This window comes from Gossypium raimondii, chromosome 7 (assembly GCF_025698545.1).
Source record: "Gossypium raimondii isolate GPD5lz chromosome 7, ASM2569854v1, whole genome shotgun sequence".
NCBI lineage: Eukaryota > Viridiplantae > Streptophyta > Magnoliopsida > Malvales > Malvaceae > Gossypium > Gossypium raimondii.
Window position 1 is genome coordinate 16,764,361 of NC_068571.1, and position 72,089 is coordinate 16,836,449.

The 72,089-nt window shown below is 33.3% G+C and overlaps 4 protein-coding genes across 9 annotated transcripts; 2 read left to right on the forward strand and 2 right to left on the reverse strand.

The window, feature by feature from the left end:
* Window positions 1-3,029: 3,029 nt before the first annotated feature.
* On the forward strand, window positions 3,030-3,927 carry LOC105800484 (40S ribosomal protein S27-2). Its single transcript, XM_012631660.2, has 4 exons — window positions 3,030-3,176; window positions 3,335-3,436; window positions 3,534-3,562; window positions 3,653-3,927. Exons 1-4 carry the CDS (start codon window positions 3,174-3,176, stop codon window positions 3,777-3,779), a joined length of 261 nt encoding a protein of 86 aa, XP_012487114.1. The 5' UTR covers window positions 3,030-3,173; the 3' UTR covers window positions 3,780-3,927.
* Window positions 3,928-13,973: 10,046 nt separating this feature from the next.
* On the forward strand, window positions 13,974-15,572 carry LOC105800471 (60S ribosomal protein L13-1). The gene is made up of 5 exons (XM_012631644.2): window positions 13,974-14,121; window positions 14,220-14,335; window positions 14,436-14,569; window positions 14,934-15,092; window positions 15,175-15,572. The coding sequence occupies exons 2-5, from the start codon at window positions 14,227-14,229 to the stop codon at window positions 15,394-15,396; spliced, it is 624 nt and encodes a 207-aa protein (XP_012487098.1). The 5' UTR covers window positions 13,974-14,121; window positions 14,220-14,226; the 3' UTR covers window positions 15,397-15,572.
* Window positions 15,573-31,142: 15,570 nt separating this feature from the next.
* On the reverse strand, window positions 31,143-35,520 carry LOC105800428 (uncharacterized). Of its 6 annotated transcripts, none has more exons than XM_012631584.2 (7): window positions 35,354-35,520; window positions 35,016-35,258; window positions 33,348-33,504; window positions 33,059-33,187; window positions 32,028-32,078; window positions 31,830-31,922; window positions 31,143-31,431 (listed from the first exon to the last, which is right to left on the reverse strand). In XM_012631584.2, exons 2-7 carry the CDS (start codon window positions 35,177-35,179, stop codon window positions 31,372-31,374), a joined length of 654 nt encoding a protein of 217 aa, XP_012487038.1. In that variant the 5' UTR covers window positions 35,180-35,258; window positions 35,354-35,520; the 3' UTR covers window positions 31,143-31,371. The 6 variants fall into 6 exon arrangements, with proteins under 6 accessions (XP_012487038.1, XP_012487061.1, XP_012487086.1 ...); XM_012631607.2 differs by having other exon boundaries at window positions 33,348-33,512; XM_012631632.2 differs by lacking the exon at window positions 33,059-33,187 and having other exon boundaries at window positions 33,348-33,512.
* Window positions 35,521-53,442: 17,922 nt separating this feature from the next.
* LOC105800420 (uncharacterized) lies at window positions 53,443-57,156 on the reverse strand. The gene is made up of 5 exons (XM_012631554.2): window positions 56,836-57,156; window positions 55,555-55,697; window positions 55,301-55,430; window positions 54,445-54,636; window positions 53,443-53,771 (listed from the first exon to the last, which is right to left on the reverse strand). Exons 1-5 carry the CDS (start codon window positions 57,019-57,021, stop codon window positions 53,565-53,567), a joined length of 858 nt encoding a protein of 285 aa, XP_012487008.1. The 5' UTR covers window positions 57,022-57,156; the 3' UTR covers window positions 53,443-53,564.
* Between the last annotated feature and the right edge of the window lie 14,933 nt (window positions 57,157-72,089).

The window sequence follows — 72,089 nt, forward strand, 5'->3', positions numbered from 1 at the left end:
AAAAGTAAGTCATTTTCTAGAAATTATTTTTGGGAAGCCATTTTCAGAAAAACAAACAGAGCCTAAGTTTATTAGATCTAGTAGAGCAGTAAGATAAAGATATGAGGCTTTTCTTGGGGACTTCCAATGTTAAAAATGTTAGTAAAAGGGTATATGAATAGATTTTGATAGGCTTCAATGTTCTGTAGTTGTGGTTGTTGTTGATTTCGTAATGGGAATTCGAATATAGAGTTTTGTACTTCGGTAAGTGAGAATTAGGTGAGTCTCCATACTGACTCATGCATGCATACTATTCATACGAGATATTTCTGTGGTAATTGACCAGACTATGAAATAGAAATCAGAAAAGTATAGTTTGAATGTTTGCTAAGGTTTGCATGTACAGTTTGTATAGATATGACAAGTTATAGTATGACACATATGTGACTATAGAAGAGATTATTTAAGGATATTTGTGGTTGTGTGTTTTTTTGTTGAGGATGATAGATACATCTAGTATAGATCTAATGAGTTCAAGTAGTGTTATGGGAAGTATGATCGTGTATGTGTGTCTCAGATGCATGCTATGTAGTATGTTCTGTTAAGAGTCTATGTCTATCTCCACAATATTGTTTAAATGGCACCATCTGAAAGGAACTAAAGGATGGTGATTACCCAATACCTCACGTAACGTGAATTTAGGCAAATCCATATTGTAAACACATCAGGAAAGGAATCCTTTATTGCTAACACTGAAAATAAAGCTTTTGTGGCTAACTTTGAAAAGGAAGCCTTTGTGGCTAACACTGAAAAGGAAGCCTTTATGGCTAACTCTGAGAAGGAAGACTTTGCGGCGAACTTTGAAAAAGAAGCCTTTGTGGTGAACATTGAAAAGAAAACCTTTGTGGTGAACACTGGAAATGAAGTCTTTGTGGCTAACTATGAAAAGGAAGCCTTTGTAGTGAACATTGAAAAAGAAGCCTTTATGGCTAACTCTGAAAATGAAGCATTTGTGGCTAACTTTAAAAAGTAAGCCTTTGTGGTGAACACTAAAAAAGAAGTCTTTATGGCGAACACTGAAAAGAAAGCATTTGTGGCTAACTCTGAAAAGGAAGCCTTTGTGGCTAACTCTAAAAAGGAAGCCTTTGTGGCGAACACTGAAAAGGGATCCTTTGTGGCAAACTTCGAAGGAATAGCCTCTATGGTAAATTCTGATGTGATAGCCTTTGTGGCCTAATATGAAAGAAACGCCTTTATGGCATAATGTGAAAGTATCGCCTGTGTGGTTGATTATGAAAAGAATATCCTTTGTGACAGATTATGAAAGAGTATCATTCATGGCGAACTGCGAATGAGCTACCCTTGTGGCGTGTCTTAATAAGGCTCTTAGTGGGAAAACTTAAAAGATGTCCCTTTTGGTGATTTTTGAATTAATCAGTTTAACGTAATCAATTTGACTTTTAAATGTAATCAGAACACAATCAGCAAAGCATGAGTTATCTATTAATTATATGATGAAGTATCACATAGGACTATGAATTGATTGGAAGTACTGAATTGTAGAGATATAGAGAAATAAGGAATTATTATGGAAAATTCAGAATAAGGATTTGAATTTGCATGTTTAAAGAAGGTATCGATCATCTGCGTACATTATCATTCTTGAATTATGGTGAAGCGATGGCTTCAGTAATAGTGTTTCAATATGTTGATATTAGAAAGGAAATGGAAAAATACTTATAAATGTTCGGATGAAGGGCATGCGTGATGTATCGAAGACCCCAATAGAAAACGAAATGATTTCTGAGTAAAGTATGATATCTATAGTGTATAAATAATGGAATTCGAGGGAAGCAATCACCTGAAACAAGCTATTGGGAAATAACAACAAGACCATCTCATTGAATCATCAATTGTATTGTGTAAATACCACATAGGTAACTGTTATATTCCTCACTAAGTTCTTATGAACTTATCCATGTGTGTTATATTACAGGTTTGAATGCGAGGCTACGCTAAGAGGGGCGATACCAGGACTACACCAAAAGAGTTGCGTATCGGGCTATTATGCATACAGAGCCTGATAGATGATATGTTCCTTAGAACCCGTATTTTGAGTATAATCGTGATAAATTAAATTTTAAAAAAAATAGAAATCTTTGTACCTTAGTTACCATGTGTTGCAAATGTACTTACTTGCTGAACATACTTATGTATTTAGTTTGAAATTTGCAATTAAATAAGTTGTAATAATTTATTGGAATTTGTATAATTAGATTAAATTTTTGTTTGTATTATTGTGGTAGTACCCAAGATTTGGGTTCGGTTAATCGGATCAAGTTGAAGGTATTACAGATTTTCTCTTGCTTGTTAAACCATTTTTAAAGGCTAGCTCTAATACTAATTGCTTGCTCAATAACTCAATCGAAATAGCCAAGAGGTGGTGAATTGACCCTTTAAAAAATTTAGTGGAAGCAAAGAAAGAATAAGAAATAATGAACGCAACGATTTAGAGTGGTTTGGCCTCAATTATCTACTCTACTACCTTTGCTTTCCATAACTAAAGATTTTCCAAACTCACTAATTTGATCCACCTTTGAGGACAATGTTTAACTTTACAACTCTCTTAAGATTTCTACACAAATCTTAAGACACAAATTCTCTCAAGCAGAAACAAATAAACAAATAAATAAATAATCATTATAAGATCAGTGTGTTTGTCAATTAAGCACAAAGACAAAGAAAAACACTTGAGCTAATATATTATTCTAAATCTTCTTAATTTTTAAATTTTAAAATCTCAAACGATATATATCGTTAGCATTTTTATCAAATCTTTTCAATTTAACTTATTGATTATATTATACTCAAATGATATGTTATATAATAAACGAAAAATAAATATATTAAATTAAAAAATTTTGATAAAAATATATTAATGATATTAATAATTAAACTATGAGCTTCAAATTGAAAAGAAAAATGAAAGAATTTAATTTTTGAAGTATAGAACATAAATTTCAAATTCGTAAATGTATAGGCTATCAATATATTTTACAGATTTAAAGTCCACATAAAGGGCCCCACAAGTTAAGCCCTAAAATCCTTTCAGAGCGCTCTCCCTTTAAGCTTTTTCGCTAAATAGCTTCGAAGACACTAGCTATTAGCGCCGCACCCCCCTTCTAATTGCAAACATGGTAAATCTCCTCTCACTATTTCTTCTATGCTTCACCTTAGAGAATTTTCAGTTACTCAATTTCATGTTATATTGATTTTCAGGATTTTTTTTTCTATTTTCCTGTAATGTTTTAGCAATAACATCTTATTTGAGTTGTTTCTTTTGGTGTGATTTTAGGTTCTTCAAAACGACATCGACTTGCTGAATCCTCCGGCCGAGCTTGAGAAGAAGAAGCACAAGCTCAAGCGTCTAGTTCAGTCTCCCAATTCCTTCTTCATGGTAATATATTTAAGCTTTTATTTTCATTGTATTTTTTTGTCATTTCATGACTTGTTTGTGTACATGGTTGATTGACTTGGTTATTTCTCTCTCTCAGGATGTTAAATGTCAGGGCTGCTTCAACATGTAAGTTTAAAATGGATTTTAGATTTGATGGATTTAAATAAGGGTTATTTCTATTTTTGATTTCTGGTTTTACTTGTTTGTCTTTGGCAGAACGACCGTATTTAGCCACTCTCAAACTGTGGTAGTTTGCGGTAATTGCCAGACAGTTCTATGCCAGCCTACTGGTGGTAGAGCCAGACTCACCGAAGGCTGCTCGTTCAGGAAAAAGGGTGACTAATTCTGATGGCTCTGACTAGAAGAGTTTCTTTTTTAGGTGTTAAAATCTCTTTAGTTTTAATAGCAACAACATTAAGGATTTAAAAAGACTGTTATTGTTCTTGATGCGGTGGATATTCTTTTAATGAATGTTTTGAGTTGCATTTAAATGGTTTCCTGATCTTGACTTAAGCATTTATGCTTTCTTTTGACTATGTTGGAATTTGATCGAAGTTGTTCAAGCTTCTAACTGTATGCTTTACCTTATAGAAGACTCTTTTGGATTGGAAGGTCAAATTTTGTTGTAGTATCAAGGTGGTGATTGACACATAGTGGGGACTTATGTTGGTTGAGATCATAAAGTTTCTAATTGATTGGATTACAATATTGTTATGGTCGATGTTATTCAGATTTGGTTGTGATTGTTACAAATGGGTATGTTTATTCGCATCTATTCAAGCGTGATACACTAGAATGCTAGTAGCTATTTGCTGCTTGATAAGAAGCATGCAGAGAAAACTCACTCATTTGATTTTTTTTTAAATTCTTTCAAATTTTAACTTTTTACACAATCTGAATGCCTTTATTGATGCCCCGATTTTTTCTACTAATACATGCGTGGGATACTAATACCATGTTTGGTTGATTAGGAGCGAAACATCACCTACAACAAAGCCTTTATTTTGGTTCGTTGTCTTGGGTTATTATAGGTGTTGTTTACGTCATTCTTTTAGTAGGTGTTTTCCATTATTTCTCTTTACTATGCATCGGCTTCATCATATACCTACAAACAATTAATCTCTTCTACAATGAAACTCTTTTTATGTCACGAGGTTAGATATTTCGTCTTGCAATCCATACGACCTTAGGTGATTTCTTCATTTCAAGTGTGCCTAAGTCAACCTACTCTCGGGAAAGGAGAATTCTTGTAGAAATTCTTAAAGGCACTGAAACAAAGTGGAAGCAAACTATGAAAGGAAAAAGTTATGAACAAAGAAACCTATAGGAAGAGAGTGCATACCAAGTGTTTGGGTAAATGTTCTCAAATATTTTTTTTTAACTTAAAAAGAATGAAGTGATTACAAATGAAGGGGAGACTTTTATTTATAGTTAAGTTTTTCCAGATCGAACGGTGTAGATCGAATTATATCAATGACTGAGATTAGTTTCAATCTACAATAAGAGAGTTCTAAGAGATTTAAATTCTAATGTTTTTCCTTTAAGATTTACAAGAACTATCTTAGTAAAATACAATTTACTAGTGTTTCAATTCAACTAGGATTCAAGTACATGAGCCTTGAGTCTTTTTTAAGTGATGGGCCAGTCTCGACTGACTAAATGACCCCAAGGGAACATGAAGGGTTTGAATTATGTGCATCAGCTACAGACACTTTTGCGTGACTTATGACATTCCCCCCAACCTATTCTTGCGACGCTCTCACTGTGTCCTCAGAATGGAACTACCATAAGGCTTTGACAAGTTCCCAACTAGTACTCATGCCTCACCTTGTAGTACTTCCGTTGGATCCCTTGATCTACCATGATGCATTCAACATCATGGTCATAGGAAACCTTAACCCCTATTGGTGCTCGTTTAGACTTGCCTCAATTTGGATCCTCTTAATTCTCGTGGAATAGCTTACGCATAATGACACGGAAAACCGAATGAACGTTACGTTTTGCTGGCAGCTCCAGTTTGTAGGCCACATTGCCTACTCTTTTCAAAACTTTAAAAGGTCCCTCATACCGTCACACAATCCCCTAGTGCAATCTAGTGTGGCGCAAAATCAAATGCAATTTAGTAAGGAATGGATTACCAACTTGGAACTATACATCTCTACGATTTTGATTAGCCCACTTCTTGTTGCACTTACTTGTCTTGTGTAGGCAAGCTCTGGCTAAGTCATTCTACTTATGTCAATCTTTCATAAATCGATAAGTTGTTGGATTTAGTTCTTCATAACGAGTCATAATGGCATTGGGTGTGAGTGGTTATCGGCTCATCACTATCTCAAGCAGACTCTGATTTGTGGCCCCACTTTGCTGCAAATTATAAGAGAATTGGATCACATCAAACAACTTCGGCCAATCCTTCTGTGTGGCACTCATATAGTGTCAAAGATAAACCTCTAATAAAGCATTTACTCTGTCGGCTTGCCCATCAGTCTGTGGATGTATGCTAGTGGGAATGTTCAAGTTTGACCCCGTCAACTTGAATAACTTTGTTTAGAACCAGCCCAAAAACCACCCGTCCCTGTAACACCCATGCTCAACCCGATCACCAAATCTGGGTATTTATGTCACAACTAAAAACCATTTGAGTTTGACAAAAACAGTTGAAATTTTTATAGATTTGAAGTCACGACATATACTCTTGAATTGGCGTTAACCAAGTATCAATGACAAAAAAAAATAAAATCAATATTATGCTAAGTAAAATAAAACATAGTTTAAAAAAATATATGGCGAAAGTCTTATAAAAGTTGACAATTTAATAACTGTGTTTGAATAAGATTTTAACAACTCGTTTTGCAAAATTTTTTCAGATCACTTCGATGATCAATGTGACCTCCGAAATTCGGTCTAAACTCTTAGGCCGGGTTTTGGGGCATTACATCATTAGTGGTTTGAGTAAGTATACGAACTTACAAGATCAATTTGTAGAATTGCCAAAATATAACGACTACTCTGTAATTTTCCCTTTTTCGCAATCGTCCACACATTCTCGATATAAAATTATAGTTCCATTTAATTAACTAAATCAACAATAAAAATTCAAACATCTATGCAATTTAGCCCTTCTTGATAATTTTACAAAATTGCCCTTAGCTTAAAACCAATGTTAGCCGAATGTTTTATATCTTCATATCATCCCCTATTTGCAATAATTTCACCTCAAGTACATGTAATTTATCATTTAGTCAATTTAGTCCTTAAACGTTAAAATCACAATCACTTAACAAAATAGTCCATCCAAATAATAAAGTTTCATATCCCATCATAGACTTCAAGAAATAACTCAAATCTTTTTAGTGAAGTTTTCTTTCTTCGTGGTTTTTTATCCTCTTCAGAGGAGCTTTTTCACGTAAATATTTGTGTCTGTTTTCTCTATTCATTATTGTTCATTGATTAATTCAGGTTTATCCCCAATAAATTGGTATCTGAGCTTGGTTCGAATTCAACATTTAACCCGTTCAGAAATGGCGACAATGAGATACGACATTGAGAAATTCAATGGGATCACAAATTTTAGTTTATGACAAGTCCGGATGAAGACAATTCTGATTCAAAACGATTGGAAGAATGTCATTATAGGACAAAATCCTACGGATGCGAAATAGACAGAATGGGAAGAGCTTGATGAAAAGGATTTGTCAATAATTCAATTGTACCTCACAAATAATGTATTGTAGGAGGTGCCTACAAAGAAACCTACAACAGCCTTATGGAGAAAATTAGAAGTTCTTTACATGAAAAAATCTTTTGCAAATTTTTTGGTATTGAAACAATTCCAAATGGCTGAAGGTAAGTCTATTAGGGCTCACATCAGTGAATTTGTTACTCATCTAAATGGCCTGAAGAATGTTGAGGCCAACATAGGCGATGAAGATCAGGTTATATTATTGTTGTTTTCTTTGTCCCCTTCATATAAAACTTTCAAGGAAACTCTGATTTATGGTAGAGAGACTCTCGTTTGAGGACATGAAGAGAAACTTATTGGGCAAGGATAAAATTGATAGTGAGTTAGGTTCTAAGAACAATTCAGATGGGTAAGCCTCGATTTTGGTTGTTAGAGGAAGGCAACAATTTAAGGATTTAGGTCAAAAAAGATCTAGGTCTAAATCGAGGTCAAAAACCGAGACAAGACCTGTGGCTACTACAAAAAGATAGGTCACATTAAGGCAAAATGTTATAAACTCCAAAATAAGAATAGAATGGCTATCGAAAATGACAAGAAAGGGAAGCAGAAGGCTAATATAGCCAATGCTAGTTTTATCGAGGATAAAAGAGATGATTTGTTGTTGGTCTAAGCTTACGTCCGAGTTGATTTTGGATTCGGAGTGTTCTTGCCATATGTGTCCGAACAGAGATTGGTTCTCCATGTATAGTTCAATTGAATGTGGGGTTATGCTTATGGGGAACAATTCACCTTGTAAGATAGTTAGTATTGACACATTTAGATCAGGATGCACAATGAAATTATAAGGACACTTTCATGTGTCAAGCATGTGCCTAATTTGAAGTAGATTCTCATCTCCTTAAGTATCTTAGACTCGAATGGTTGTAGGATCGTCATAGAGTCAAATGACATCAAAGTATCTTGTAGAGCTCTTGTTTTGATGAGGGGATAGAAAATCGACAACCTATACATTTTTCAAGGTTCAACGATGACCGGTGCAATAACAATTACAAAAGCAGAGATGAAATCGTTGCCATGTCATGATGAGAACTCCCATGACGTCATGGCGACGCGATGAAATTACCTCTTTACAGATTTTGAATCAACTCAATTATGGCACATGCGACTCGGTTATATGAGCAAAAAATGTATGATTATTTTGAGTAAAAAAGGTCTTCTCACAGGAATCAAAGTTGGAAAGTTAGATTTATGTGAGGATTGTGTTTATGGGAAGCAAAATCGAGTAAGCTTTGATTCGGTAATGCATAGGACAAAAGAGACCATTGATTACATTCATTTCGATTTATGGGGTCCAACTCCAGTCATCTCCAAAGGAGGTAGCAAATATCTTTTAACTTTTATTGACGACCACTTTAGGAAAGTTTGAGTTTATTTCCTAAAGCACAAGAATGAAGTGTTCGAGATCTTTAAGAAGTGGAAGGCCTTACTAGAAAAGTAGACTGGTAAGTCCATAAAGCGATTAAAAATGGATGATGGTCTTGAGTTCTATTTAGCTGAGTTTAACGATTACTACAAATGGGAAGGAAATGAAAGACATCGTACAGTTGTTGGTACCTCGCAACAAAATGGTGTTGTTGAAAGGATGAACAAAACGTTACTTGAGAAAGCCCGATGTATGCTTTCCAACGCAGGCTTAGAAAAGGAGTTTTGGAGAGAAGTCATTAACCTGGCAAGTTATTTGGTGAACCGATCTCCACATTAAGCATTGGATGAAAAGGTTCTTAAAAAGATATGGTTAGGTAATCCTCCTAATTACTCTAACCTTAGAGTATTTGATTGTCCTACATATGCACGAGTCAACTAGGGAAAGCTTGAACCAAGGGCTGTGAGATGTATTTTTCTGGGTTTTGTCGTTGATGTTAAATGCTCTAAGTTGTGGTGCCTAAAAATAAAATAAAAACAATTGTGAGTAGAGATGTTACGTTTGATGAAACTACAATGTTTCATTCAGGGAAGGAGTTGCCTACCCTTAACGAGAAAACAAAACAGAGTGTCCCAGGCAAGGTGGAGCCAAATTCAAAAATAGACGTTGACGTCCAACATCACAAACAACGATGTCACAATGACATGACAAGCAGAGTCGACACCGTGACGAATGTTTTTGTGACATCGCAATGTCATGTTGAAATCATAATAGAAGTGAGGCTAAAGTTGTTTTGGAACTGCAAAAGGGTACTAAAATCACTTCATGTCAGTTATAGGTAGAGGTGCTCATGGTAGGCCAGCCAGGGTTGGCCGGCCCATAAAAATTTCGCCCTACCAAATATGGGCCTAAGATTTTGCCTGTGCTCGGCCGGAAAAATCATAAGCAGGGGCTGCCCTAATTACCATTTTATTTTAAAATTTTAAAAATTAAAAAAGTATTTTAAAATTAAAAAAGTATTTTAAAAATATTTTAAAATTAAAAAAGTATTTTAAAAATATTTTAAAATTTAAAAAATTAAAAAGTATGTAAAAATATTTTAAAATTAAAAAATAAATATATTTATTAAATCGGTAGGCTAGGCCCAGCCAAAAAGTGGTGCTGAGGCCCCTGCTTTCTAAGCAGCCTCGTTTTTTGCCCAAGCCCATATTTCGGCCTATATTTTTACCCAAACCGTCCCATATTTCTAAGCAATGCGATCGCCAGTAGTCCCTACCATGAGCACCTCTATTTATAGGCCCCATCTGACTCTCAAACTCCTTCTACATCTTAACTAAAAAATTATAAGTTAGCATAGGATAGAAAAAGACGTGAAATTAAGCCACCATATAAATACTGTCACGAAAATTTAATGGTATACGCTCTAAGTATTGTGGAGAGCACCGATTTGACCGATCCCTCCAATTAATCTAAGGTAATTTAGGCTCATGATTTAAGCAAGTGACTTGTGGCGATGCAAGAGGAGATGAAATCTCTTAAAAAAGAACGAGAAGTGGAAACTCGTGAAACCACCCATCAGAAAGAAGATAATTGGTTGCAAGTGGGTGTTCAGAAAGAAGAAAGGATCGAGTTGAGGTGACATTTGATATAATGCGAGATTGGTTACAAAAGGCTACAGTTAAGTGGAGGGAGTTCATTTTCATGATGTTTTCTCTTCAGTTGTGAAACATATGTCTATTCTGACATTGGTAGCTCTTATTGCATTACAAAACCTTGAATTAGAGTAGTTAGATGTGAAAACTGTATTCTTTCATGGTGACATAAAGGAGGACATTTACATGTAACAACCCAAAGGCTTCAGGATCAAAGGCAAGGAACACCACGTATGCCTTCTACAGAAATATTTGTACGGCTTGAAGCAGTCTACTCGATAATGGTATAAGAAGTTTGATTCCTTTATGTCAAGCATTGGTTTTATACGAAGTAAGCATGATAGATGTGTGTACTTGCATTGTCTTGATGATGGATCGTTTACATACTTGCTGCTTTATGTTGATATGTTAATTGTGGCTAATGATCCATTTGAAATTAATTGCTTAAAAACCATGCTTAACTCGAATTTTAAGATGAAAGATCTTGTTACAGCTAAGACAATTTTGGGAATGGAAATTTCCAGAGATAGACACTCCAAGAGGATATTCTTGTCACATCAAAGGTACATCAAAAGGATCCTCGAGCGATTTGAAATGAAAAATTTGAAATCGGTTAGCAGTCCCTTAGCTGCACACTTTAAACTTTCAGTTTCAGAGTCACCATAGATCGAAGACAAAGACAAGTATATGTTATCGGTTCATTACTCTAGTACACTTGGAACTTAATGTATGCAATGGTTTGCACTCGTCCCGATATTTCACATATTGTTAATGTTGTAAGTAGATACATGGCAACTCGATAAATTACACTTGCAAGTAGTTAAGTGGATCCTCATATATTCGAGGGGGATATCAAATACTCGTTTAGATTTCAAAAGAAGTTTAGAGGGTTTAGTTGGCTATGTAGACTCAAATTATGCAAGAGACTTAGATAAAAAGGAGATCTCTCACAAGTTATCTATTTGCTTTTGGCAAATGCGTCATTAGCTGGAAAGCCACGCTTCAAGCCACTGTGGCTTTATCGACTACCGAGGTTGAATATATGACAATCACGAAAGTAGTGAAAGGATCTATTTGGTTGAGAGGTCTATTCTGGGAGCTGGTGAATAAACATGATGTTGCTATTGTATATTGCGATAGTCAAAGTGCTATACATATCACTTAGGATCAGATGCATCACAAAAGAACAAAGCACATAAACATTCGTTATCACTTTGTTTGGGAGGTGGTTGTTCAATGAGATGTTCAGATTCACAAAATCAACACAAAAAATAATCTAGCCGATATGATGACCAAAAGCCTTCTAGTTTCCAAGTTCAAACATTATTTGGACTTGGTCAGTATCCTGCAAAGATCTAGTTTGGCCCCAGACGGGACTCGGCAAAGAAGGCATTACGGAAATACAGAGTCAAAGTGGAGATTGGTGGAGTGTGCCTCACATTTCAGACGAAATAGGGTGGATGTTGTGACGAGGAAGAGCTGATGTCCCGAAGATGCGACAAACAATGTAATAACAAGAAGAAGCTAATGAAGATGCTACGTGTGACGTCCCAACAAGCCGATAAACGACGTTACGACATGACAACATGTTCCCTGCTAAATCGGGTTTCTTCTCTTAGTTAAACTCTACTATATTTCCTAGTTAAACTCTAATAATTCTAGGGATATTTTAATTAGACTAGCCCACGAATTTCAGCCTATAAATAGGATTTTTACCAACCATATAGAGGTTGATTCAACAAAAAATTGAGAGTTTTGTGGGAACTTCAGGAGAACTTTGTATTTTGGGTTCGGGTTTGTTTTTGTTTCTCCATTTTGTACTCCTTTTTCGATTATTTGTCGTTTTAGTGAAGTTTTCTTTACTTGCGGTTAGGGGTGAGCAAAATTCGATTCGACTCGAAAAAATCAAAAAAAAATTCGAATTTCGAGTTAAACGAATCGAGTTATTCGAGTTAATCGAGTTATTCGAATCAACTTGAATTTTTTTTTCGAATTTCGAGTTCGAATCGAGTTGAGTTTTCGAATTCGAATACTCGAATAATTCGAATAATTCAAATATCCAACTATAATATTTTACAGTTTTACCCTAAACTCCCAAACTTTTTTACTTTTTCCTCAAAACTTTTACTCCTTCTCACTTTTCCCCCAAAACTTTTACTCCCCTCCCCTCCCAACCCCCCAATCTACCCAAAATCCATTTTCCACCAAAATTTTACTCTTCCATTCATTTTTTTTTCAAAATTTTACTCTCAAAAACCCTCAAAACCTTTTATTTTCCCCCAAAATTTTTACTCCCTCCCACTTTTCCCCTAAAACTTTTATTCTCTTCCCATCCCACCTCCCATCTACCCCAAACCCTCCCCCCTCCAATTTTTTTTAATATTTTCCTCCAAAATTTTACTCCCCTATTTACTTTCCTCAAACTTTTATTCCCCAAAACTTTTATTTTCCCCTAAACTTTTACTTCTCACCCTTTACTCTCAAATAAAAATCAAAATTATCCAAAAAATCACTAAACATAAATAGTAATAATTTTATTTATATATACTATTTATATTATTAAATTAAATTTCACATTTTATATTATTTATATTATTGAATTGTTTAGTCATATTGAATATTTATATTAAAATTGAATTCTTAATTATGCCATAAAATATTCGTGTTAAAATTTTATATTGGTATCAATTTCAAATTTTATTTTAAAATAAATTTTATTAAAAATCATATTTTTATATTTAATATATTTTAATTCCAAAATACATAGTGACAAGAATCCAAGATAATTGAAACAACTAAGCAAACAAATAAGCTAACCAAGATATAAAAAATTAATAAATAAATTATGAGGTGATGAAAGTTAATAAAAATTTGATTAAGGTGGACAAATTTTATTACGATGGGTGACAATGGTTACAAGGACCCAAAATTATTTTTAAAATTTAACTCGAACAAATATATTCGATTCGATTCGATTCGAATTCCATCTCACTCGACTCGATTCGAGAAAACTTCAAATAAATTTAGGATGATAAAATGAGATTCGAAAACTCGATTAATTCGAAAATTTTTGATTCGATTCGATTCGATTCGATTCGATCGAATGCTCACCCCTACTTGCGGTTTTTTTATCCTCTTTAAAGTAGTTTTTCCACGTAAATATTTGTGTCCAATTTTTCCTATTCGTTCTTGTTTGCTACTTAATTCAGGTTTATCCCCAACAAAGTAGAAGAACATACCTTGGATCCAAGTTGATCTGACAATCAATGTCGGAGATCGGAGAAAAAACTGTTTGAATTTTGGTTCGCAGATTCATGACGTTTAAAGTTATTTCATGAAAAGAATGAACTATAGAAAGAAAAAGGAAATGGAGCTTTTGATTGGTGCAAGTGGTGCCAATAGACAACGTTATATAATAACTATTTTAACAGCTTAGAGACTTAAATGAAAACTTTTAAGTAAAATAACTATTTTATAACTTTTTAAAGTTGAATGAACCTACTAATAGTTTAGTGATATTGGGTGTAGTTCACCCAATTATTTAATATATAACTAATATATATTTTCTGTAAAAAATAGCAGAACATATATTTTAACTCAGAATTTTAAATAAAATGGTTAACTTTGTATTAAATAATAATGATTTAATTTAAGTTTTAAATCAGAATCAAACCTTTTGGGCTTCTAAATTTTGGCCCATTTCTGTATTTTGATGTAAAAACCCTCTTAAAACAACATTATTTTTCTATAAAGAAACCAACATTGTTTTGCCCGTCCGATTCCTAGGCTATGTAAAATGGCCGTCGGATCCAGAAAATGCTTTGTATATAAATAAGCCGTTGCAGAGAAAACCCTAAAAATAATTTGAAGGGGTTCATTTTGTCTTTGCGCCGATCTTCTATCTCCTCGACTCACTTCCCAGCCAAAGGTCCCATTTCTTCTTCTTGTTCATCATTTTGTTTGATGTTTTTCTTCTGTTTACCATTATTTTGTTTGACATTTTGGCTTTATGTACTGAAATTACAGGTAAGCCATGGTTAAGCATAACAATGTTATTCCAAATGGGCACTTTAAGAAGCACTGGCAGAACTACGTGAAAACTTGGTTCAACCAGCCAGCAAGGAAGGCTAGAAGAAGAATTGGTGGGTTTTCTATTAGATTCTTTTGTTTTTTTTTAATGAATTATCATGTTTTTTAGATCGAAGTTGATCTGTAATGAATGGGATTTTGGGATTTTTGCAGCAAGGCAAAAGAAAGCAGTAAGGATCTTTCCAAGACCTACTGCTGGGCCTATTCGCCCTGTTGTTCATGGCCAGACCTTGAAGTACAACATGAAGTTGAGAGCTGGCAACGGTTTCACTCTTGAAGAGCTTAAGGTATGCTCTTTTCTGCTCTCAGTTTGTTCTACACAAATTTTTGTCATGTTTAGAAGTTCTTGATCTTTCTAATGTACTACCATGATATTTTTGTTTTAAGTTTTTTTCTTATTTAGATTGTAGAAAAAACATTTTGGTAAATTCCATAATAAATGCTAACTGTAATTTCAAGTGATTGAAGAAATATTTTATTACTCTGCAATGTGATCAGTAATATTATTGACCAGCAACGTTTATGTAAAAATAAATCCTCTTGGTGTTTTTGTAAGTGTAGATAACATATATGCTAGATAATGTTTGATTCCCATCTTCATGTAGTTGCTATATTGTTACAAATGCCGTACTCACTGTATTCTCTTATTAGGCAGCTGGTATTTCAAAGAAGCTTGCACCCACCATAGCTATTGCTGTTGATCACCGCCGTAAAAATCGATCTCTTGAAGGTCTTCAAGCCAATGTTCAGAGACTTAAGACCTACAAGGCCAAACTTGTTGTCTTCCCAAGATGTGCTCGCAAATTTAAGGTAATTTTAATTTGGTTTTCAGTGATTAGCACGTTAAATCCCTTGTTGTTTATAACATTAATTTTGCTTTTTGTTCATGTAGGCTGGTGATTCTACTGCCAAAGAGCTTGCAACTGCAACCCAAGTACAAGGGTCATATATGCCTATTTCTCGTGAGAAGCCTTCAGTTGATCTTGTGAAGGTCACAGAGGAGATGAAGTCATTCAAGGCTTATAACAAGCTCCGTGTGGAACGAATGAATGAGCGCCATATTGGTGCCAGATTGAAGAAGGCTGCTGAGGCTGAAAAAGAAGATAAGAAGTAACGTTGTTTGAGGGCTATGTTCTGGGATTTAACTAGTTAAAGACGTTAGCTTTTTCCTTTTCTCTTTTTTTTATTAATTTTTTTGGTTTTTTCTTTTCTCTTTTTTTATTAATTTTTTTGGTTTTCTTGTCAGTTGGGTTAAAACAGTACCTTTAAAGCTTGGTATTACGTTTGTAATTCTGTTTTCGATTTTGTTAAGTTTTAGAGTTCTCCAATACCTAAGGAAAAGCTTAATTATTTTTGGAAATTAGTCAATGATTTGTTTAGCAGGAAAATTGTTTTTGGAAATAATAAATTCTTTTTAAAAGTGATATATATTTTTTGTGTTATGAATTTTCATAAAATGTGTTTTGGAATTCGATAATTTTTGAATTAATTTCAAAATTTATTTTCATCGATCTAATAGAATATTGAATGTTTTCATTTTTGAAAAAAGTATATTCTTACTAATTAGATTAGAAACTAAATTTTATTATTAATTATAAATTAATAAATAATATTAAATCAAAATATTTTTATTTAATTATGAAAACATATTTTAACAAATAATTTTGTTAATAGGTGTAATTGTAGAAACTCTATTTTGTTAATGGTGTAATTTTAGGATTTGTAATTAATTTCAAATTAGGGTTTTAGGATGGATTAGCTACCGGTTAACCAATTATTACCTTCTGACCTCTAACTGATAAATCGATTAGTTGATACTCGCTTATCTCTTGTCTCACTTTCTCAACTAGGATAAACTACGATTTACTCAGTTAAACTTATCTCTCGATCTCATCCAACCTATGATTACTTCTTAGGGTTGTCAACCCTAAGGTTTAGGAACGCATAATTTCTACCAACTAATCCTCTTGGGAAATCCTAAATCTTCGATTAATCACGTCTCCATCCACTCATTAATCTCTCTTAAGGGATTTAGCCACTCATGTTATTTATAATCTCAAACTCAATTGAATAAAATATGTAAATAACACAATTGAATCGAAAGAGAAAAGAGATCAAAATAATCCTAGAATAGATATTGATTGAAGAACGAAGTAGTAAATCTCTCGATCGGAATGACGAATCGTGTCGCTCGCAAAAGAAAATAAATGAAATACTTTAATATTATAACAAGAACTCTTAGACCGAAATTGATTCCAAGAGAAAAGAACCAAGTTGTTTAAGAAAATCGAAAGAAAGCTAAGATTAATCATACTCCTAATCTACGAGAGTTTTGAAGGCGTCTAAGACGACTTCGTTACATCAAACCCTATGGTATTATTTATAGAAGTGTTGCCAGCCCAAATTAGGTCTTCAGCATGTCCTACGTCTTCATATAAAGTCGATTGTGTGAACGAAAATAGCCTTGGTATCCTTGGGCATCACGTCGACCTATGTTGTGCCATAGGCCTTGCATGGCGCGACATGATAGTCAAATTGTGCCTTCCTTGGTTTGTCCTATGCTTTGACGGCTCGTGAAACTTGTGCATCACTCGTCCTTTGCTCCCACGTCAATTGGGCCTATAAATCATAATCCTACACACTCAATTACACACATTAGCACTATCTAAGACCCGTGTCGACCTAATAGGTCACAACACTCACAAAATGTGTTAACAACACTTATTTTTACTAATATTTAATTTTAACTACTAAATACCAAAAACGTAATATAAAATACTAAATTGGCTAGAAAACAAGCTTCTTCAGTGTGAAAATAAGTTGAATTAACTACTACATTTGACGACAAGTCACCTTCCAAGCAAGATTCACATTGTGGAAGATCAAATTCTTTAAGTGAACTTAATATGTCATTTTTCACAAGTCCAGTGATTCTTTATTGGTTAAACTTATTTTCACAAGTCTAGTGGTTCTTTCTTGGTTAATATAACCAAGTTTCAGATGCCAAAGGTATGCCTCATGAGAGTGAGAAGTTTTAAGTATTTTATTCGATATTTCAATCTCAAGCAGTGTGTACATCTTTGGTTTAATAAAATAGAGATTATTTGACATCCATCCATTACAGATAAGATTGCGATTTCTAAATATTGCAATTCCGTTATTAAAAGTCACGACCAACCTGTCTTTATATAAGCATGCAACAAAAATTAAGTGTCTTTTGAAACTTGGTACATAGAAAACGTCTATTAAAATAATCTTCCTAAAACTATCAAAATAAAGATGTACATATTCCACTGCTTCAGCAACCACACATGTCTCATTCTTGGCCCGCAACGATAAGCTCTTATCTCTAAGATCTTTTGTCTCCTCGAACCCCTTTGTCTTTGGTGGTTAGGTATTCCTTCCACTCTCTACAATTTGACTTGAAGTGCTAGTTCTTACTGTAGAAGAAACATTTAGAATTAGATAAGTCTTCAGGCTTTTTGGTTATCTTCCTTTCCACTTGTGGTGGCCCAAAGACCTTAGTCTTTCCTTAGCCTGTTTTCCCTTCCTTTTAAAGAAGAAGTGACAACTATGTTTTCTTCTGCTCTTTGGACCGGCTGACCGCCATTCAACATTAACTCATAGGATTGTAACTACTTCATTAGTTGTGTTAGCATTAGGTTTTTGTTACCAAGGTTATATACAACCCAAAAGCTAGCAAAATCCTTGGATAAGCTTTTGAACACCATCTTAATTTAAGTATTCTAGTCCCAATTGGCCTCATTGTCCGTGACCTCGGCAAAGTATCACATAAGAGTAATCATTTGATCTTTAACAGGAGTGTCGGGATTTTGCTGGGCATTCATTAAACTAGTTATAGCAGACTGTCGAGCCAAGGCAACTTGACCTCCAAACATGTCTTCTAGCGTATCTAGAATCGCTTTGGCAGTCTTACAATTCTTCAGTTGCTTATATAAGGTGTTGGCCACGCTTGCCAGTAGATAGCAACAAGCTATCTCATCAAACTCCTCCCGTTCTAGCCTTAGCTCGAGTGGCCGGTGGACACTTATTATCAACAATTGTTTTAAGTTTCTCACAACTCTGAACAATTATTAGGTTGTATAGATCGAGATATTTAGATTTAAAATTTTCCATGTTAAAGGTTTCAGTTACATGAGAACTTAGTTTAGGCTTATGTTTGGTATGCTTGTAATGAGTCATTGATTGATTTTTGGATGTATTGTTGTGTGAATTTGTTGTGTTGAAGTTTCAAATTCAATAGAACCTTCTACGAGTAAAAGTAAAGGCAAGGAAAAGCTAGTTTAAGCTTTCGACTTTTCGGTGAAAGTGCAATTGGTGAGTGTTTGGAATGATTACTTGTGAACATGATTCAATGCATTATTTGGAAATTTAGTAGTAGCCTAAACCCTACTCTAAATTTCGAGTGTAAGCTTTCTCATACCTATGTTATCTTGTGAACAAAGTGCTTATGTGTTTGTGAACATGTGAATTGAGATGAGATACTATAACATGTGATATGAGATTAGGATAACTGTTATGAAAGTACAAATATGTACATGTTATGTATATATTAATTGTTAGTGATAGTGTTTTGCTAAATATGCAAATATGCAGCGATTGTGCACAGATAATTGGCAAGTAATATGTGTTTAACTTTAGATGTTTTGGCCTTGTGATCTTGAAACCTTTGGATATAGTTGGCATGCCATAGGATTGTGATCACTCACCTATAATTACAGTGATTTTGGGCATTGAGACCCTGGGACATGTTGGAGGGATAAGGAAATGTGAGCTAAGCTCCATTCAACGGGACATGTGAGGGGAAATAAAGAGAGTGTTAGCTTTATGCTTCACTTTTCAAACATGTTTGACTCTATGTGTCTATGTTTGGTGTGTTAGAGATCCGCGTACCCAATGAGTGATGATAGAGCTCACTTTTATGTTTTATAACTCAAGTGTCAAATTATCTTAAAATGTATATATGTGTAACTTGATGTATGCCTAAATTAGTATGTGACCATTATGCAATTTATCTATAAAGATATTTTGAATATTGTGATATATGCTTGAATGTTAGGTGATTATATGTGTAATAGGATATCTGTTTAAAAGTGAATATGTTCAACATGTAATAGAACTAATAATAATGCACGAGTAAGTATATTATGACACTAAAGTTGGAACTGTTAAGGTTATGCTATATAGTTGTTTCGTTAATGCTTGACGAACTGTTTGCATGGTAGTTGTTCTAGGCATTCACTGAGCTTGTTAAGCTCACTCAACTCCATTCTTTAACCATTGCAGATTAGTTGTGTACCAGTGTGAGCGGTGTGGTTTTCGAGAGGTGATCCAAGCAAGTCTATTTATTATTTCCATAGGTGTTTATTTGTTTAGTTATTTACGTTTTGGGGGAAAAGGCAATGTGGTAGACTAGTTATAGCCCTATTGATTTCTAGACATCATGTTGGTTTTTGGTTCGGTTTATAAGGATTACATGTTATTGTTATGCTTGGGTTCATGAACTTGAGGATGGATTGACAGTGATTGATGCATGATGTTTAGGAACTAAATTGGAATGGATTAATTGCATATGTATGCTGCATTTTTGAGGTGTGGAGCAGAGGTATCTATAATCGGGTTTTAAAACTGATACCTCTATGTTTTGAAATGTGCAAGAAGTCAAAATAGAGATTTGGTATCGATACCTTTTCTCGAGTATCGATACCCGGGGTAAATTTATCGATACTTAATGACAGGTACCGATAATTTTCAAGACTCTGGGATTTAGTTGAGAAACAGAATGCAAGTTTGGTATTGTTTTTTTTTACCAGGTGGTATTTGTAAGAGTATGTCCAAAGATCAATCATGAGATGGTTGTAATAACATACTTGATTTATCATGTTTATTAATATAAGGCAATATAAGGTGTTACCATTATTATTTCAATTTCTTTTCTGTAAGTATAAATAAATTGTTTTATAATAATGTACTGAGAATAATATGATTATTCTTAAAAGGTCCTTAGTCAAGTATTATTGTTGACTAGGATAACAATAATGCATTAAGACTAACATGTAGTTGATTGATGATAAAGAGTTGTCATTGATATGGAGTGTCAAAATCAATGCATGAATATGCGTGTTAGAGAACAAACATATTGGACTGACCCGCTATGAGTATGTTTCTTGGATTATTATGTAATTGTCACAACATTACTCATAGTGATTAATATGTATATGATCCTCAGACTTAAGATCATCATTATCCCAACATCGTGAGTTGTATATTTTGATACTGATCAAACGCATAATCAGAATCGGTTGTTCTATAAAAGCTGATGTTGGATATACCACAATCTATGTAGAGGGATATGGTTGATCAATATAGGATAAGTTCCTCATACATAATGGGAGTAATATCTTAGGCCACTTGATTGAGTGAAACTAGAAAAGCAAGACCATGCTCAAATAAGTTGATATGAGATGTCATACTTATTTGTATATCATAGTCTACTCAAGATATCAAGGAACATGGGATGGACTATGCAAGTGTGACTATTCCATGAATTGTGTCCAATCCAGAGATAAAGGACTTAAAGATTAATGCATGAAAGGTTAATCGCAAAAAGGTTATGTCGAATCATGATTTCTTGTAACTTAGGTAGCAATGATGCATTGCTAGATGCCACTCATTGTTTGTAACATTAGATTCGTTCTAGTATTACTGCTAATGTTACAAAAACCTACAGGGTCACACCATATGGTTGAAATGAACGGAATAAAACATAGTTGGTATTGTGTTTGGTTGTCACATGAATTAAATTAATTCTATAATTAATTTAATTGGGTAATCAAATATCGAACATATTATATGTACAAGATTGTTGTACACATAATGAGAACATAATTCTATTAATATATGAATTTGGTTCGTATATAAATTTAAATAAATATAGTTTACCGAAATCCTTGTTATAATTAATGTAATTATAATTTTCAGTTTAAAACATTATTTTATTTATTTATTTTTAATTATGATTATTATGTTCGGATAAAAATTTTATGAATTATGATTCATTATATACATACCAATTATAAGAGGGTTAGTGTGTGAGAGTTTTAAAAAACCCTAAGAAATAAAATCCCAAAATTTTGCTTGTGAAGTCTAGCAGCCGTCAAGCAAAGAATTCTCCAAAACAGTTTTGGGAATTTCTTCCGTTCATTGTCAAACCGGGTGGATTACGTAGAGGTTGGAATCATGAAAGGTTGCAGCTTGGTTCGATAGTAGATTAGAATTCTCTTTGCCGAGGCGTCGTTGTCTATTCAGATTGAAATTATGGTAGTTTTGAAACCATTATTTCACCTCGATTCGTTCCTTGCACATGGATCCATGGGTTGGATCACCGGAATTATTTTTTATTAATTTTCGCTGCGCCATGGGTGTACTAGCATTCCCAACAGTATCAATACCACACTAAGAAAATATCGATACCTTAGTGTCAGTACCGATACCTACGGACCTGGTTTAAGAAATTTGCTAAATGGACCTTGTGCATGTTAATACTCATTTTTAAGACTGTTTATGGAATGCTTTGCATGTAATAATGATAATTAAACCAACTAAGTGACCTAAAACCTACATGCATATTATAATAAAGGACGTTTTGCTTAGAATAAGTTTTCAACTTGTTGTGAGTGAGATGAGACGGTGGTGTGGCATTTCGTATTCGGGCTTGGCGATCAGGCCGGTTATAAGGTGTTACATTGAGCCCATTACCACAGCTCAATGCTACCCAACCACTATTTGAGAGAAGGATCGGACCCCGCCTGCTTATGTCTGAATCGGTGTGGTTCCAACTCGTACCCTACATATGTATTCTGATAAAACACGTTACCATTACTTTTAGTAAATAGACTCGAAATATTTATAGATACAAATTTAAATACAATATTTTTACCCATGTTCACGATTTTTTTGCACTAGCCCTTGTTCTTGTACTCATTCTGGAAGTTGACAGTGATGTGGCGAATGTTGTAGACAGACCTCTACAGAACCTCAGATTGTCGAATCGTAGCAACAAGGCCCTTGGATCTATCGAAGAAAATGCAAATGTTGTCTTGCCAGACAACATGCCTCTGCAAATTCCTAATGCAAAATTCTTACGATTCGGAATTCTCTAACTCCACATTGGCAAAGGCGATCGGTGGTAAAATTTGGTTACCATTTTGATGGAACGTTCCATCAACTTGCACGAGCGGTTTGCAGTGGGAGAAGACACTAACACATGGATCGAAAGTCCAGAACAATCGGCGAAAAAATCTTCTCCCTAGTTCAAGTTGTCCATCCGGGCCTCTGTAAGGCAACATTTGCAAGTCCACGACAGTTCCTGGCACGTACTCCACCATCACCGAAATCCACTCCTGAAGTTCATTGTATGACTTATCCCAGTCGTCGTACAATTGCTGCATGGCCATTTGTTTCACCCACCATGCTTTCCTATACGACAGTTTGTACTGGAATCGGGTTTTCATGTTCGCAATCAATGTCGACACAGGAATGGTTGGGCTATCTTTCACTATTGGCATGATGCAGTTGCAGATACTTTTGGCATCCAATTTTCAGTGGTCTTGAGTCATATGTGCGGCAGTGCATGTATGGTGCCCTTCTAATTTTCGTATTTTCCACTGTTGAGCCCTCTGTATAATACAACCCAAACCCGCTACCCACACTCATCACCGGCTCTCCAACATTCCCCAAAATAAAATGTCGATGTAGAATTGGCAACCTTGTAATCAATCGACACCTTCATGATGTATTGTTTGATGGCAAACACACAGCCCGCCTTGTTCTTGAACCGTTGCCCAACGAACAACTCTTCCAATTACGAATTTGACGCCAATCTACGAGTAGGGACTATATCGGTGTACTCAAGGAACTTGGATGCATGTGTTGCATCTGGATCTACGCTCAACATGTCCCCCTAGGGTCATTCCGTAAAATAATCCCACGACTCGGGTTACTGAAATAAGAGGCGTAAGCATCTTCAACCTCTTTCGGGCATTCATTGTTGATATTGTCTAGAACCTCATCAATATCAGGGTCACTAAAATCTTCAACATCCTGATCAAAATCTTCACCATTATTGGTCCCTTCTCCAACGTCTACCTCAGTGCCTATCACCTCCGAATGTATTTGTAGATGGGGACCCGGGGCAGGGTTATTATACAAACTCCCACCATAATTTAGATTTTCTGGCATCTACGATGTCACTCCGCATTCTAACTAATCTGTCCATCCGACACTAAGATCAAAGTCAAACCCACGATGTTGACTTATTGGACTAACATTCTCAACAGGCTCTAAGTCGACTAACTCAACAAATAACTCAATTGGTTGGGGGTTCTCACTCCCAGTTGACCACAATATTTCCATCACATTGCCCAAGTTATCATGATCTAACAGGTGCATCTCAAAAAATTTCAACGGATCTGTAGAGATTGGAAACATGTAAAAAAAATCTAAACACCTCCCTTCCACAACGGATAGTTATTTTCGCACTGGTCTTCCTTTTCATTTCTTCCAGCTTCACAGTTTTATTGAATCGCAACCCTACTCTCTGCCGAACTTGAAATAAACAACCAACATCACCTTCTACAATTTCACCATAAAAAATAACATACACCATAAACATCGAGTTATTCATCTTCAACAGAATTTTTGAGCTCTCCTACTAAACACAACAATTTCTCTCTTTTCTTCTCTTTTTGTTCAACAGGTACAAAAAAACCTCAACCATATCTATATATGTAGTACAACTAAAGTGGTGGGGCCATAAAGAATGGCTCCACCAAAATAAAATATCAGTTTTTTAAAATTTTAAATTAAAAAAACAACACATTTGAAAAAAAAAAAACCCATACAATAGACTAGTGACGTCATTCTATATGGCTTCACCAAATAAAATATTATTTTTAAAAAATTAAATTAAAAAAACAACACATTTGAAAAATACATTCTGTATGGATCCACCAAATACAATAATATTTTTTAAATAAAAACACATTTAAAAAAAACTCGATAATAAAGTGGTGGCGCCATTTAGAATGGCTCCACCCAATAAAAACATTTTTTTATTATTTTAAATTTAAAAAAAAAAAACTAAAAGAAATTACATTGACACATACAAAAGTGGTGGTGCCAAATTCTTTGGCTCAATCAAAAAAGGATTATTTTTTAAAGTTTCTAATTTTTCAGAAATAGCAAAAAAATGAATTTTTAGTGGGTTTGTTGACGTGACATGTTGGTGGCACCAAACTCTTTGGCTCCACCAATTTTTATTATAGATTTCAAGTCATTTACGTGTATAATTAGAAAAGTGGATCATTTTCATAATTAATCAAAATTTTAAAGTAATTTGTAAAAAAAAAAAAACCTATCTTTTGTTTTGGGCACATCCAAATTTCTAGAAAGTATTTTTAGAAATGTATTTAAATTTCTTAAAGGTTTAATTATGTTTTAAAGAATTTTGTATTATGTTCTTAAATGATGTTTTCTTAAAAGAAAAATTTTGTATAAGTTATAAAAGTGTTTTAATAGCATCTCCTAACTATAGTGATAGAGACAAGTACAAAGTGTTGCACATACATTTTAATTTTTATTATTGTTTTAACGTTGTGCCTCTTTATTCTAAAGATTTAGTATTTATAGAGTGGATGTGGTTTTAATTTAAATAAAAACTAATAAATGAAAATATATATCTGTAGTAATTTAAATAGTATTTACATTTTAACTTAATATTACAATTTTTTCGCATCATATACAACTCTATTTTTTTCAAAATTTATTACCATAAATATTTTTTTTCTAAAATTTTTGCTTACCGTGTGATTTTGTTGACACTGAAAAGAAAAATATTGTACAAAGTCGTATATTGATATGGATTTTGCTAGGGGTGTGCATAATTCGGGTAAAACCGAAAAAATTCGGTTAATTACCCAATCCAATAAAATTAAAACTAAAGTCTACCAAATTATCCAACCCAATAAAACTAAAACTAAAGTCTACTCAATTACCAACCCAATAAAAATAAAACTAAAGTCTAACTCTTAAGTATCTACCCAATTACACATGTTTTTTTTTTTAGGTTTAATGCAAATGAAGATTTTTTTGAGAAAAGAAATAGATATAAATGGAGAATATTAAATACTTACATTTTAACTATGTATTAATTTCAAGAATTATGTTTAATTATGTAGTGATTCAAAGACTTATGTAATATTTTTAATTATGTAGTGATTCAATTCGGGTAATTCGGGTAACTCGGGTAATTCGGGTAATTCGGTTAATTCGGTTAATTCAGTTAATTTTTAACCAAAAATAAAAACCATACAATTTTCGGTTAATTCGGTTAACCGACCTAATTAACCGAAAAAATTTCGGTTCGGTTAATTTTTTTTAAAAAAATTCGGTTCGATTAACGGTTAAAAATTTTGGAAGGTCGGTTAATTTGGTTATAGCTATTTCAGGTTGGTTAACTGAATGCACACCCCTAAGTTTTTCCATCTTAAAATAGTACATTATCATACAAAGCTATCAATTGAAAAAAAGTATACTGTCATATGTTTTTACGCAAACATTATATCATTAAAGGCTTAATTAGATAGATATTATTTACTTAAATTTTCACGAAAGAAAATGTATTTATTCAATTATTAATGCATATTTGTCACCAATCATAATGTGATAATTGTCATAATTCTAATTATATTAGAACTAAATCTTACCATTACTATGTTAATATATTACTTTATTATATATGTATATACATACATATGATTAGGTTTACTTTACGAATCAACATAAATATTTTCTTTAGCTTAGAAACAATTCTTTTAAAATAGAAGCAATTCCTATTAAAAATTTATTTTAACTCTTTTTTAAAACATATTCATTTATAGTTTTTTAGTTTGCAAATATTAGTTTAAACATTTATTACATATATAATTTTAAAATCTTATTTCCATTAATTTTCTTCAACAAGTTAGTATAATATTTTTGGCAATCAATTAAACTTCAACAAGTTAAAATATTTATATTCTATTAATTTTAAATGAAAATTAAAGTATTATTTTGTATTTTAAAAAAAAGAAAAGAGATATCAATATAATTTAATAACTATTATAAATATCTTATTAAGTGGATGTCCATCAAGATCAAGATAAGTTTTATATACTTTAAATTCTAATAGTCATTAGAAGTAAATCTCTATTTCATTTATACTTCTTATGCCTATAAATAGAGACTTTGGAGAAGTTTTGTAAAGACTTGATTGATCAATAAAATACGTTCTCTATTTACTCTTCCATTCTCATTGTTCTTTATTCTTTGTCTTTTATTTTATAACACGTTATCAACACAATTCTCTTTTAATTGTTTTTCTCTATAAGTCATAAAAATATCCCAAGATTTGCTATTATCGATTGCCTCCTAGAGTTGTTGCTATTTCAATTGAGGCCTGCGCACTATGGGTAATCATTAGAGCCTCTAACCACTCAGCCAGGGTGATAACAATGATGCTAAAGAATTTCAAGTATATTTAACTATGATTTATTTATTATATCATATTTATTATAATTGGAGACTAATCATGACAACATGAATAGATAGATTTTGATTTGAAATCCACGCATGTTTGCGATAGTGATTATGAATTAAAGAATTTTTTGAGACATTTATAAGTTCATCCTAGTAAATCTATTGCATTCCCTCAAGTGAACGCAAAAGAAAATATAAACCAATATTATTCCAATATTTAGTAGTACAAAATTAGTCGAAAGCTCCGAAGAGGTAATATATTAATATCTTGTGATGGTTAATCCATTGGTTTTAAAAGATATTTATAATAGATCTCCTATTGAGATTGTGAATGAAGAAAATATTATATTTTATATGAATCACTATTGCTACAAATATCTATTTTGAAAGGATGAAAAAAAAAAGAGGATTGAGTTATTGATTACTATTGTTATTAAATTGAATTGATTGTGACTATCTTTATAATCTTCTTTTGTCATCATCCCTATTAAGGCATTGAAAGCAAAATATTTGACTGTGAAAGATCTACTTATGAGCAATAGAATATGGTAATTCTATCTAAAGCTCGTTATGGTTGGATGCACCTGAAGTTGCAATTTTTTTTAAACTGTGAGTATAACTCTACAGTATTTGGAATAAGTTCTCAACTAAAATTACGTGGAAAAATATTATTGATGAGAACTTACAAGAGAGAAAACTTATGTATAAAAAGTCATTGGTTATGTACTTGTTGTACACCTAGAAAATAGTGATTTAGACTTCACATTGATTTAGAAATTTCCAATAGTAAATGTCACAATGGTACTTACATATGGATACAAAGTAAAATGAATTACTGTAAAATTATCAATTTGTCACAATTTATATTGACATTATTAGTACAATTGAAATGCATGTTAAAGTAAACCACAAGTTTATTGATACGAATGCATTTACTACTTGGCGTGACCAGTTAGACCATCCTAGATCATATAAATTAATTTAGAATTCATATGGACATTCATTAAAGAACTACAAGATTCTTTAATTTAAAGAATTCTTATTTTTGTTTGCTCTTAATGAAAATTTATTCCTAGAAACTCACTAGCTAAAATTGAGATTTCTTGTCTTGTATTTCGAAATGAATATGGGTCCATTCATCCATCATGTGGATGGTTTTGATATTATATGATTTTGATAGATGCATCTACAAAAGAATCACATATTTTATCAACTTGCAACTTGTCGTTTGCAAGATTGCTTGTTTAAATAATTAATTTAGATTATGCAATTAAGACAATTAATCTTGCTATGTTGATGAGTTTATATCTCAATCTTTTATTGATTATTGTATATGAGTTAGAAATTTTTTGTAAATGCTTGTTATTTATGGGTATAATGGTTTAGAGGAAATTATTGATTGAATGTCTTTGATTAATATCTAAACCATTACCTATGAGAACTAAACTTCCTATTTCAACATGAGATTATGTTGATTTACACGTTGTACGCAAACCAATAAATTATAAGTACTCCCCATTACAATTGGTTTTTAGTTTCTCATCTTTGAATTTTTGCATGTGTGTATATGTTCCAATTGCTCGACCACAATGCATAGAGATGAGTGAATCCTCAAAGAAAGTTGGGAATATATATTAATTGCAAGTCTCCTTGTATTATTAGATGTTTTGAATGTTTTGGAGATTTAATTATGACATGATTTGTGATTACTATTTTGATTTGATAGTTTTCCTGACATTAGGGAGAGAGAAATAATAACTTGCAATGAGTTAGGGGAAGAGTAATTTGAACCAGAAGTTCAATAAGGATAACTCATTACAAGTTCCAAATATGAAAATTTTCATAAAAGAAAATAATATATCTAGATGGTAATATAGTGAAGGCGAGTGCTCCAGAAGAGACCCAAGACATAACTAATAACCAAAACTTCAGAAGAGATTTAGGTACCTGAAACTGAAGATTAAAATAGTGAAAATAAATAAATTTCAATAACTTATGTCAATTTGAGAAAATGTTGAACCGATAATAAAACTGGTCTACAATGATTTTGCATGCAATATTATTGCTGAAATAATGAAATAAAAGGATGATCTTGAATAAATCTATTGAGAAATATAGATATGGAATAGATTATTCAAAACAGAAAGACGTAACTCAAGTACAATTAAATTCGTGGAGTTTTTGGACCAGTAGTCTAAATATCTAAATGTATAAAGCTAGTGGGGGTACAAATGAAGTAGTTTTGCAAAAAAAAAAAAGGAATAAAATAAGAAGTTTTTGCTAAGTCCTGGCATTGATTATGAAAAGATATAATATTCTTTTGTTGTGGATACAATAAACCTTTAGATATATTATTAAACCGATAGTTCATAAAAGATTTAACTTGCGTCTAATGGTTGTTGTTACAACCTTTTATGAATCACTATATAACAAATTTTATATTAAAATCATTGAAGGATTTAGAATGCTAGAAGCATATTAAAATTCTAGAAATTGTTCATTTATATGAATTGAAATAATTTGAACATATGTAGTAAATTTGACTTAGTGAATAATAGTTGAAGGAGGATTATAAAATGATCCAAAATACCTATTTGTGTTTTAATAGAAGAATAATGATTAAAGTTTGCTATGATTATTGTTTAAACTCCCTGAAGAGATCAAAATATATTTCTCCCAAATTTTCCCTCACTTATGACTTTCACAAGAATGGTGATATAAATGCTCATTTGAAAAGCTAGTATTCAAGATTGCATACGTAGAATATGAGATATTATGTGATGTTTTCATGAGGGGGAGTAAATATGCGTTGTACTCTTTTTTCCTTAACCAAAGTTTTGTCCCATTGGGTTTTCCTAGTAAAGGTTTTTAACGGAGCAGCTTGTAATAAAAAATTGTGTACTCTTTTTCTTTTATTAGGTTTTTATCCCACATGATTTTTCCTAATAAGGTTTTAACGAGGCACATTATTTACCAATGGACATCCAAGGGGTGTGTTATAAATATCTTATTAAGTGGATGTCCATCAAGATCAAGATAAGTTTTGATGTACTTTAAATTCTAATAGTCATTAGAAGTAGATCTCTACTTCATTTATACTTCTTATGTCTATAAATAGAGACTTTGGAAAAGGTTTGTAAAGATTTCGATTGATCAATAAAATACACTCTCTTTTACTCTCCTATTTTCTTTGTTCTTTATTTTCTGTCTTTTATTTTATAACAATGGTTAATATATTTTAAAAAACCCTTAAAGTAATATACTTTATTTGAACAAATCCTCATACTATTTTTTAGTTAAATAAGCTCTTTTATCCATGATGACCTTTAATTTTAATATTAAATTAAAATTATTTTAAAATTTTAAATTAATTTGCATCAATTTAAAGAGAATAGTTTATTAAATAAAATAAAATATTTTTTGAAATTAAAACAAAATATTTTTTGTAAATTTCTTGAAAATGCTTTACTTAACACTTAATCACTATTTTGAAATTTCTAATTACTCTTTTAAATTTTATATTGATTTTAAAATTTATATAATTTATATTGCATCAACAAGAAATTAAGATAATAGCTTGAACTTAAAAATATTTTAAATTTAATATTAAAATTAAGGACTTTTATGGGTAAAATTCATAAGATAGTGGGTTATTTAAGTACAATAATAGTTCAAGGATGCTTAAACAATGTGTAATGATTTATGAGCTTTTTAAATATATTAACCTAATTCAATATGTAATATTCATTTACCTTAATATTAAATGTGATAAAAGAAATCAATATTTTAAACCGGACCAATGATTGAATCGATTAGATCATTAATTCGTTGATTCCATCAATCTGACCATTCAACTGATCTGATTAAAAAACTTAAAAAAAAAAAACTTGATTCAACTGATTCAATTAATTTTTTATTTGGTTCAATCGACCTATACCAATTCCCAAGTCAACCGATTCAAAGCTTCTTTCTTGACCGGTACCTAGTCAATTCCTGATCCAACTAGTCTGACCAATCGGTTCAATTCGGTTTGAAAAAGAAAAAGTATTAAGAATTATATGCTTTTGTAATCCTCTTATCAATCATCGTATTAACAAAATAAAATTTTCATATCTTTTACACAATATTCATGTACAAAAATTATGTTTTAATTTCAAAATTATATTATGTGTATATCAATAGTATCTATCCAAATATTAATATTAATATTAATTTATTAAATATATATTTGTTATTAAATATAATAAATTTGTGCATCGCACATGCAAACTAGTATCTGTATCATGTATATTATAAACAGTCGGCGACATATTGCGAAAGAGATTATACAAAATAAGGTTGAAGTCCAAAGTAACAGAAATGAGTTGTCATTTTGATCATCTAAAAACAACTTTAAACAACTTTAGAATTATAAGGATTTCAACAGAAACTCAATACCCGTTACCGGAAAGGCAAATGAATCAATGTTGCTTTTTTATGTAACACCGTCATCCTAACCAGAATTTCGCATAAGGAAAGCCACTATGAATCCCACTAAGGCACCTGCAACAACCTGCACATATATACACTTATGCTTGAATGACTTGTATCTCCCTGGATATTAGAATGCCGAGTACCACCTTATTTAGGTGAAAGAAATCTCATATTACAGCTATTACTCAATTACGCAACAAAACTTAAACGTTGCACTAATCTCTCAAACTATTAAGTTATTCTGATTAAGAATCTTAGAGAACTAAAGTAATTTATCTTATTTCCATCTTCGGCACTTTTAACTTCTTGCCTTGCCCACAAAGGCATCTATGACATGTTAGGCTTACAAATGCATTGGATATAAAATAATATACATATGATAGGAATTGGCATATTACTAATGAAGTAACAAGCAGTGCTTGGAACCAATAAGTAATGGTTATTTTAACTACTTGTGCAGTATAAATAGTAGCAGACCTGGAGTGGAGTATGTCCAAGTAATTCACGCAGGGGCCTCACGCTAGACAATGGGTGTTCAGGAGGGAACTCACACACAATTTGATTCAGCAACTGCCAAAATGGAATGAAAATATCAGAACAGTGTCCCCGGGCATCAGAATATATGTGGCTCAAAGGTGAAAAACTTTGAGTCTATGTATCTAGATTAGGACTTACTTCAGCTTGACGCCCAGCGTGAAGTCGGACACCAGATGCATCATACATCACCTGCATGGATTGGAAACTCGTTGACCATACTCCACACATGAAAAACTAATAAGCATGTAAATTATTTTTTCATTGAGAACTAATTTCAAGTTAACATTAGAAGTTCAGAGAATTAAAAAAAATATGAGCATCAATGTCAATGCAGTACAAAGATTTCGATAACAACCTTGACTCCATATTTCAGGCTCTCCCGAAACATGGCCACCTTGGTCTTCCAAACACAGAGCATATGAAAATTGAGGTACTTAACACTAACCTTATAGCATAAAGCTGAATATCAGGTTTTGTCTTCATGCTTTTCTATTCTCTGTTTTTAAGTCATCTAAGCAAGAAGCAAATACCTAAAGTAGCAAAAATAGACACAAATCTACCAGAACTATGATATAATTTACAGCATATACAAACTTCTCTTGAATCGTCCTCCTAAAATATAGCTTTAAGCGGATTTTCTAGAAAGCATATTCTTTAAGCAGCTAATCCCAAGCCTCATAAAGAACTAAAAGAAAACCATAGCTATTTGGGATAAAGGCTCACTTCACCACTGAACTTATATAACCGCTATTTCATACTGAGATCCAATTTCATTTAGCTAACAACAGAACTTTGTATCCAGTTTCATTCAAAAATTTACTACAGAACAAAAATACTTGTCAAATAGTTACTTTCCAAAATAATTATGAATCAGTCTCAACTTGATACAGACATCAAAAACCAATCTCTTAACATCATTATCACTCAAACTAGTTGGAACAAACTAAAATCTTTTGGAAACAAGATAAAATAAAATAAAAATGTTGCAATAAATAAATAAATAAATACCCACAAAGTGCATCAATGAAAATACTGTAGATTGTGTCAAGAAGACTTAGGATATGTACTGTAATTTGTTAGAATGCAGAATTGCTATGCGACTGTTGAATACAGAAAGGAAAGAGAGAGACAAAGTGTAGCAAAGATTCTCTGGAAGAATGAGAAAAAACCATAGAGATCAACATTGTTAAGGACATGCTGGCAGAAGTGGTGAGGTCTATAGCCATGGCATCAATAAGAGGGAAAAGGAATGTGAGAGAAAAGAAAATTGAAAGTAGGGACTGCCACCAGCAGTATTCCTGCGCCAACAAGAGTGAAAGGGTTCAAGTGAGAGAGACGTTTGTCTCTGTTTCTTTTCATTAACTATTTTTCTGAATTAGATTGCAAAAGGCTATATTCTTATATATGCTGTGCATGAGAATGTCATAACAAGGAAATGAAAAGTTAGGAAGCACATACAACACATGCCAGAACAACTGCGATAGCAAAAGCCGGTCCTCCCATTCCATCCTGCAAACCTATAGCAACCGCAAGAGCTGTGACAGTTGCAGAGTGTGATGATGGCATCCCACCTGAATCAATCATCCTCTTAGAATCCCATCTCCTTTCTTTAAACCTGAGCATCTAAGAGAAACAAGTTCAAAATTTTGAGCTACTATTCACAAACCACTGAACTTGCTATCAGAACAAAACTAAAAAATCTAATACATTCATCATCAAAAAAGAATAAATATACTAGCTATGCAGGAGAAAAAAAGAACCATGCGGATACACTACAAACTTAAAAGTAAAACCCAAAGGCTAAAAAACAGAACAAACTTTAATTTCCAGAACCAGGGATGTATTTGTAACTTTTACTTCCAACGGTAGTATAGTGATTTCCCTATTGGAGTCCTCTCATGTGTCTTTGTTTAAGTGAAGTCCTCAATCATATTTGATTTGGTGAAAGACTGCTTTAAATTATTACAAAGTCTGTCATATAAAGTTACTAAGGTCATTACTGGCTTCATATCATAAATGTCCACAATGAGGCACTACACCTTTAAAGGTATTCCTTGCTATTAATGTTTCCCACATGTTTAACAACTCTTGTCAGCAAGGAGACTCAATAGTTTCTCTAGCCTTACTTCTTCTCTTCGTTTTCCACAATATTTATTTGTGTGAAATATCTACCTGCCCTACCAACTTGTTCCTTCATGGGTGGAAAACTTTAGAAAGAAAATATCTACCTTATAACGGTCCTAACTCCTAATTTCAAGATTGCAAACATCATGAGAATCTATCATCTTGAAAAATGAAGACTCTGGCTTTACTTGCACACAGGGAAGAAAAGCAAGCATGGGACCCTTTCATAAGGTTGCAACTGCAGTTTTTGGAATTTATATATAGGAGAGACACTGAAATGAAGGCGGTAAAAAAAACCTCTAAGCCTAGACCACCAAGATTGTGAGATATGATGAGCTTAAAATGAGATGAAGTATATTCTTGCTTTACAATTCAATTAAAACAGGTAATTACAAGACCAAGGGAAAAATAAGATGAGGTATATTCTTGCCTTGAAATTCAATTCAAACCCATAATTACAAGACTAAGGGAACCATTATCATATGCTTTCAATGAATCGGAGTCCATTGAAGTTATAGAAGCTAGAAATACAGTACCAGATCCCTTTTTCACAATGCAACCAGATAAGGCACATTGGTAAACATTTTAGTTACCAATGATCAATCATCAAAACGGCCCCTATGAGACATTACATAAAACAAGTAACCAAAAAAAGAATCAAAACAAGGGTTCCCTAACTAGAGCTAAACAAGTTCTTAGCAGTCAGGGGCAATTGATTAACTAATAAACCAACATTTCTATTTTAAATTCTCACAGTAACTAGTTATGGGTTTTTTTAATGAGCAATTGATAGTTAAAGTGTGTCTCAAAAGCCCTAACCAAAATCAATGATATTCCAAGATACGAGTTCCCAACTTTCGCTTCAAACAACAATAAAGTAACGATTCGCCAAACTTGCAAAAACTGGAATTTGAATTTAATTGAATTTAGTATATTTAATTAAATGCCGCATGAAAATGAGCAAGAAGAAAGAGGAAATACAGAGATTAAGAAAGAACGAACCAATTGGTAAAGAGTTTGAGAAACTGGGCGAGAGCGAAAGCGAGGAAGGCCGTGAGGAGAGGGAGGTTATTAGGAAGCAGATTCGACGACGGAGACGACGCAAATGACGTCGCTCCACCTCCTCTCATCGAGCTCGCATCCGCTGCCATCATCACCTCGTTCATATCCTTCTTTTACTTGCCTTCAATAAAAGTTTGGATCTCTGAGTGTGAGGAAGTCTGGTTGATCTGGATTTGTCAAAGCCTGGCAACCAAAGGCAACAACGATTCAGCGAATTAGCAGCGAAATGAGAAGAAGGAGAAGGTGCAACGATTGTTCCTCAACGAGAATAGGCCCACCTCAGGGCTGGTGTATTTTGGCGCTTGCTGTACTGTTTATTGGGATTGAAGGTGGATTAGTGGAGAAGAACAGAAAGAAATGATTACTGTTTTTAACTTCGGGTTTATCGCTTTTTTTTTTCTTCCAACTCTGTTAACCGGTGTAGACGTTACCTAACATGAAAATTGGGTTAAATATATTATTTAAATTTGTCTATTTCTCCTAGTGATATTTATAGTTTTTTTTTTCTAGAATGATACTCGAACTTTTTTTCCTCTATTATATTGGTATCCAAACCTAACACCACTACTTTTTTGCTGACGTGCTGACCACTCGCATGATATCACATGCCGTTCTCTTTATACTTTTTTTTAATAATTTTCCCTTAATTTTTTTTAAATAACAACCTAATGACTAGAATAAAGTTGAGAATCTTTGATATTCTTTAGATTTTTAAAATTTTCATTTGTTTTGTTGCAAATTCTTGAGTTTATCAACAATATTTTCAGCAACTATATTCTCTTCTTTATGGAGGAGAAGGTCTCTAAACGCTTTCTTGGTCCCCTTTGACTTAACACAAGTGGATCTTGTCCAAACCTTGATTGCCTTGTTGTCTGATCTTGTTTCTTGCTTATCTAACCATGTTTTCTTCTTTCAACGAGGAATTCTCGGTCTTTGGTCTAAAATATTGAAATTTTCCCTATGGTTTTGGAGTATTTAAGGGATTCAAGGTCTGGTTCCTCATCAAACTTGTCTCCAATAGCCATTGTGCTTCAAGGAAGTCTAGTTGTTGATGTATAAGTCCAAGGTACTACTTGATTATTGCCCTCAATCTAGTAAGTTATGCCTTTTTGCTTTAAAGCCATTCAATTTCAAGCCATTTTCATCATTTGAGTGGTTAAGGATCAGTTATCACAGATGGAGATTAAGAATGCCGGGCGAAACAAGCAACTGCCAACGTCGAAAGCGGCGTTGGAAGTAATATTGACGATGAAAATAAATGAAACCTATATTTACAACGAACTATGGTGCACCATCTGTAAAGAGCAACATTTACTACCATTGTGTTTATGATTACTAGCTAAAGCACAATTTAACACCTATTAGAAGAAAACCATGAAAAGGAAAAGATTTGGAAGGGGAATTTTTTTACAATTTTTTTTGAAAAAAAACACTGATTCAAAGTAAAATGTTGAAAGTCCAGAACTTGAAATATCAAATATTAGATTTTTTTCTTAAAAAGCCAAGAAAAAAAAAACCCAAGAATCTAACGTCGATTCTTTGTTGCAATTGGCCCTTAAACTAGGAAATGAATAAGAGTGAAGAAGAAAGATGAAGAAGACAAGGGTAGGAATAAGAAAAAAGGAGAAAAGAAAAGAAAAAAGGGAAGAAAATGATGAAAAAGAAAATAGAAATATTAAAAATTTCAAATGTTGTCACCAACAGAATGAGGGAAATAGGAAAAAAATTAAGGAAACAATGTTTTGAGATATCTATAAAAATCTCTAATTATCTTGAACTAGAAAAGGTATTTGTTGTCATAAGTGTAGGTGAAAAGAGCAAATTTAAGGAGCGGGATAAATGAAATAAGGTGGAGTGGCATGGTGGACGCTGGACCAATACAAACCGAAACATGATAAAGAGTGTATCCACGTATACACTGGTGGAGCTAACGGATGAATCCGACAACAATACTTATTTTTTTTTCTAAGATAAACTTTTGTATAATATTGTATTTCAATATACTCATATGTAGTTTAGGATTTAATTTTATTTAAATTGATTAAGAAAATAATTCGAACACTTTGAAATTCGAGAAGAGGGGCCGAAACAGAGTCAGTGTCGCAACACGGACCTTCCATGTCACGACACCACTCACAGGTTCAAGAAATCAAGTAATTCAACTCAATGTCGTGACAAAGCACCTTTGTGTCGCAACAAAGAAATCAGTATACCCTAGAGTTCAAAAATTTCGAAGTCTGTTGCGATATCGGTATCCTGCCAAGGGTGTCGTAACATGGAACCCCGATGTCGCGACATCGCTGCAAATTTCTACAAGGCCAACCCGACCCGTCGCACAACCCGAGACTTAACCTTTGTTTTAACTTGGTTTTTAACTTTAAAATACCAAAATTTTAACCTACAAACACTTTAACCTTACATTCTCTCAAAACTTTTTAAATCCTAAAATCTATTTTCTCTTTTCTTCTTATTTTGCTGCAAAAATTTTTCTTCCCTCTTCTTGTGTGTTTACTAAGTGCAGGTTAAAACACTTCGTATTCACAAAGGAATTTGGAACAACCTTTGAAAGGATTAACGAGTTTTCAAGTCGAGGTTAAGAGTTTCAACTTACATTTTTATTGTTTTATTGTATTGCTTGATATCTAGTTAGTTCTTCTAGTTTAAAATTTTATTAAAGAACCATCGGTGGTTGCAAACTCGTCAAACTTTCCAAACCCAAACATCAAAAAAATTTAGTACTTCAAGGAAAGACGTTTATACAAGATCGAGGGTTTGAGCCATTGATGATTCTATGTAGAGAAATATGGCCATTGGTTTAATACCATAGGTGGGAACGCTTTTGCATAACCTCTAAAGACTCTGTTGTGGTCCCAGTAGTATAAGAACACTATGCATCACTTAGGGATCAAGAGTCTAAGAGGCAAGAGGGTGCCACATGGGAAACCATACAAGCATGAGGGAAGGAGTTCTTGTCACCCCTAGAGCGATTTTTGAGTTTTATAACGCTCCATATTATGAATTTGATTTTGTAGAAGAAAGTGATTTAGAATATTTTAGAGATATTAATATGGATAACGTCATAAACTATTTAACAAAGGGTAGGGGTAAGTGGAAAAATTGCTCAGGTACTGATATCACCACATCTTTTAGTCAAGCAATTATGTTCCCTATTGGAAAGATGTGGATACAATTTTTATGCACTCAAATTGCTCCTACTTTGAATGGCTCTAACGTCAATACTTTTCGAGCAGTTTTGTTATATGCTGTTTTATAGAAGAAACAAATGTGTATCGGGACATGGATTTATCATTATATGAAGCGGTGCATTAGTGGCTAGAAAGTTGGGGTTTTATTCCCCCACTTAGTGACGACTTTATACAAAAGGCCGGAGTTCCAATAACAACCACTAAGCAATTCATGAAGCCATCCAAGAGTTTCATAGGATATTCATTATATAAGCAATATACGGAGCTTCGACGAAAGCAAATAAGAGATTGGAACAAACACCGAAAGGAAAAGGTAGATGTCTTAGCTTTACTTAAATAAAAAGCAAAAACGACATCTCGAAAAGAAATAGGTGAGAGTAGCATTCCAAAGATGGAATGAATGATAAGATGGATACAAGAGACGGGCTCAAACTTCAAGAATTTGCGTGGTAGAACAAGATGAGAGTACCAAACTATCCACAAAATATATTTGGTCCAATGCATTCCCATCATGAAGAAAAAGAGCAAGATAACGAGGAAAAGGAATATAGTGACGATGAGGAAGGTGAAGAGGAGGGGGATGAGATGTATTCTTAGGAGGAGGAGGTGGTGGATTGACTAAAATTTTAATTTTAATTTTTGGATTGTAAACAATTAATTCGGATAATTTCTATTTTTTAGGAGTAGGATTAACAGTAAATATATATATTTCTTGTGTTCAAAGTTTCTATGTAGGAACCTCACATGAAAGAAGCACGACATTTTTGAGTTGTCAACGAACAAGGAAGAAAGCACCCACCATAAGACTATGACGATGTCATGATCAATCGAGTAACTTCTTTCCTTATCTCTAGGGTTGCACATTAGGGACAATGTATTATCTAAAGTGTGGGGGAATCATAAGAAATTTTGATAGGGAATTTTACTTTTTTTGCTTTATGTTTTTTATTTTATTTTTCTTGTCAAAGTGTACTTGAGCTTATAGAAATACAAGTGATTGGTTTGGAGTATGTATATAGGTTGATTATATTTGCTGTAAATTTGGCATGATAGTAAATGATTTTAAATTTTCAATTACTAGACTACTAAATTCTATATATTACATTGTAAATAAGCATTAAGTAATTAAATATACCAAATGATAGAAAATACAGTGAAACGAGCATGCTAGTATGTATGACAAATAGTGAAATTTGTGATTATTTGATTGATTAAATTTGTGAATATTGAGATACCTAGGGATGACCTAAGGCATTGTTTGGTATAACCCAGAGCCAAAAATCTAACCTTATTCATAGAACCTTAATACCTATTTTGAGCTAGAAAAAACTTCTTGGTGAACTTCATACAAACTCGAGCCAAAATATCAAATTGTTGGACTTTGTCGGGAAATTCGAAAGTTTTAGTGGTTGAATTGTGAATAGTTGGATTCTAATTCTAATTTAGTTAGATTGCAACTGACTGGTTCCATAGTGGGAGATAACATGATTAAGAATGGATGGTTGAAATGGTCGGTGATGATCGTGTTAGAGTATGTCCAAAGGCCAATCATGAGATGATTGTAATCACATGCTCATTTTACCTTGTTTGTTAATATAAGGCATTGTCATTGTTATTTCAATTTCTTTTTCTATGTGTGTAAATAAATAGATTAATAATAAAGTCCTGAGAATAATACGATTATTCTTAAAAGTTCCTTAGTCAAGTATTGTTGTGGGCTTATACAATAATAATGCATTAAGACTAATGTGTAGTTGATTGATGAAAAAGTGTTTTCATTACCATCGGGATGTCAAAATCAATACATGAGTATGTGTTAAAGAACAACATATTGGACTAGCCTCCTATGAGTATCTTTCTTCGATTATTATGTAATAGTCACAACATTACTCATAGTGATAACTATGTATACAATCCTCAAACTTGAGATCATCATTGTCCCAACATCTTGAGTCATATATTTTGATATAGTCAAATGTCTACAATACAGGTTGTACTATAAAAATTGATCTTGGGTATGCCACAATCTTTGTAGTGGGATATGATTAATCAAGATATGATTTTTCCCTCCTACATAATGGAAGCAATATCTTGGGCCACTTGATGGAGTGAGACTAAGAATGCATGACCATGCTCAAATAAGTTAATAAGAGATATCACACTTATTTTTTTTATTGTAGTCTACTCAAAATATCAAGAAATATGATATTGGACTATACAAGTGTGACTATTCCATGACTTGTTCTAATCTAGATGTAAATTATAAAAGGATATAATACATGGAAAATTTATCACAGAAAAATTGTGTTGAATCATGACTTCTTGTAACTTGAGTAGTAATGATGCATTGCTAAATGTCACTCATTGCTTGTAACATTAGAAATGTTCTAGTATTACTACTAATGTTAGAAGAGCCTACAGAGTGTCACCCAATGGTTGAAACGAACAGAATCCAAACACAGTTTGTATTATGTTTAGTTGTCACATGAATTAAATTAATTATTGAATTAATTTAATTTGATAGTTAAATACTGAACGCATTATATGTACAAACTTGTTGTACACAAATAGAGAACATAGTTAAAATAAATATATGAATTTTATTCATATAAAAATATTAACAAAATATAGTTTACCGAAATATTTAAATAAATAATAATTTTGGTCAAATATTAAAACTTGAAAGTTAATATTCTTCTGGAAAGGATATGATGTTTTAATACTTTCCATTTGTTTCTCTAAAGGGATAATTCTGTTTTTTTTATGTGATATTAAATAAAAGGAATTGAATCCCTAATTCTGGGGTGTGTTACTAAAGAAAAAAAATATTGGAAATATTCTAGTGGCTAATTTCGTCAATTCTCTCTAAGCGGTTTAATGAGAGTTTGTTGTTTGTTCTTTGTCTGGGTGGACTATGTAGAGGCCGCGACGATTTTGTTGTAGCCTAGGATCAACATCGTGGTTATGGACTATTTTGTATTTTTGGGACATCGGAGAGGCTTTCAAAAATAAATGATTTTCATGGTTATAGATTATTTTGTATTTTTGGGACTTTCGTGGACTTTTAAACTTTTATTTTGGGATTTACATTTTGAGTTAGTTATTGAACTGTGGAATGGATGATTTGATTTAAAAACTATAGACAATTGAACATTTTGCATGGGTTTTAGTATGGATAAATTGTTTTATTGTTTTCTTAATAAAATCTGCTTTCCGCAAACTCACTTAATCGAAATTGAATTTTCTTTAAAATTAATCATAGCGATTTACAAATAATAATAAACAAGATTTCTTCTCAAGTTATGTTTCAAAATATCGTATTTAAAGGGAAATATTTGTATGTGTTTTCAAAACTTTAATCAGTTGGTTTTAGCTCACGTTTTGGCTATCTCCATGGCCCACGTAATTGCTTAGATTGGGCTATAATTTCTAGGCTCAGTTTTAGGGGTTACAGAAAGAGCCTCATTTTATTGAGATTAATCAGGAATCCACAAAGTTTGAATGCTTTCCAGAATTTAGATCTCTTGAGAACAACAAAGAACAACTGAAATAAAATCTAAAACCTAAAAATGAAAGAAAAACTAAACTAAATTTACTAAAGAAAATCTAGGCTAAGAGAATGATGTCTATAATATATGCCAAATGAGTCTATTTATAGATTTTAGGTGGTTGTTGTCCTTAACCCTGGGTTAGTTGATGTCCTCAAGCTTTAATTTTGATTGTGCAGACCAAAAATGCCCCTATTTCATATTTAATTCCCTTTCTAAAGTTGATGTTGTAACAGACCAGGACCTGTGTTGTGACATAGAAAGTAGTATACTCCTCTTAGGATTTCTTCAAGAGTGTGTCGCGACACCCTTAGGTTGTGTTGCGACATCGAAGGCAGTCTTGAGCTTTCTCCATTCTGCTCCCTATGTTGCGACATCGAACATCCCGTGTTACGACATAGCGACTAGTATCAGTTTAGTACGCTTCTAAAGGTCTCCTGCACACTCACAAATTACATTAGCTCTCCCTTAGGCCTCATTCAGACATTATGGTCAATAAAAGACTCAATTTGCACTTTTTATTAAATATAAATAAAACTAAAAAAACTTAACTCAAACATAATGAAAATGCTTGTATTCTAGCTCCTTAAATGTGAAAACAAGTTTGAACTGCTACACCGAATTATGGTAGATCAAACTCCCCCATAGTTAAGTCATTGCTTGCCCTCAAGCAACATAAAAAAAAAGAAATAAAAGCGATGACCCTTGAGTAAACATCATGCAACTATTGACTTCAGAGCATATGACTTAGGCATTTCATGCTTGCTAACAACTTTAACATGATGAGCAATTGACTTACCACTTTTGATCGCAAACATCTAAGTCTAGCATGTTACAAAATATACAAGTATTAAAGGACTCACATGTAGGGATCCATCAATAAACTATACAAGTATTTTGATTATCTGAGCAGAATACAAATAGTCGTTTATGCTTATGTTTAGTATGATTTTCATTCATGTATAAGGATATTTAGGTCACACAGGACTTTTCTGCTTGTAATGTTCTGAGGCTTAGAACATGTATAGAATTCAAAGATAGTAAGCATGAAAAGGGTTACAAACATGAAAATAGTTTGGCACAACATATTGATCCTTATTTTCCCCCCCTTAGTGACCCTTACCTGCTCACCGCCTTATTTCTCCTTCTCTCACCTTCCTTGTCTCTCCATATATAGGAAGTCATAGCATAACATAATAACTATGGCTAGCCTTACGAGTTTTTGTGCACTAATGAATGAGTTTTTCTTTCTTTGATGACTTTTTCACTTTTCTCTCTTTCAATACATCTTACTCATGAATGCTTTTTCATTGGTTTAATACTTTTTTCTACTCGTACTAATTTTCTTTTTGGATTTTTCTTTTTGTTTCGCTCATTAGGATACATTATAGTTCCTATATCACACCAATCTTTCCTATTTCACTCTATTTTCACAAAATCCACTGTGATGTATCTACTTAACCCTCAGTACGTATGGCCAGACATCTATAGTTTTGCAGTACAGGACCAAAGAAAAAGGGAAAATACAAATTAGCATTTTCAGGCTTGAGGTTTGTAATGAGGTTCATCAAGAAGTGTCAACAAACTCAAAAATTGGTACTAAAGGTGAAATACAAATACGTTAGCTTTTTGGCTCTAAATATGTTTCAAACAATGCCTTAGATCATCCCTAAATATCTCAATATGCAAAAATTTAATCTACCAAACAAACTCAAACTCAAACTCAACCATTCATCATTCATACTAGCATGCTCGTTTCCTTTTATTTTTTATATCATTTGGTACAATTGATTGCTTAATACCTATTTACAGTTTAACATATAGAACTTAGTAGTCTAATAATAAAAAATTGAAGATCACCTATCGTCATGCCAAATTTATTTGTAAACACAAGCAACCTATGTACATGCTCCTAACCAATCACTTATATTTTTACAAGCTCAAGCACACCAAAGACAAAAAAAAAAAAAAAAAATCAAAGAAAAATATAGAAATTGAAAATAAACAAGTTTTCTACATTACCCCCACACTTTAGTTGACACATTATCCTCAATGTGTAGCACATAAATATAAGGAAAGAAGGTACCCAATTGATCATTATTGCTCTTACTACTAATGGTGGGTGCTTCCTCCTTTGATTGTGTTAAGCTTGAATTGTTTGTGTCTCCTTCGTGTATGGTTTTTACATAGAAAACCTAAACAAAACATAACTAAAAATCTACTATTAACCCTACTCCTACAGTGTCTGAATCAAAATTATCCAATAATTAATACAAGTCTTTGAAAACAAAAATAAAAATGTTCAGTCCTCCTCCTCATCATCCTACTATGGTGCCCACCTCATTTTCATCAGAGCTTTTCCTTTTCCTTTGACATGTGTTTGGTGAGAGCTCCCACCCGTTGAAGGTGCATGGAGAGTTGGGCTTCATATGATAGGCCCCTTTAGAGTAGAAAAGTACGGCTGAAATGTCATTTTATATTCGTCCTCCGTTCCAGGGTACTCATGAGCAACACCTTCCTCCTCAAGATTAGCCCTATCATCTTGATGAGTCAGAGTCGGCCTAAAAATGTCTGGGGGATAATTCAGAGTGTGTAACCAATCCATTTTTGCAAATTCTTGGAGTATTAGGCTTGTTTCCTACATCCATCTTATCATCTCGTCTAGTTTTGGTTCTATGTTTCCGCGGGCTCCCTTCCTATCCTTTGATTTATCTTTGTGTTTAAGCGATGCTGACACATCTATTTTCTCCGTCCTCCTTTGATTCCATTTTGTAATTTGCTTTTCCTAAAGCTTAATGTACTTGGTATATAGTGTGTCTCCAATGATACTTCTTGTTGGCTTCATAAAATGTTTGTTTTCACTCATTGGCACTTCTACCTGGCGACATAGTGTTGTTACAAGATGGGGGAAGAAAGTCCAACTTTCTAGCCTATACACACCGTTTCATTTTTCAAAAGATCCGGTGCCCTATACAGATCTGTTTACGCTATAGAATACCATATAACAAAACACCTCGAAAGGCGTTAACGTTAGAAACATTCAACACAGGTGCAACTCTAGTACCAATGAATTGCATCCACATCTTAGTAACAGGAAACAAAATGGTCTAAATGAAATCCGTTGAAGCTCTGTGTCTGGCATGTAGTTCCAACTACCCCTGTCTTGTGTTAAATATTTTGTAACATCTTCCATGTCAATATTTTGAAATTTGTCTAAATTAGTACTATCAATAAAATAGTTTTCATAAAATGGGATGTTATAAATTTTGCAAATATCATTAGGGGAGATTGGAACATCTTCCTCTTGTACTTCAACATTAGTTATCACTGCATTATAGCCTCGTTTAATCACTTGATCCTTAAGGGTCACATAAAATTATTAAGCCGCAGGTATGATTGCATTATTCATGGGAGTAACACATAACTGCTCTCATTGATAGTAACGGACCAAAGTCCAGATTTCTTTATAGAGAGCCATAGAAGGTTCAAGCCCTCACTCCTGAATCAACGGTCGTCCCTGTGACTCAAGAAAATATTTTTCTACGTTCAAATGATGAAATCATACGGGGTCGAAAACACGTGGGCTTTCCAAAACAGAAGTTCTTTTGTTCTTACATGGAGGCATTTTATAAGCAATATTTCTAGCAAATATATGAATAGTAATAAATGGAACAGTAGAAAAAAATTCGAGAATATTTGAACATCAACTTTGTTGAACTTATATGTGCTTCCTCTTTTGTTTTGTTGATGACCACTCCTTCCAATGTAGCTTTTTTGAATTCAAAATGAAGGATTGGGACCTAGGGTTTTAGTCAGCAAAGAGGATTTGGAGGTTAGAAGTTTTGGAAGATTTAGGATATTAAAACTAGGTTAGATTGAGTTAAGAAGGTGTTTTTATGTTAAAAATGAATATTTTTAGGGTTAAAGATTGGGTGTTTTGAGGGTTAAGTGTAAGGGTTACGTAACTGGGTTGGGTTGACCCTGCGAAAATTTGCAGCGATGTTACAACAAAGGGGTTCTGTGTCGCAACATCCCTAGCAAGCTACTCATGTCTCGACCCCGGGGTTCGTTGTCGCAACACACCTTGCAACTTCAAAAATCTTGGAGACTGTCTTCTATGTCGCGACACGGTTAGTGATGTCGGGACATCGAGTTGATTTTTGAAACTCTTCGTTACTACCCGCGATGTTGCGACACGAAATTGTCTATGTTGCAATATTGACCTTGTTTTCCCAAATTTTGGACCTTCAAAGTACTTCAAGCTCTTGTTAAACCTGTCTTTGATCTACCTGTAATGTTTTAATGAATTGGTTAGCAAAATATACAATATGTATAATAAGTAAGAGTCTTACGTAAGGATGTTAGGTTCTGCTGCCGGACTCATCTGTGTTGATGGGCTCCCTTTAATTTATTTATATTTGTATTGGTCCAACACCCATCATGCCATTCGACTTGTCTGGGGTTGTCTCTTTCTCTAAACTTGCCTTTCCGACCTGCCTGGACAACTGATAGTTCTTTTCGCAGATCATAGCTATTAATTATTTGAGAAGTTACGTAACCACTCAACCACTTTAGCCTATGCTTAGCATTCTTGCTTTGTAAAAAGGTTGGAAAGTGTGGCTCATACTTGTCGTTTATTATATCTCTGCTTTTCTCGTCGATCCAGAATAGTTTTCAGGTGTACTTGAGGTGATGATTGGTACATATGTTGGCAAAAGGGTTAGCTAGGGATTTTGCACTAAGTCTCTTAGATTCTAACTCTGCAGACTTTTAAATTCATCCATTTGTGGTTTTTTAAATTCCTTTATTTTTTTTACAGATAGCTTTCTTGCATGGCTTTTGTAGTGTTTGAACATTCCACGATGCTTGCAACTCAAGGCTCATTAGTTGTCCAGCTTGATCGATTTTTATTATATGATCATAGGTCTTATCTATATATATTTTTCCAATTTTGTTCAACATCCAAAAAATTCCTAGGTCATCAAATCTCTAGGATGTCTAGTTTAGGACTAAGGTCATGCAAAGGGTAGTCAATTCCAGTTCATTAGTCGAGACTACTAGTATCTCTTTATTTTGCTCTGGGAATTCCTGAATCGACAGACACTCTTCCACTAGATCAGCCATAATTACCATTTTCTCTATTGGTTGGTCTGTGTTATACTATTCTTGTGTTCCGGCCTTATTGGTAGAACCTAAGATTTCTGAGACAATGAGTTCTATGCTTATATGATTCTTTGGTTCACTTGCCATTCCCCCACTAGCTCTATATCTTCTCTTTCTGCAGTAGCATTTAATTTCTCTGAATATTTTTCTATCTGTTGAGATGGATAATAGTCTGGGAGTTCTCCTTTTTCACAAGCATTTATAGTGACATTCTCTTCTGTTCTCAACTCTAGACCTAGCTACCTTTCTGATGGAATATCGATGTGGTCGTTATCGCCTTGGAAAAGAATTGAGGCTTCTCCTCGGAGTTGACTTAATTCAAGCATTAGTAATCATTGGTTCTTTTGCATCTCCTAGTCTTCATAGACTCATTCTCTATAAATATCTCTGTCATAATCGAAGTCTTCATTAAACCACATATAATGAAAGTTATCCATGGCTTTGTATTGGTTGATTATTTGGTTGATGGTGTCTAGGGTTCCTAAAAAAAGAACAAATGATAGAAATGTTAATTAAAAAAACAAATTGAAAGTCGTAGTTATAACCTACAAATTTCTTTTTTTTTAAATGCGAAAAATTAAAATCAAACTAGAGACATTGCCTCCCCAACAATAGCGCCACAAACTTGACCGCCTTTGGACATGCTAACGTCCAAAGTATGAATACTGCAATAAAATATAGAAGTACGAGGCGGTATCTGCAAGTATACGTGTTGAGTTGTAATATAGTTTTACAACAGAATAGGTGAGTACTCCGATGATCATACCCAAAGGAAGCAAGTGCTAGATCCATTCTAACCTAAACACTAAAAGATCTAATTAGTACTTTAAATTAGTTATAGTACGAAAACATAAAATAGAGGATTTTTAAGGTTTTTATAATAATAAAACGAAATATCATAAAAGAAATAAACTTCAAGAGATAGAAAAGAAGAATAAATCAAATCTTGATTATGGGTGATTAGCTTGCTTCGGTAATCCCCACCAACTTTTGTTTCGGGTTCCTTGTCAATCAACTAGTCGCTACCCTAGCAGGATCTTTCGATCTTCCACTAACATAACAAGTCAGCAAGGACTACTTATCTTCCGACCTCACAGTCCAGACTAGCTTGAGGTGAAGGTGTTTACAGATGGGTCATACCAATTTTGGGTTAATTCCCACATTGACGACTTCCTGGGGTTGTCAGGCCTATTTCCTTTCCCAAACAGTTGATCCGTTGAGTAACTCTACAAAATAGTCAATAGATCATACCTCATCTTGCTAATCCCCCATAGAAGAATTAGTTCCTCATGGTTTTCATAGACAATATAGAATCGATATAAAGAGAAACCATGCTAATTAAATCGATAGTATAGAGTATATGAAAGAGTTTGATTGTATTGAGATTAATTGCAAATCCACAAAGTTTGAATGTTTTCCAAAATTCACCACTCTTGAAAATAATGAAGAACAACTAAAATAAATTCTAAAACCTAAAAACGAAAGAAAACTGAACTAAATTTACTAAACAAAATCTAAGTCAAGTCAATGATGTTCATAACATGTTCCAAAGGAGCCTATTTATAGATTTTAGGTGGTCGTCTTCTTGAACCCTAGGTTAGTTGACATCCATGAGCTTTAACTTGATCGTGTAGACCAAAACACCCTTGTTTTGTATTTTATTACCATTCTAGAGTCGATGTTGCAACACACTAGGACTTTTGTTGCGACACAGAAGTCAGTATACTCTTAGGATTTCTTCAAGGATGTGTCGCAATACCCTTAGGTTGTGTCGCGACATCGAAGGCAGTATCGAGCTTTCTCCATTCTGCTCTCTATGTTGCGACATTGAATATCCCATATTGCGACATAGCGACCAATATCGATTTAGTATGCCTTCTAAAGGTCCTTGCACACTCACAAAGTATGTTAGCTCTCTCTTAGGCCTCATTTGGCCCCTATGGTTAATAAAAGACTTAATTTGCACATGTTATTGAATATAAAAAAAACTAAGAAAACTTAACTCAAACATAACAAAAATGCTTTTATTTCAAGCTCCTTAAATGTGAAAGCTAGTTTAATCTGCTACACCAAATTGCGATAGATCACGGCTCCAAAACCAACTCTTAATAGCAGATCTACAAACAATCAGTAACATAGGGTGCTTCATCACAGTGGGAGGGTCCCTCGTAGGCTAGAGTTCTTCCAATTTGGCGTAAGTGTTTTTAACACTAAGTCTACCGGACAAGAAGATGATGACCCACTCACATATGACGAAGAGATGCAGAGCGCTGATTCAAAGTTCTTGGAAATAGCTACGAAAGTTCAGATGGATTTGATCGATTCCAACTCAGTGTGGGAACTTGTAGACTTACCGAAAGGGATAAAACCCATTATCTACAAGATGAAAAGAAATGCATATGGAAAACTGGAAACTTATAAAGCCGGACTTGTAGCAAAAGGTTATACTAAAAAAAAAGGTACTAATTACGAAGAAACCTTATCTCTGATTGCCATGCTCAACTCAATATACATATTGTTATTCGTTGTGGCGATTCATGATCACGAGATCTGGCAAATGGATTTCAAGACTACGTTTTTGAACGGCTATCTTGAAGAGAGCATTTATATGATACAACCTAACAAATATATAGCTGAAGGAAACGAGCATAAAGTTTGCAAACTGCTTAGATCCATATATGGACTTAAGCAAGCATCCCGCTTGTGGAATCAAAGATTTGATCAAGAGATCAAAACTTTTGGATTTGAGCAAAACGTAGATCAACCTTGTGTTTATAAACATATAGGGGATGGAAATGTGGTATTTCTCTTTCTATATGTCGATGACAATCTACTCATTGGGAATGATTTAGAGACATTGTCATTGGTTAAACTATGATTCACCCAACAGTTTAGCATGAAGGACTTGGAAGAAACTAATTTTGTTCTAGGCATTTGAATCTTAAGGGATAAAAAGAACAAAGTGATAGCACTATTTCATGCTTTATACATAGACAAGATATTGAGAGCGTTATACAAATGACCAATTCGAAGAAGGGTAATCAACCTTCTGTATCAGGATTTTATCTCTCTTTAGAGTATTGTCCTAAGACAGTAGAAGAAAAAGTGAACATGAGAAAGGTTTATTATGCTTTGATAATAGGAAGTCTCATGTATGCTATGTTGTGCACATGCCTAGACATATGTTTTGCAGTGGGGTTAGTGAGTTGATAGCAGGCGAATCTAGGACCATGACACTAGGCAAGTAGTTTAGCATATACTCAAGTATTTACAGAGAACAAGGGATTATATGCTTGTTTATTCCAGAGGAGATCATACTCCTATTGAATATACTAATTTTGACTTCTAAAGGTGTCAGGATTCGAGGAAATCAACATTGGGTTGTGCTTTTATCCTAGACAGCGGGTCCATAGTATGAATAAATGTCAAGTAAGGTTACACAACTAACTTCACTATGGAGGCTCAAGTATGAGGTGTGAAAAAGCTATGTAACTATAATACTATGAATATAGCTAAATCCAAAGAAACCATATAAGTACAAAACACATTGATACAAAGTATCATAAGGGAGACAGTAGTGTTTCATAAAATAGTGGATTTAGTCAAAGATCGCATCTGAGAACAAACCCTAGGGATTTCTTTTGCCAATACTCTACTATCTAGAGAGATCTTTGGGAAACATATGGAAGGCATAGGAATGCGAAACATGACTGATCTAATTTACTAAGGGAGGTGAGAGACTGTTGGATCTGGTGCCCTGAGTATAGTATTTTCTTCTAAGTACACTTGTAATTTATTCAAACAAATTGGTTAATAAAATTATTCATGAATTACATTAATACTTTGTATATTGTCCTTACGTGGGTTTTGCATGTAAATAAAAATAGAGGCAAATGTTAGCTCACTAGTTGTTTAATGTTTAACTAATATTAAGTACTAGTTGTTTAATGTTTAACTAATATTAAGTGGTATTACGTGGTCGGATCGTAATACGAAAAGAAAACTTGTATTAGTAAACAAACCTAAACATGTCCTTAGTGCAATCAGAAATGAGCAAACTGATTCAAAGACTAATATGACGTCTATCAAGTCCAATTGGGAAGATACCTTATCTTTGGCATCGGAGCGGATGACTTTCAAAAGTTTGGACATAGATATGGCTAATTGGATTGATAGTACATTAGACTGGACCCAAGAAGAATAGATCTTGAATCTATTTATGAATTTATTCACTTTTGACGTTTATAGTGTGGCATACCTAAATCTTGAATGGATGACGAACTATGTATGTGTGACTAGTATACTTTGATGTAAGTAAAAGCTTGAGTTCAAATAGATAAGGAACCAAAAGTTGGTGCATTGGGTATACGACTTTTGCAATATGTAGCGTCATTCACAACAGTGGAATTAATAGTTTGTTACATGGGTAAATGATACCCTCTCATTTTCATTACATGGTTAATGAAAAGTAAACGTGACGACGGGTCATTCGTCTTTGTCATGAATGACTTGATTACTATTTGATAGTAATTGACTTTTCATGAAAGAAAGTGTAATGGTTACCATGAGATAAAATAGGATCATATTGGGAAAACGAATATTATTCAAAAGAGATTAACGATATCCTATGAGGGTAACACAGTTATGACAAGGTTATTAGATGAGCATTGATCTAGTTGCTTTCGTAATGGTATGCCATTGGGGAGAGCTCAGTCACGATACTATAATGGAATGACTTCGTGACTAAATGAGTTTATAATTAATGGGCGAAAGGCTGGGACTTAATTATAAATCATTTGAGCCTCAATTGCATATGGTCAATCAGTCCTTCCACTAGCTCTTTGAAACCATAAATAAATTGCATGTTGAATCAAATAAATATAAATGAATAAAAATGGTGAAAGTGGAGAAATGGAAAACATTTGGAAATGGTTATGGTTTTCTCCAAAATGAAAATGAAAATGGAGAAATAGAATAATTTAGAAATGAATGTAGTTTTCTCCAAAATGAAAATTAAAAATGAAAATGACCTGAAAATGAATTTATTTTTTTCAAATTAAACGAAGTTTGAAAATGGAAATAAATCATTTGGTAATAGTGAACCGTTGAATGTAGAAATATTAAATATATTTTCTCATAGATTCTTTTACGGTGAAGTTGTCATGATTTTAACGGAATTAGAATTGGGTTGAAAAGATTATTTAATTGAAAAAATATTGAGATGTTTATTTTGGAAAATAGAAAAACAAATATCGGGTTGGATCGAATTATAAAATATTGAGTTAAAAGTCCAGGAAATACTTGTAATTCAATCCGATATGGTAGAGACCCAGAAGTCCATCATGTTAATGAGGGGGACGACAAACTTTAGTATTATTAACTAGGGTTGTCGCCCCTATACTCCAAGATAGATTAGGAGTTCATTCTTTTGGCTAAAATAAAGTTTTACAATTCAACAAGGGTTCTACTTCCTCTCCTTATAAATAGATGGCACTAGTAAAACTATTTACATAACTTCAAAATATTGTTACTATGCCCGAAAATAGAGAGAATTTATCACTTAATTAGTATTAGTTATATACCAATTAAAATTTAACTTTAGCTTTATAAATAAGTTTTAGTAGTTAGATATATTTAATTAATAAAATTACCAACAAAAATGAAGATTGTTAGCAATAATAAGTAGAATTATATAAAAATGAATGAAACATTAAAGCAATGGTTCTTCTAAGAGGTAATATCGAATCATTTATATCGAGAGAGATTAAATATTATTTTAATTGATAATGAGGTAATATAATATTATAACATTAATTTTTTTCTTTAAGTTGTTTATACTTCCAAATCATCAGTCATAAATTTTTTTATTTATCAATTATTTGTTTGGTATAAGTGAAAAATGTTGGTGTGAATTTATTTTGAAAAAAATCAAATTTCATTAATTATTTTTAATTATTATTAATCTGATTATTAATTTAGTGTAAACATATTTTCTACTTACCTTTTACATAGTTCCAAATTTAAATATTATTTTAATCATTTTATTAATTAATTAATTTTTTATTTTATTATTTCTAAAATGTTATTTTATTCTCTCAATACCTTTAATATAAATTAACTAATCCTCATTTAATTGACATATATTTTAATATTATAAAATATATTATTTATTGAATTAAATATATAACACATGTCACATTAAAAGCCACTACAGATACAAAATAAAAAGACATTATATTATTTAACTGAGCTGAGCTAACTGGCACTGTTACAAAATCCACACCTTTTACATAGTAGAGGGATGAATTGCATAATTTAAACCTCTTTATCTTTTACGAAATCCAATTAAATGTATAAAAAGATGGTATCTATTTTTTTTAAAAATGGAATGGGCCACGATATATTGAGTAATATGGGCACGTGGAAAAGAGTAAAAACGACAAATGCAGATTATTAAAGGAATCCTTTTAAACAAGACTCAAAATAATATGGCAGCATACTCCACACATTCCAAAAACCAACGAGAAAGTTTTATGTTTATGCTAGCATGATAAAGTACTGAATTATCATGATTATGACAGGAAACGAGCCATCCATGACTCGAAACGAGACCATGCGAGGCGGACTGCAGCTTCATCCTCATCAGCCATTCCCATGCCCTTCCTCCGCTTTATACCATCGGGGGACCTGTTCATGAAGGCATGTGCATTGCCTGGATAAATATGCACCTCATATGGAGTTTTTGATTCTTTCAGTTTTTCCTCCAAAGCCTTCGCAGCCTGAAATCTCGACAATCCTGATTAATTTTCAGCCATAATTCCATCCATATAATAATGACTCTGACTGTTTAATTGTGATTTGCTTTATAACATCATATGACCAAGCAACAAATACTTGGTAAAAGAGAATAGAAATAGCAAAAAATATGAACCTAATGAAGCCTTATATCAGCAAATAAACAACCGTACACGTATTATTTTACCACCAATCTCTATTGCGCACAATCAAACATAAGTTGGAAAATGAATTATTTCCAGTGGCCAAAGCAAATATGTTCATTCTTCCTTTAACATTCACCCATGGTTTAGAGGTAACTAAGGTTTTCAGACGGTAAAGGAAGTAAGCCACGGTGCTAGGTTTTCAGAAGTAACTGCTATGTTATCCAGACTTCTCATTTTTCTCGTCAACATATTTGGTCCTATGAGTTTTGACAATATCATTGACTTTTCTACAAAGATTTGCAACTAAATCTAGCAATTATCACTAGGCCTGCGTGGCTGCTGAGCCTGAACTATTTTATTCCCACAAAGAAACAAAAAAAAGAAAAAAAAAGGAGCATCTCTAATGTCCAATCTTCAGATACTCGGTCACAAACATGAAACTAGCTTCAAGATATGATTGGAAATAAGTGATTAAATTTAAAACTGGGAGAATAAATAAATCTTGCCATACCGTCACATCTGAAAACCCAACAAAGTTATCAAGTTCTCCAAAATGAGCTTGAACAGGTGCTTTGGCCTGGGCAGGGTCTGCCAGTTCAGGTGAAGGAACCCCATAAAAGGCAGCAACAGCATCAACTTGAGGAACTAAGACAGAACTTGCAATAGAGAGAGCACCCCCCATGCAAAATCCGGTCACTCCAACCTGATCAATGCAGTGAAATCAGAGATTGCTCACCAACCAATGTTTAAACTTCACCCAAAACAAAGTTTCAATAAAGCAGCAAGAAACTTAATGTCGATAATAATCATTAACAAATTAACAGAAAATGCAGCTCCACAATTTGATACATATTTAAGAATAAAATACTTCAAAATTTCACAGCAGAATCTTAACTTTGTTCGAAAGTTAAACTTAGAAGAGAACCTGCAGAAACAGGAAATAACACTTAACAAAGAAGACATGTTAAGGCATTTGAGATGAAGTTGATGTACTTTTTGTCGTTCGGATGTAACGAGCAATTATGAAATAGTTGACCTGAACTGCAAATATAAAATCACCATTCCACAATATGTTCAGATTATTTTTTTAAATGTATAGAAAAAGAATTAGCAATATCTGTATTGCTTAAATCTCTTTTAAAAAATGGATGAACCCATAATAAGTCTATCTTCTTTCAAATTCTCCATTCACTTGGCCATCCAAAACAGAAGAAAAGTACTAAATGTTCAGCTTCATATATTCATTTCCACTTATCTCAGTCAATAAGGTACCAGAATGGTCACTACGATGAAGTGTCTAAACTTCAAATATGTTTTGAGTAAGCATAAGGCTTTAACAAAAATGACAATAAATAACCAGCACTCACCTTTTTTGAACCATTAGCTTTAAGCCAATCAACCGAAGCACAGATATCCTTTACAGCACCTTGCCAGTCAAGACCATCCATTAGGTGTTGTGCCTCTGCAACATCAAGACCAACCTTTCCTCGATACAAACTGAAGCAAGTTGAGAAACATAAAATGAATTAGCATTCAAATGTAGCAAACGCCAAGTGATCAAAGTTTATGAGCATTCAGATAACAAAAATAAAAATAAAAAATTGTGGAATGAAATGCATACTCTGGAATAAGAGCTTTGAATCCTGGGCCCAGTTGAGAGATCTTCAAGGCATGGTTTTTTATCTCAAAATCCACACCCCACCACTCCTGAAGAACAACAATTCCGGGTGCATCTTCTTTGCCAACCACATATGCATCAAATGCCTAATCAATACATTTAAAAAATAAATAAATAAAAGAGGGTTTAAATGAATTGAGAACAACTAAACCCAAATCAAACAAGACTCCATCCTGGATTCTGAAAATTCAAAAGCAAACAGAAAAACAATATTATGGACTGAAACTCAACAAATAACTAAAATCCACCGGTAACAGCAAAAATGGTTAGTCAATCTATAGAATCATGCATTTTGTTTTTGAATCAAGCAAAAAGATTCAATTTCAGTTTTAAACTTTGAACACAATATCTCGTATAACTTAATTACCATCAAGAACTGCGAGGCCCATATCAAATTGTAACATGAGTAGTCGATTATTAAAATAATATTCTTATATCAAGGAAAAAAAAGGATTAAATTATCAAAATTTTAACACAATCTCATACAAATCATTCCTAACATTTTAACAAAGACAAAATACCCAACAATCAAAATCATCAAAAAGAAAAGGCAAAACCCATAATAATTATAGCATGATTAGTCAATACTTGGAATAGAAAACATGCATTTTTATTTTCCAATCAAGAAAAAAATCAATCAGTTTTAAATTCTTAATCCAATATCTCATACAAATCGCCTACTAACATTTCAGCAAAGATAGCACATAGCTGACAATCGAAAGCATCAAGCCGTATCGACATACGACAGCCGAAAAAATACTGAAAAACTTTGTAAATTTGATTTTTTTTTAAAAAAGGGAAAAACCATAGTAATTGCAAACAGGACCGTCAATATTGAAATAAAATCACGCATTTTGTTTCTCAAACAGGAAAATAAAAACAATTTCAGTTTTAAAAATTTAATCCAAATCTCATACAACTCAATTGCTAACAGTCCAGCAAAGATAGCAAATACTCCAGAATCAAAAGCATCAAAAAGAAAAAGAGAAACCCATAATAATGTAACTCGATCATCAATATTAAAATTAAATCATGCATTTTCTTCTTAGATCAAGGAGAAAAGAAAAAACAATTTCAGTTTTAAAATGTTAATCCAATATCTAATACAACGCAATGACTAGCATTTCAGCAAAGATAGAAAAAACCCAACACTTGCAATCATCAAAAAGATAAAAAAATTAACTTAAAAACTGTTGAAACGAAGAGGAAATGAGAAGAACTGACAGTGTCATCTCTCTGAATCTGAACTTTCTTGAAAGCAGAGTCAGCCATTGATCGTACAGAAAAGCGGGGAATGGAGGGAGCAAGAGCGCGTGAAATGGTGAAGAAAGAAGGAGGCTTGGAAAGAATATTCCTAGAGAAGATTCTGGAAGATGAAGAAGATGTTATACCTCTTGCTGCTCCTAACATGCTTTGCACACGCTTCGTATGCAACAACTTACTAATTCATGTCGTTTTCTACAACCTTCTTCTATGAGAATAAACCCGAGAGACCTCTCTCAAACGACTCCGTTTGGTATATCCCGGCTTAGGCCTAAAACTGCCCATGAGTTGGATCAGAGTGGCAGCCATTTTTTTGTGATCCTCTTATGCCAGTCTCTCCCGTTGGACCAGTTTACAATTAAAAAGTAAACAAAATATTAAAATTATTTTTCAATTAAATTTTATTAGTAAATAATAATTTGGATCAATTAATCCAAATTTACAAGAAGTTTGACACGTTTTTTTAATAAAAAAAACAAATAATTCATATTAAACCGTCATAATCGGAAAATATGAAACTCTAGTAATCTCAGCAATCACTGTTATTTTTTCTAGAATTTTTGCAAATACTAGGAGAGCTGGATTTCTTTCTAAAGCCATTTTTGCAAGAATGTCCGCAACTTGATTTCTATATCAGGGAATATGCTTGATTTCCCATTGTTCCATAACTTGTAAGATTATATGTATTAGTTTGACATGTTTTTAGTTATCCATATCTCGCTAGGAGGCATCGCTATCCTCACATCACTTTATCACAATTTCCTCCATCACAACCTAGCCAAAGAAAGACATTCGTTAGACATAACATTCATTGGCGTATGCATGCTTACATGTGGGACACTTCTAACCTCTCTTATCAAATACAGGTGTTGGGTCTTTTTTTTCTTTTTTTCATAGTATCCATATGGGGCTGAATTAAAGAAATATGTTGAATTTTTAAGATATTTAAGGATAGATGGCACGTTTTCAGGTCAATGGTAATTTTTCCTTCAACTGTCATAATTCTAGCGGTTACAATACCCCAGCAATCATATTTTTTTCTTGTATAAACCCCTCCAAACTTCATTCTTTTCAATTCAAACTCAATTCTAAATTCTCTCAATAATTTCGTCAATTCTCTCGATAATTTCGTTTCAAATGTTTCTCTAAATCATATTCCCTTCGATTTTATTTTATTAATTATAATTTATGAAGTGACAAATTAACTTATTTGTTTGGATGAAAAGCACATCTCAGGCGTTCAATTACAAATGGTAAAAAATATTATTAAATTATTTAATTTTAATTAATTAATTAATTATGCTATTAACATTATTAATTTTTTATGTTTATATACTCAAGTCGATTATCGAATTTTGGAGACGTACATACACAATTTAAGTAAGAGTGCAACGATTGTCATTTATGGACACTTGCGAGATGCGAGATTCTTATACATGGCTCGCATGCTTGGGGGATTAAATTGGATCCCCCACTTATCAGTGCTTTGGTGGAAAGATGGAGACCAGTGATACACACATTTCATCTTCCCTACGATGAATGTCCAATTACACTCGAGGACGTTGGTTTACAACTCTATCTACCGGTCGATGGGGAAGTCATTACGGGGCCAGTGGTAAGTGTCACTTAGAGTGCAACATGCGAACAACTACTAGGGAAGGTGTCCAACAAGTTTAGGGGTAGTTGGATCGAGATAGGATGGTTGGAAGACAACTTCAAAACTATTGAGGCTTCTGTGAGTGGCATTGAAAAATAACAATCCACGCTCATTCATCTTGAGGTTGATCCGTGGTTTGCTTATGCTAGATAAATCTCAAAATCTGGTACATTTAAGGTGGCTACTACTACTAGCCTACTTGAAAGAAGCGGGATGATTTAGTTAGGGATCAATGTTGTTGGTGACATTGTACCGAGAAATGTGTTGAGAGACAAAACAAAAAAAAAGTTAAAATCGACAATTGCATACTCCTTCAATTGTGGGCATGATAACGACTACCATTTTTACGCCCTTGAGTGGACCCTCTTATGAATTCCCACTCGTAATATGGTAAAATTCATTTGATAATGTCATTATCATAATAATTTTTTATTATTGTAATTTTGAAATAACATATTATTTGAATAGGTGGAACAATCGCGCGAGACACACAGGTTTACCAACCGAGCTCGAGGATATCTGGCTAGCTTTAGGTCAACAAACCAAAGAGGAGGCTAGTTTATTGAATTCAAAGTTATATAATATTTATTCCAGCATTTGAACTTATATATTAGGCACATGCTAAGATTTATAATTTGTATTGCAGTTTGTATGGATGTCATATGTAGATTTGAGAATTTAAGAATGCGTCTCGGCCGAATTTTTGGCCAATTGCAACATCTGGCACATGAATGTGCCATTGATCATTTTTGCAACGATTGAGATGCACAAATCCAACCAAGTGATGTGGCAGTTCGGGTGTATGCAATGTATTCCGTCGCCACCTCAAGAGCTCGATGACCTGCACAAGATTGACTTGCGAGGGAGACTCGAGAAAAATTGACCAACATTCCACAAGAAATATATCGAGATGTGGTAGCATAGGTACGATTACTTGACCGACACTTCAACAATCAAATACAATCAGGATTCTCTTAAACTTTATTCTTGATTTATTCTTTATGCACATCTTCTTTATCAAGTTTATCATGTTTATGGATTCCTTGAGGAACTAATCCTCTTATGGGGGATTAGTAAGTGAAGGTGTGATTAACTAATTACTATGTAGGGTTTTCTTAACGAATCGACTGTTTGGGAGAAGAAGAACTTAAACGCTAGGCTTGACGACCCTAGGAAGTCATTTAGGTGAGAATTAACCCAAAATTGGTATGGCCTATCTGTAAACACCTTAGCCCCAAACTGTTCTGGATTATGAGGTCGAGAGATAAGTAGTTCTTGCTGGCTCATTAATTTAGTGGATGATCTAGAGATCCTGCTAGGGTAACGACTAGTTGATTGAATAAAAACCCAAATAGGAATTAGTTATGACCATCGAAGCGAGCTAATCACCCATATTTGGATTTGGTTGAGTTTTAGATTTCTGTTATTTGAAGTTCACTTTATTTCTATAATTTTTATCCTTTTATTTATAAAAACCCGAAATTCTCTTATTTATGTTTACTCTTAATATAATTTATTTAATTTACTAATTAATTTTATTTATGTTTAGGTTAACTTTAATTTAGTACTCGCCTCCCTTGGGTACAATCCTCGAAGTACTCACCTACTTTGTTGTAAAAACTATACTACAACATGACCCGTATACTTGTGGACATTGCCTCAATTGCATATCTTTAGTTACAGTATTAACACTTTGGACGTTAGTATGTCCGAGGGCAGTAAAGATGTTCGCGTCATTGCCGGGGAGGCAACGTCACTAAATTAATTTTAATTTTTGTGCTCTAATAAACTAATTAGGAAAATTTTAAATTATAGATATGATCTTTAGTTTTTTTATTTACTTCCTTATTTATTGTAGTTTACTAAAAATTTATTTTTCTTGAAGAAATCTCAACACATACCCTTGAAATGAGGAAGGAGACCTGCAGAAATATCCATTGAGCCCTATTTAGCAATACCATGGAAAATTTTGACTATATGTGGTCCAATGATGAAATAGATTATGACGATGAAATTTATGAAGAATGAATCAGAGATTGTTAATGCAATAACCAAGCCAGCTAAAAGGTAAAGTCTCAGCATACTCGTAGGACAGCAACAGGAGCACAGACATAGACATGTCTTGTCACGAGTTTGATCAAACTCAAGGCGAAAGCAAAGATGAAAAGGAAAACCCAATAGCAAGAATATCCTGGGACGATGAAATCTTGAGTAGTTAGATGGAACAACGTAAATTTGCAAGTATACACAATCGCAACAAGTAAATGTCGAGTTATCGTACCCACAGGGACTGTGAAAAGAATTATTTATGAAAGCAATTAAAAACACTTTGGTGAAGAAAAATATTTTGATGTGAGGAGGTGATTAAAAACTAAGATTTTTAACTAATTAAAACAAATAAAGAGAAAATAAAAGTTTCAATGCACGATTTCAAAAGATGATTTTAATCAAGATAACATAATTGTGTTAGATTAATTACATTTCTTAACTTAGAATTACTAAACTCATGTTTATGTTGTTACGAATAAATTCACGGCAACTTGGTCCTACCAAAATCCATTTATCTCTTGACTATATCTCTATGTTAATTCAATAGATTAAACACATTTTAATAAGCAAAGGCGTTAATGCACATACATACCTATGAAATTAAAAACAATCTCTTGTACATATCTCTATGCCAATTCAAACAATTAATTCAATCTCATAAGCACATAAAAGATTACATGAGGTAACAAAGTATTCCTACCTTGAAACAGTTTAATCACAATAATCTTGCAAGTTATGCAAGGCTAATGTATCGTTAGATATCGTTGCTAATTTAACCCTCAGCTACCTTAGATGATTAAACATGCACTGATTAAGTATCGTGTCAATTAATTACAATTTCAATCCGTTTAAATAATTAATTCATTAGTTACCTTACAATTGTAATGCAAGAATAACTTAGTCATGATTTTACTTAATCAAACATCTTACCAAGGCCTATAACAACAGAAATACAATTTTAATCAATTAAGTGGACAAAATGCAATAAACCTAAAACGAACTAAATTTAAGTCATATTAATTAAATTAAACATATCAACATCACAATTATTCATAGACATGTTCATAGAAACAAAAATAATATTAAAAGTATAACGAACAAGAATCAAATTCGGTATTTCTTCGAGGCTTGACTAGTTTGCTCTGCTCCTTTTTCTCAGCTTGTTCTTGTTGAACTGAGACTTCCATGAACACTTGAATGCTGCTACAAATGGTGGTTGAAGGACTCTTTTTCAATAGGTGAAACCAGCAAGGAAATAGGGAAGAAAATGAAGAACAACGGAAGGGGATTTGAAGAGAGAAAGTGAGAAAAAAGTGAAAGGATTAGAGGTTTTGAGATGTGTTTCAAATAAGCGGCCAAGGGGGTTTTTATAGGTTTAGTAAGATGATAAAAATAGAAAAAATCAGTAGCCATAGAGTCCCCCCATGGCCAGCCACACATGTGGCAAGTTTGAAGGTTTCAAACTTGCTATTTTAAGGTAAGGGCAAATTTAGAAAGACATGAATAGTGGAGGGGTTTGAATGCAAATTCAATGATTCTTCAAGGTCTTTTTTGCAAGCCAAATAATCATCCAAACAAGCTGATTGGGTCAGCATGTGGGACGGTTTTGGGCTGCCCAGTGGTAGGTCGGATCAGTTTTCTCGGTTCAGCTCAATTGGGCCTCTTTTCATAATTAGTTAATAATAATTTATTTGACCCAAAATAAATTGGATTAAAATTAAACTTAAGTATATTATGAATTAATATTCATAATTTGGACCGCCTTCAGCTAAAAAATTAATTTGCCTCGATGCTTCAAGAATCGCTTCTCGGTTTTGCGCTTCTAGCAGTGTCTACTGAGCTAATTTTCACCTTTTGTGCAAATTTGTCGAAAATGATCAAAATTAATCAAAATTTATTATAAAATTAATTAAAATTCAACATTTTAATAATTTTAGTATAATTTAATTATTTTATAACTATTATATATTTTTTGACAAGAATTACTACAAAATTGCATGAATTTGAGTTAAAACGGGTATGAAAAAGTGTGTATATTTTCGTGTTTTCACACCCCTAAACTTAACTCATTGCTCGTCCCGAGTAATGCACAAATTGAAAAGAATTTCTCAAAAGCACCTTTGAAAAATTCCTTCAGACAAACATTCTTCCCAAAATTATGAATTTAGTATACTTATGCTCAAGAACAAGAATTTTGATATTTATGCTACTTAAGTATACATATCATTCAAATTAATCTCAATTATTATTATGATAGCAAAAATAGACTAAATGCTTACTCAATAAGAACATGTTAAATCCCTACCAATTTGATTTTATTCCCTTATTTAAGATTAAGCTGTAATCATTAAGTTTAACTTATGCTTTCATATGTTGAACATAGCAATTTCCCTCCACTAATGTAGGTAGCATAGAAACTTGAATTAATAATTCTTTTAAGTAGGTTGTAATGTGGCTAGGCTAGGGGTAGGTAAAAGATAGATAAATTTAGGCTAAAAACCCTAGGCTCAACTTCAATCGAACCTTTGAAATATTTACCTTCAATACACCAATTATTTCGCTTTCACATGCTCTTTTCTACATCTATTTTCTTTCAAGTACATATGCTCTTCTCTCTCTCTTTTTTTTCACGAGCATTTTGTTATATGTACTATAATTTTTTTGAGCATTTGATACTTCTTTTCAGCTCCCCCAAACTTATTTTCAAAGAATGTTCTGAATAGTACAGAGTCTAGTGTTTGAGACAATTTAAAGATGATTAAGAGAGAAGTGATGGCTAAATATTGCAAAAGTTCAAATAAAATTAGGTCATATAGTCTCAAAGTTGGGTTTCAAAGGATAAAAATTCTTAAAGGTTGGCTTGAAAGGCTCAAATGGTCCAAATAAAAGTTGCCTAAATCATTTTCAATATTCCATGCTTCCTAAGATTTTGCCTCAAGAAACTACTAAGTCAATTCTAGAGACTTAAACTTTCATGCATGCCTAACTTTAAGGAACTAAATTTTTATGGTATGATTTGCATGATTTATTAAGAATACATTTATGTCATAATTCAACCAACATAACAATTATTGAAATAATAGAATTTTATTCATACTGAAGTTTAGCATACTTAACAAAATTTTAAATTTTTGAACAAAATATATCCTAATCATAATTAAAAGGAAATTGTATTCTCGGAGGAAATAATTTCAATTTTCGGTCCCCCTACTTAAGATGAACAATGTCCTCATTGTTAGAAGTTAATAGATACTATACACCAGGTAGGATTCTAGAAAAGAGGAGGTGAGTCAGTTTGACTGCTTAAGTACCAAGCTCTCTGTAGATCCAATCCTAGACATGTACATATCCATTGACACGCTTCTTATTTTAAAACTTGTTCATTTTTATTTATGATTTCCACCTCTTGTTTTATTATGCGAGAAATAAAAATTCCTAATAGAACCTAATCCTAAAATAGCATAAGAACAAAAATAAAATAAAGTTTAAATTCCCCATTTTTATTTATTTGTAGATCCCTCTGAATCCGACTCATCTTTTGCTCTATCATCTTTGCTTTTGCATGAATTGCTTCACTCCCTCTTTGATAGTGGACTCCATGGTTCAAATGTTAAATCTGGAAACTCAGGCACAAAAATAACAAGTCATTGTATATTTTTGTAAAAGCGTTTCTCATTGAGTCATCCCGTATTTTTAAATATCTCCAGTAAGCTTTTTGCTGCCATTGCATATGTTGCATTATATCCATCAATTTTGACAGCTCATTTTGAGGATCTAGGCAAGGTGATTGAGTTTTGAACATTGAAGTTGTCATGTCAAGTTCGGTTACAGGTTCCATTGGTTCTGCCTTATCAAGGATTTCAACTGACTGCATTGGTTTGATCTCTATGGGATCTTCTTCTTCTTTGGGATCCTCACTCTCTTCAACTTGTTGTTGTAAAACAGAGTCTCCAACTATTCAGTAGAGGTCACAATCTGTGATTGCGCCCTGGCTATAACCTTTCTTCTTTACGTTTGCAAGTATTTTGGCTTTCAAGCACAAAATTGTTATCGTAAAGGGAAAGTAAGCTGGGCAAGAATGTCTAGCGACACAATTCCGCATTTCACTTAGAATGATTTTCCCACATCAATGGTCTTTCTAGTTAAAATCGAGTATAATAAGACCATTCACTCTAATGAAATTGTAGTCCTATGTGAAATAGGCATAAGGCTAAATCGAATGAAATAGAACCATACCTTCACTAGTGGTGTAAAATATTCTTTGTGACAAGTGTGAATTCCTTGCTTTTACATAGTCCACTTAGAACTTGGAACTGTAAGTTCCTTGAGAATTTCTTGCAGATTTTCAGGCTCAATATTTCTCATCAAGGAATAATATCCATCATCTTCAGAATCAGGTAATTCAAAGAATTCATTAATAACGTTTGACGTTATTGGTACCTTGATTCCTCAGACAGAAACTTCCAATAATTCGTTTGAGGTCAAATTTTCATAAAGCTCACGAACTAATTCCTCATTTGCACTAGGTCTTTTCTCATAAAACAATTCCCAATTGAGAGCTTCAGCAATTTGTCGAATGCGCACCATGAAATCAATATAGTTGCTTTCTTTCAGTATAAAGCCTTTTTCAAGGTGTATTTGTTAATTCTTGAAAGCGCTTTCATATTTCGCTTTGTATTCTTCATAGTGAAATTTGTTTTGTGATTCGTCAATTTGGACAGAGGCACGAGTTCTCTTGCGAGGCATGATTAACCTGAACATAAGATAAAAACAAATATTTTCTAAAAAATTTAATTAGTATAAAATATTAATAATTCAATAAATTGAAAAATTAAATAATTAAATAAAATGGAAATTCAGGAGAAAAATTTGTCTCCTTTATATAGAAATTAAGAACTCAATAAATAAAATTAGAAGCAAAAGAATTTAATTGAGGGGTGGTTGGAAGGGTGATCGATAGGTGGCGAAATAAGATGGAATTATGCCACACAAGTAACAAAGGTGTGCGGTTAAGGACAGGGTAGCAGTGGCACGCAAGGGTGCAGCGATTTATGGCTTGATACGATGAAGGCAACAACAATGTGTGGAGCCTTGCGTGGGCAGAGGGGTATGCGTGTGCCGTGCGGGTGCTGGGCAGCAGGAAGGTGTGTCGAGCAAGGCTTGGCAAGCTGCTGGGCGTGCGAGCTGGTGCGAAAGCTGCTTGGCTATTGGTGGGCGTGGCTAGAGCTGGGAGCGGCAATGATACGCACAGAGCAGGATGTGCAAGGCAGCAGCAGCATGTGATTGTTGGCTGGAGCAAGCGTGGGCATGAGCGGCTTTGGAGCTGGCTAGTGACGTGCGTGATGGGCCAGGTCGTAAGATGCGTGCGAGGGTGGCTGTTGGGCGACAAGGTTACTAAGGGTGCCGACGGTGGGTGTTGGAAGGAAAGATGGAGATTGGTTTAGATGATGTGAGAAAATGTAGAAGGTGATTGGAATTTATAATGAAAAGGGTAGGAGTTCAATTAGAATTTTAGAACAAATTAATAATTAAAATATTCTAAGTTCTAATTCTATACAAAGTTAATAACAATTAATAAATAATATAATGCATATTAAATTATTATTTTCTATTAATTTATTGAAATAAACTTAAAATATAATCAATTTTAAACAAATCCTAATTCTATGCAAAGTTGATAATAATTAATATATATTACAATAAATATAATTATATACTAGTTATTATCATCTTATTTATTAAATTAAATTTAAAATATTTATTCTTGATGCCTTTGAAAATATTTGCAAAAGAGACATCTAATTTTAATATTTACAAAAAGAGCAACTAAATTTTGAAAATAATTCAATTAAGTACTTAGACTTAAAGAAAATTTGAAATTGAGTTGCAATTAAAACTAGGATCAAAATTGACCCTTTTATTTGAAAAACTAAAAGATTTATTTTTCCATTTAGGGAATAATTTCTCGAAAGATTATGTTAAAATTAATTCCCAGGAAAGATTGGAGAGGTCACAAGCGGTCCCACTTAAGTTCCAATCTCCTAGACAGAATTTATTTAAACATACTAATCCTGAAAATATACCCTAAATCATTTATTTAAAAAGAAAAACGAGAAGAATTAAATATTTGATAAAATGAACGAGATTTGATCCTATTCAATTTTATCCCCTAGTAATGTTTGAAGCGCTGAGCATTGACTCAAAAATTACCTCCCTTACTTTAAAGTTCGGCAACTCTGTATGGATAAATTTGGTGAATCATAAATGGACTGGACCAATGTGATTTTAACTTACTTGGAAAGAACCTTAATTTGGAATTGAATAACAAGACTTGCTGACCTACTTCAAATTCACGAACTCGAATGTGCTTGTCATGCCATCTTTTAAGTTTTTCCTTGAGTAATTTGGCATACTTGGATGAGAACATTTATAATTCTTCTAACTTATTGAGTTGAAGCATCCGTTTCTCTTTACCAAGCTTAAGATCCAAGTTGAGTTGTTGGAGAGCCCAGTAAGATTTGTGCTCTAACTCCAAGGGAAAATGATAGGCTTTCCCAAAAACCAACCTATAGGGTGACATCCACTAAAGGGGTCTTGTATGCTGTCCTGTAGGCCCATAAAGCATCATCCAGTATTTTGGACCAATCTCGTCGATTTGGGCAAACTACCTTCTTAAGTATGCCTTTGATCTCTTTTTTTGCTAGTTCAGCTTGCCCATTCGTCTGCGGATGGTAAGCTATGGCAACCTTGTGCTTCACTCCATGTTTTCAAGTAACCATTTCAACCATTTGTTCACAAAATGGGACCCTTCATCACTGATGATAGCTTTCGGGGTTCAAAACCTTATGAACACATGCTTCTGCAAAAACTTCATTACAATTGATTAGCTGTTAATGTCACAACAATAATGTGCAAGCGTACACTATCGATGCAAGTGTAGTAGACAATATGAGTCTGTCAGATATCGATCCCTCGAGGATGGTTGTCTTTTGTCTATCAATGTCAGTGCAATAAATAGATAGAAACGAGATAAATTGTGAGAGTTTTTGTCGAGGCAATAACTTGAAAACAATAAGATAAAATATGATAATGATAAACTGGGGTCCCCAACGTGAATATTCAACAGAATACTAAGTGCTCACAAGGTATAAAAGGATAGGTGATTGTCAATGCATTAAATTGCAATGAATATCTTACCAAGCTTAACTTCTATATTTAATCAAAGGCTTAAACATGCACATTAGCCACACCTTTCGATGATGGAAATGGAACACTATTAAGAACAAGTGGATTAAATTCCTCTAATCCTCAAGCAACTTTCATTGGCATGTTTGTTAGCTTGAACTGTCGCTACACTTTCTAGTGTCAGTGACCGTAATAACACTTCCATAATAAAAACATTCAAATCCAAAGATTAAACAGTAGAAGCAAGATTAAATAAAATAATATTTAACCCAGAAATCATGTGTACTTTCATACAAACATGAAATAGAAAGTAATCACCATTATTCATAAAAGAAATATAAAAGAAACAAGTGCAGAATACTAATCCTAGACAATCTCGACTTTAATCTCTCCATTCCGTCTTGTGTCGCACTCAGGGCTCCTCATCAAGAGCTAATCTGCATCCCTTTCACATCGGTTCACCTGTAGGAGTCTTAAGTCGCCGTAGCCAAAAAGCTTCAAAAGATAGGTTGACAAAGATACTCTCCCAAAAAGTCTTTTTTTTTCTTTTCACGTGAATATTTATATTCTTCCCAAATAGCCTAGGTGTCCTTTCATTAGAATCATGTTGCCTCTATACATAGAAGTTGGTTTACCAGACTGGACATCACACACATTTTTGTTCTTATCTAGACAACTGTTAGGTGCGGTGACAATTCTGGGTGCAATCTAAAAATACTCATGCAGTGACATTGGTACCAAAACATGACAAAATTAAAGATAAATAGGCTAAGATCCACTGAGTTATAAAATGCAATTTACTGAACTGAAAATGATAAAATATGTGCTAAAGATAACTAAATAGGGACAAATTAACTAATAAGTAAGGAGAAAACATATGTTTTTTCTAGTACTATCACACCCTCAAACTTGATTTTTTACTTGTCCTCAAGTAAAACAGAAACTGGCAAGGCTACACAAGAATTCATTAAGGCAAATGATCATTCTAGCAACTTGAATCACCCAAAATCCAAATGAATGAGTCACATTCAGATGATAGAATATTGCATCGACAATACATAAGTATGAGTGAATAAGATTGTAACTTCATCAAAACCAACATCATGCTTTAAATCCTAAATTCTATCTACCAATACAACATTTATTGTACAAAATATGTCTCCCTTTTTTAATTTTTGTGAATAAGGGATATCGTTGCATTACTGTACCCTTGTTCCTGAGAAGTAACGATGGAGTGCAAAAACCCCAAGGGAGTATGTAATTCGCCGACACACACTCATGCAGTGACATCCTTTGGCCAGATTCATTTTTTTAACGTTTGCATTGGAGTGTTCCCTCTTTAACATTTCACAATACACCCACTTTGGAGTATCTCTTATTCATAACTATATATAAGTAGTTGTAAAAGGAAGATTCATTCGAGATTCAAGGAATGCTACTAGTCATCCATTACTAATGTAAACTAAATCATTCATCAAAGATTTGAAGCAACAACATTTAGTAAAATTTATCCAACTCATTCATCGATAATTTGCAAGATTTAAGAATTAAGCATCGAATGTAACAAAAATTTTTAAACACATATGCGTTAACCATAATAAACCTTGCATGCTTCATTAAACTCATTTTTTTTGAAATGTGGGTGTATTTCCAAACCCCATATGCATTCCCCCAGAATTAAAGTTTGTATTGTCCCCAATGCACTAACATTAAAATGCGATGACAATAAAAATGTAACGATAATGTGCACTAACAAAATGAAAATTATAGCTACATGCAATGCATGAATACTACAGCTAAAACTTAAAATAAACTAACTCAATTTTCTCAGCCATCAATGTTTCTGCACGATGCTTCTTCTTTCTCCTATTTTTCTCCTCCTTGCACTTTTTGTTTTTGAAGTGCTTTCTCTTCCTTTCATTGGGCTTCGCACGATCCTTAGATCTCTCCTTAATTTCCAACACTGCCCCGGTATCATCGGTTAGGTTCGATGTAGACCACTATCGCCAATGAGTTGTGCTGCTGCTTATTGGTTACCTTTGCAACTTTCATTGGTCTAGCTCTATCTTGCTCCAAATTATCAGTAGTTGCACCCACAATCTTTGATGCATTGACAATGTTCTCAGCAGCTTCTTTCTCAGTATTTTCTTCCTTGCCCTTCTCGTTCACAACTGTAACACGGGCTTCCTCTTCTCCTACATCAACTTCCTCCTTAATAGCAGATGCCTCTTGACCAGCAATGAAGTCACCCTCGACCAGGCTATCAATCCTTCGCATACATTCCTCAATATCCCTTGAGTCCTCTTCTTTCTCATTATCAGAGACGTGCATTATGGGAGGGGATTCCATCGATCTATCTCAGTCTCCTAAGTTATCTTCCTCAAATGAGGTGATACGAGCACGCCCTGGGAACACCCTTGGACCAGATTACCGCGCGAGGCTTACCATATTTCACAAGCTGAACTAGCTCAAATCCAGCTCGTTGAGCTCAATTCAGCCCGATTCTAGCTCCTCGAGCTCATTTCCATCCTTTTATTTATGCATTTTATTAGTTGTTGGAATAAATTAAATATGTTGGTTAAATTAGTTAGTTCAGCTCAAATAATTATTAAGAGTTTAATTAGTCAAATCTAGACATTTTAATTATGTGTTAAATATGTTTTATTTTAATGCATGCATTTAATATGTCTTAGTTAGTACATATCATTAATTTGTCTTAGTATATTACATCATTTTAATGTGTTTTTTTAGCTCCAACCAAATTAATGTGCAGGTTTAATGTGTCTAAAGTTGGGACAAATTTAATTCATGTTTCAATTAATTTTGTCTAGCCGAATTTAATTCGTCTTAGTTGCTGTTGAATTTAATTTGAGTATTAGTTATTATTTGTTTTTAATGTGTCTTACCTTAGGCAAATTAATAAAATGTTCCAAATTAATGTGTTTAGTTGTTGCCGAATTTAACATATCTTGAGCTCATTCAATTTGCTGGATTAATTTGTGCAGCCATGTGCATGGACGACAATTAAGAAGCTGAGCTGATGGTTTAATTTTCCAAACACCTTTTCGTGTACAGCAAAGGACACATGAAGAGCTGTTGTTTTTCTTTCTTTCCAAAGCTGACCATTTAGCTGCTTAATTCTTTTCACATTGTTGGAGGTTCTTTCCACATGGCATGACTGTTCAGTTTTGTGCATTCACACACAAGGGGCTGCTCACATTCAACTTTCATACCTGATGGCCATTGGAGTATTCAAGACACCATTAAAATCATCAAGGCTGTTCAACTAACCAAAGTAGCACAATTAAAGTCATTCAAGCACTATGGCCGAGTCTCCTTGAGTCAAACTCAGCTCCCAAAACACCTCAATTAATTTCCAGCTGAAACCAGCCATTTAGAAGCTGTCCATTGATATCCTCTATGCACAAGGAACTTCAAGGAAGCTACTTGGAAATTTCATGGAACTTTCAGCTCATTAAAAGCTGAAATCAAATGTCCATTTGGTTACTAAGTGTCCATTCGACTATCCTAGGAATTTAGCTATAAATAGTTTACTTTGTAATCATTTTCGGGTAAACAATATACCTTGACATTTTTCTGAATTTTAATTCATTTGTGAGTTTATTCAACTCTCTAAATTCGTTTAAGACTCAAGTAGACTTATCTAGCTTGCTAGTGGCGTCTTTCTTGATTTTTTGAACTTATCACTCTAATCCCGAGTGTGGCGTTCAACCATTTGATACCTTTGGTTCCTAACTCTTTATAGTTAGTGGGTTAAGGTCCTTTTTAGCACCTTAAGTGACTTATAAGTTTCGGGTCAATACTCTCTATACTAAGTTTCGGGTCAATACTCTCTATAGTATTGGTTTACTCTTGTCCTTAAGCTCAACTTTCCGTTCTATCCAACATTCTGATTTGTTTGCTTCAAAACCTTAGCCGAATCTTCATCTTCATTCACCTAGCCATTTCTATCATTATTTAACTTAGCCTGTAACACCCCAAACTCGGCCTAGAAGTTAGGCTCGAATCTGGCGTGTCACATTGAAGAGTTTTTCAAAAACCATGTTTTTGTTAAAACCCTTCTTAAAATTTCAACTTCTTGCCATTTAAAACTTGTACAAAACCTTAGTTTGCGTTTGTTTATTTTCAGTCGAGGTTTAATAAAAGTTATTACCTTTAAAACCTTATTGTTGCGAAAGCTTAATTTAAAAGTAACCGATTTACAAAAACGTGATGTTTAAAGATTAAGTTGTGAAAGCGTAGTGTTTTGAAAAACCGTGTTCTACTTCTAGCAGATATAAATCACAATCACATCAAATCCCAA

Bases quoted from the DNA above. Each gene is read 5' to 3' on its own strand.
- LOC105800484 (XM_012631660.2), top strand. The intron at 3,437-3,533 runs GTAATATATTTA...TCTCTCTCTCAG, and splicing joins CTCCCAATTCCTTCTTCATG to GATGTTAAATGTCAGGGCTG. The intron at 3,563-3,652 runs GTAAGTTTAAAA...TGTCTTTGGCAG, and splicing joins TGTCAGGGCTGCTTCAACAT to AACGACCGTATTTAGCCACT.
- LOC105800471 (XM_012631644.2), top strand. From the start codon at position 14,227: ATGGTTAAGCATAACAATGTTATTCCAAATGGGCACTTTAAGAAGCAC. The intron at 14,336-14,435 runs GTGGGTTTTCTA...GGATTTTTGCAG, and splicing joins GAAGGCTAGAAGAAGAATTG to CAAGGCAAAAGAAAGCAGTA. The intron at 15,093-15,174 runs GTAATTTTAATT...TTGTTCATGTAG, and splicing joins GATGTGCTCGCAAATTTAAG to GCTGGTGATTCTACTGCCAA.
- LOC105800428 (XM_012631584.2), bottom strand. From the start codon at position 35,179: ATGAACGAGGTGATGATGGCAGCGGATGCGAGCTCGATGAGAGGAGGT. The intron at 33,505-35,015 runs GTTCGTTCTTTC...TTAGATGCTCAG, and splicing joins CTCAAACTCTTTACCAATTG to GTTTAAAGAAAGGAGATGGG. The intron at 33,188-33,347 runs GTATGTGCTTCC...TTGTTGGCGCAG, and splicing joins CAGTTGTTCTGGCATGTGTT to GAATACTGCTGGTGGCAGTC.
- LOC105800420 (XM_012631554.2), bottom strand. From the start codon at position 57,021: ATGTTAGGAGCAGCAAGAGGTATAACATCTTCTTCATCTTCCAGAATC. The intron at 55,698-56,835 runs GTCAGTTCTTCT...TGTATTGATTAG, and splicing joins AGATTCAGAGAGATGACACT to GCATTTGATGCATATGTGGT. The intron at 55,431-55,554 runs GTATGCATTTCA...AACTTGCTTCAG, and splicing joins TTCAAAGCTCTTATTCCAGA to TTTGTATCGAGGAAAGGTTG.